The sequence below is a fragment of the Pan paniscus genome, chromosome 23 (genome assembly GCF_029289425.2).
Source record: "Pan paniscus chromosome 23, NHGRI_mPanPan1-v2.0_pri, whole genome shotgun sequence".
Lineage (NCBI taxonomy): Eukaryota > Metazoa > Chordata > Mammalia > Primates > Hominidae > Pan > Pan paniscus.
In genome coordinates, this window is record NC_085927.1 from 27,488,453 (window position 1) to 27,559,343 (window position 70,891).

General features: G+C 49.1%; 1 protein-coding gene and 1 pseudogene across 2 annotated transcripts; one reads left to right on the plus strand and one right to left on the minus strand.

The window, feature by feature from the left end:
* Nucleotides 1-4,306: 4,306 nt before the first annotated feature.
* On the minus strand, nucleotides 4,307-45,205 carry ADA2 (adenosine deaminase 2). 2 transcript variants are annotated; one of them, XM_003828297.5, is made up of 10 exons: nucleotides 44,504-45,205; nucleotides 34,506-34,873; nucleotides 32,200-32,419; nucleotides 28,723-28,933; nucleotides 16,830-16,957; nucleotides 15,089-15,179; nucleotides 13,297-13,405; nucleotides 7,608-7,765; nucleotides 6,825-7,027; nucleotides 4,307-6,581 (listed from the first exon to the last, which is right to left on the minus strand). In XM_003828297.5, exons 2-10 carry the CDS (start codon nucleotides 34,825-34,827, stop codon nucleotides 6,488-6,490), a joined length of 1,536 nt encoding a protein of 511 aa, XP_003828345.3. In that variant the 5' UTR covers nucleotides 34,828-34,873; nucleotides 44,504-45,205; the 3' UTR covers nucleotides 4,307-6,487. The 2 variants fall into 2 exon arrangements, with proteins under 2 accessions (XP_003828345.3, XP_008951919.1); XM_008953671.6 differs by lacking the exons at nucleotides 28,723-28,933; nucleotides 32,200-32,419; nucleotides 34,506-34,873; nucleotides 44,504-45,205 and adding an exon at nucleotides 24,696-24,809.
* On the plus strand, nucleotides 17,215-24,628 carry LOC134730127 (large ribosomal subunit protein eL32-like; annotated as a pseudogene).
* Nucleotides 45,206-70,891: the final 25,686 nt, after the last annotated feature.

Genomic DNA, 70,891 nt, shown 5'->3' on the forward strand with positions numbered 1-70,891 from the left:
GGAAAAAAGGGGCCAGGCACAGTGGCTCACACCTATAATCCCAGCACTTTGGGAGGCCGAGGCGTGCAGATCGCCTGAGGTCAGGAGTTCGAGACCAGCTGGCCAACATGGTGAAACCCTGTCTCTACCAAAAATACAAAAATTAGCTAGGCGTGGTGGTAGGCGCCTGAAGTCTCAGCTACTTGGGAGGCTGACGCAGGAGAATCACTTGAACCTGGGAGGTGGAGGTTGCAGTGAGCCGAGACTGCACCATTGCACTCTAGCTTGGGCAACAAGAGCAAAACTCTGTCTCAAAAAAAAAAAAAAAAGGAAAAAAGGAAGCTGGGAGGGAAGGAATTGTTCTTCCTTGCAGCAAAATGGCAACTAATATGGAAGAAATGGTAGAATTAGAAAATCACCATTTTGGCCAGGCACAGTGGATCACGCCTATAATCCCAATGCTTTGGGAGGCTGAGGTGAGAGGATTGCTTGAGCCCAGGTGTTTGAGCCATATTGGGCAACATAGTGAGACTTTGTTTGTATCAAAAAAAAGTTTTAATTAGCTGGTTGCGGTGATGCATACCTGTAGTCCCAGCTACTTGAGACGCTGAGGCTGGAGGATTACTTGAGCCCAACAGGTCAAAGCTGCAGTGAGTCGTGATCATACCACTGCACTCTAGCCTGGGTGACAGAGCGAGACCCAGAAAAAGAAAAGAAAAAAAAAAGAAGGAAGGAAGGAAAAAAAAATCACCATTTGATGGTTGTATTTTCCAAAATATTTTCCAACGACTTCTCTTATCCTATATATTCTTTTTTATAATGTGACTTTGACAATCTTCTATCAAAAGTTGGGATCTCTGTCTCCTCCGCTTAAAACCAGGAGGTGTTTTTTGTTACTGTTGGGACCAACGAAGTATGGCAGAAATAATGCCATGTGACTTCCAGAATCTTCCATTTATTCCGTGGAATACTTACCCCAGAAGTTGAGGCCAATGGGAAGAAGCCCAAACTAGCCATAGGAGAGCACCAGCTGAGCCCTGGGGCTGTGCAGAGAGGTGACCCCTGGCGGCCCGTCAGCTCCAGCTCTGCCTCCACTGTGACAAGGACCTCACGAGAGACCCAGAGCAGAACTGTCCAGCTGGGCTCTGCCCAAACCCCTGACCCACAGACACTGGGAGAGATCATAAATTTGTTTGTTTGTTTGTTTTGGGTTTGGTTTTGAGATGGAGTTTCGCTCTTGTTGTCCAGGCTGGAGTGCAATGGCACCATCTTGGCTCACTGCAACCTCCGCCTCCCGGGTTCAAGCTATTCTCCTGCCTCAGCCTCCCAAGTAGCTAGGATTACAGGCGTGCGCCACCATGCCTGGCTAATCTTGTATTTTTAGTAGAGACGGGGTTTCCCCATGTTGGTCAGGCTGGTCTCAAACTTCTGACCTCAGGTGATCCACCCGCCTCGGCCTCCCAAAGTGCTGGGATTAAAGATGTGAGCCACCACGCCTGGCCCCATAAATTTTTATTTTTGTTTCAAACCACTACGTTTTGGGATAATTTGCTACACAGCAATAAACGGAACAGTAACCATGATAGTAATAGCAGATTTAGACAAAAGTCCTCAGTGGATGCAAGCACTAATGGGTAAAGTTTTAAGGAGGAGTGAAGACTTTTACATAAAGTGTCTCCTCTCCAAATATGTGTTAATTACTAAGGGAAAAATGGTAACTTCGCAATGGCAAATTCTGGCAGAAATCAACTTAAGCGATCAAAGTCAGTATCATATTGAGACAAATTAACATTGTATGCATCAGTATGCTGGCAAATGTGTAACAGCTGGCTGGTGGGGACATGGATTTGTAACATTTGCTGATTTTTGTGGCACAAAAAGTCCCACAAGCCTGATGTCGTGGCTCATGCCTGTAATCCCAGCACTTTGGGAAGCCGAGGCGGGAGGATGGATTGAGGCCAGGAGTTTGAGACAGGCTAGACAGTATAGCATGATCCCATCTCTACAAAAAGTAAAAAGATAAAGAAAACTTAGCCGAGGTGGCGGTGCACGCCTGTAGTCCCAACTACTTTGGATGCTGAGCAGGAGGATTGCTTGAGCCCAGCAGGTAGTGGCTACAATGAGCAGCGATCCTGCCACTGCACTCTAGCCTAGGCAATGGAGTGAGACCCCTTTCTCAAAAAAAAAAAAAAAAAAAAAATTCCCATCAAGACCAATTCCAGACTCCTAAAGGTTTAACAACAAGCTGGAAGTATAACACTTGGCCCCATTCATGTGCCCCTGGTGTGTACACTGAGAAGGACAAAGCCTCGCTGCCAAGGTGCTCCTCTCAAAAATGTATCCCCTGAGCCTCTTCCTAGGGAAACATTAGATGAACCTGAAATGAGGGATAGTCTATGAAGTAACTGGCCTGTACTCTTCAAAAATGAGGTTCCAAAACACAAAGGAAGACTAAGAAGCTGTTTCAGACTGAAAGAGACTAGAGAGTTGACAGCTAAATGTAACTTGTGATCCTGGATTGGGTTCTGGACCAAGAACAAAACAAAACAAAGCTCAGCAGGGCCAGAGCCAGATACTAGCGTCTTTTCAATGTTAACACTTTTCTGATTTGATTGGATGTACTGTGGCTCCATAGGAGAATGTCACTGTCTTTAGGAAATGTGCACTGGAGAATCTAGGAATAAAAGGCATAATATCTGCAACTTAGTCTCGAGTGGTTAGAAAAAAATAGGATATATATAGAGAGCAATTAGAGACAGAGAAAGAATGATATATGGAATCAAATGTTGTAAAATGTTAATAACTGGGGGAACCTGGGCAAAGAGAATGTTAGAGGTTTGTGTTGTTGTTGTTGTTGTTGTTTTTGTTTGTTTTGTTTTTTTGAGACAGGGTCTCGCTTTATTGGCCAGGCTGGAGTGGAGTGGTGTGATCTCAGTTCACTACAACCTCCTCTTCCTGGGCTCAAGCAATCCTCCCACCTCAGCCTTCTGAGTAGCTAGGACCACAGGCACGCCCCACCATGCCCAGCTAATTTTTGTATTTTTAGTAGAGATGAGGTCTGGCCATGTTGCCCAAGCTGGTCTCGAACTCCTGGGCTCAAGCAATCCACTCGCCTCGGCCTCTCAAAGTGCTGGGATGACAGGCGTGACCCCCTGTGCCTGGCCTGGTAAGAGTTTTTTGTACTATTCTTGCAACTTTTTGAAATTATTTCAAAATGATCAGATAAATGCTCCATGGACATTTAGTTCAATAGGACTAGGCCTATGCAATGAGGAATAAAGTCAAGAAGGAAGAACTAACAAGCTTTGTAAGTTGAATTTAAAAGCTTAAAGACTGGATGTGGTGGCTAGTGCCTGTAATCCCAGGTATCCAGGAGGCTGAGGCAGGAGGATAACTTGAGGCCATAGTTTGAGATCAGCTGATCAGCCTGGGCAACATAGTGAGACACTGTCTCCAAAAAAAAAAAAAAAAAAAAAAAAGGCCGGGTGTGGTGGCTCACACCTGTAATCCCAGCACTTTGGGAGGCCGAGGCAGGCAGATCATGAGGTCAGGAGTTCAAGACCAGCCTAGCCAACACAGTGAAACCCCGTCTCTACTAAAAATACAAAAATTAGCCAGGCGTGATGGCAGGTGCCTGTAAACCCAGCTACTCAAGAGGCTGAGGCAGAAGAATCGCTTGAACCCGGGAGGCAGAGGTTGCAGTTAGCCGAGGTCGCGCCACTGCCCTCCAGCCTGGGCAACAGAGTGACACTCTGTCTCAAAAAAAAAAAAAAGAAGGAAGAACTGGACACAAAGCACAAAGGCAAGACTATTGCTGGTTCATTTTGCCAAATCAGAGATCACAGCAAGTCCAGGCCAGAGGCTGTTTGCGTCTGCCTGTGTTGGAGGTCCCCTGCGGAGTTGGGTCCTAAAAGATCTTCAGGGATTGGGTAAGGCACTGAATCACCTGCAGAGTTAGACAGGACCCTAGAGGTTGTCTTCTTCCATCCAGGTACAGCTTATGGTTGCTGTTTTTTCCCAGTTCCAGGAACCAAATGGTGATAAACTAGGAATGGAGAGAGGGCTTGCTGCTGTCTGAGAGCTCAGGTACAGGTCATGGAAGATGGATGAGAGGACATTCGCCTGGGGCTTTTGAGGAATTCTTTGATTCCCTGCCATCCTTGAGTTGGGTGAGGACAGAGGTGGCTTCTTGCATCCTTCTTCCAAGGCCAGGTGAGGAGCTGGACTCTGATCACATGAGGTCTTTTATTTGGGGCGGCTCTGCTCTACTCCCCTCTGCCTTGGCTCTACTCCCCTCTGGCTGAACAGACACAGTGACAGCCACTCATTCAATGCATTGTTTATTGAGTACTAACTAGCTTTGGGCCCAGGCTCTGGGTTAGCAGCATGCGTGAAACAATCAGAAACAATCATGAGCGCCTGCCCACATGGGGCTTACAGTCTGGCAGGGCAAGACTGTAGACACAGAAATAAATATCCGATTATAAACTGTGATTAGAGGCATGATGGAAAAGAGCAAGGCTCCCTGAGAGAAACAGGGCGAGCACAGGAAAACCTCTCTGAGACAGTGACATGAACTTGAAACTTGAAGGGTAAACAGGAGTGGGCAAGACAAAAGGGGAAAGAAGGAATGTTCCAGGCAGAGAGAAAGAGAAAAGAGCCAGGCACGGTATAGAGCCGAGGACATTTGAGGAAGAAAGGGCCGCCGGGGTTGGGGCCCTCTAGGTGACTGGGAGAGGAAGGCACCGGAATGGATCCAGATTAAATCAGATGCTGTATGCCCTGTGGAGACATGGGGTGTACCTCTAAACGCACTGTGTTGTAAGCAAAGGAGTGGCCTGATTTAATTTGATCTTTTAAAAGTCATTCTAGGCCAGGCCGGGTGGCTCACGCCTGTAATCCCAGTGCTTTGGGAGGCCGAGGCGGGTGGACCACGAGGTCAGGTGTTCGAGACCAGCCTGGCCAACATAGTGAAACCCCATCTCTACTAAAAATACAAAAATTATCCGGGCATGGTGGTGCATGCCTGTAATCCCAGCTACTCAGGAGGCTGAGGCACGAGAATCCACTTGAACCCGGGAGGTGGAGGTTGCAGTGAGCTGAGATCGCACCGCTGCACTCCACCCTGGGCAACAGAGCGAGACTCCATCTCAAACAAAACAAAACAAACAAACAAAATGTCATTCTACACTGTGAAAAATGAGCTGGAGGAGGCAAAGGGAAGAAAGGGGAGATCAGTGAGGAGGCTGTTGTCATAGCTCAGGCAGGAGTATGGTAGCTTGGACTTGGCAACAGCGTGCAGGTAGAGCGCCACCGCTGGAGTCTGGATGCGGGATGCATTCTGATGTAGGGAGTGGGGGACCGCGCAGCATCAAGAAGCCACCGCTGGAGTCCAGATGAGGGATGCGTTCTGATGTAGGGAGTGGGGGACGGCGCAGCATCAAGACTTGCACTGAAAATTTCTGCTTTGAGCAACTGGGTGGAATGGATGTAGGTGTCCTTCACCAGCTATGGGAAAGGCCAGGGAAAGGTTTAAAGGGCTGAGTGTGGTGGCTCATGCCAGTAATCCCAGCACTTCGGGAGACTGCGGCAGGAGGATCACTTGAGGCCAGGAGTTGGAGACCAGCCTGGGCAACATAGCAAGACACTCTTTAGAAAAATTAAAGTAGAGAAAAAGAAAGGTTTAAAGGGAAGAGACTGAGGGTTCAGAATTGTACCTCATCAGTTTCTGAGATTCCTGTGAGCTCTCCAAGTGCATAAATAAATGTGGGAATCATTAACAAATAAATGGTATGAAAAAGCAAAGGAATGGATGAGACCACCCAGGAAAAGTGTACAGAGAGAGAAGAAAAATAAAGGAGAGTTAAAGAGACCAGAATAGGCCAGGCATGGTGGCTAACGCCTGTAATTCCAGCACTTTGGGAGCCAAGGGGTGAGTGGATCACCTGAGGTCAAGAGTTGGATACCAGCCTCGCCAACATGGTGAAAACCTGTCTCTACTAAAAATGCAAAAATCAGCTGGGTGTGGTGGCACATGCCTATAATTCCAACTACTCGGGAGGCTGATGCAAGAGAATTGCCTGAACCCGGGTGGTGGAGGTTGCACTGAGCTGAGATCGCACCATTGTACTCCAGCCTGGGCAACAAGAGCAAAACTCCATCTCGAAAAAATACAAAAATAAAAAAATAAAGAGACCAGAATAGAAGAGAGCCCAGGACTGAGTCCTGAGGAAACAGCACAGAGATCAGAGACAGGAGAAGACTCTGAAATAGGGAAACTGGAAGAAATGGCCAGAGAGAGGAGAAAACCAAGAGGGTCAATGTCACTGTGGCTGAGAGAGAATATTTCCAGAGGATGAATTTGCTCAGCCAGCCAAGTGCTTCTTACAGGGTCGCTCCATACAGAGGCCATTGATTTCATGGGCACATGGAGCTGATTCAAGAACGAGTGAGGGGAAGTGACACCGTGTGCAAGAAGACAGCTTGTAGAGGGCTGGCTAGCTTCTCCTCACTTTGTAGCCACATCTGCTATGAACTTATCCCATCTCTTCTTCCAGATTTCCATGAAAGTATTTTTCTCACTCTCCAACAGGGTACTGTACCTGCAGGAAGAGGAGGAGCCCAGGTCAGCCTCAGGGCAGGGGTTGGGGAACGGGGCAGGGAGCCTGAGAGGACATTAGAGCCTTGCAGAGCACTCTCCCCAGGCCAGCGGCAAGGACTAAACAGCCATGATGAGAAGGAACCCACAGGAACCATCGAGGCATCTGCCTCAAGCCTCCAGAGAGGCAAACACAAGCTGCGGGCTGGAAGGAGGTGGGGGACCTGGGAGGACACGGGACACTCACTTGATAGAGTTCATGGCCAGCTGTTTGAGGGTCCTCAGGTCAGCCTTCATCCCCCCAATGCCCATGAAGACCTCATAGAAATCGTAGGACAAGCCTTTGGCACCAAACATAGCTGGGTCATCAGAGCTGATCACCATGGGGTGCCCAGTGGCCATCAGAGTGGCTACAGGGTGGTTCCTCAAGTCAGACACCAGTTTCAGCACCTGCCCAATAGGAGGGAAGGGAGAAAGATGAACTCTGATCCCTAAAAAGAGTAGTCACAAGTGAGGTGAGACCTTGAGCCCCATCAGCTCCCTTCATCTTCCCATCACTATCTCCCCAGTATGGGGATGACTTCTGGGCAGAGTCACAAGGAGACATAAGGAACAGAGCCAGTCCTCATGCTCCTCCTCATGTTTCATCAGCACCGCAAACATCTGGTCACTTCTGTTCCTGCTCAGAGAAGCGCTAACTGAACACAGACACAAAGGACCCCAAGAAACCATGGGGAGCAGCATCCCATGGCCCGTCCCACTTCACTGGCCTCCCCCTGTGTCCTTTTGCTTTGTCTACAGTCTTGCCCAAAATTCCACCCCACTGGGGACCCTCACTGCTGCCTCATTCTTATTGGTGGCTTAGGCAAAAGGCCCCTCCTAAATAACTTTACTAACAGGGGTGGGAGAGTGGAGGGATGTAGGTAACAAGAGAGTTAAGGAGAGAGAAGTTAGACAGCAAAAAGTTTAAGAGAGCAGAGGTTGTGGTTAGGGGAGATCATATGGGACTGGCCGCATGGGCCACACACACCTGGTTAGAGATGGGACACACTTCTATGGGGATGTCCTTTTCCCAGGAGTAAGTCCTGACTGCGGGGTGTTTGCTCAAAGCAAATCCATGGCCGATTCTGGAAGCGTTCAGCATCAGAGCATCGAGAATGTTCCTGTCTATGGAAGTACCCTGCCAGTCTGAACACACGGGAATGGTCTTCCATGGGGGATGGATGGGTCTGACCCACCCGCCCCCCGACCATCCTCAAATAAACAGCCCCCCAAGCACAAAAATGAAGAGAAATTAACATTAACACAAATACACACACACACAGTTTCCTTTTAACAATGCTAAAGAGAGGTATGATATGGCTTTATTAAATTAATCATCTAATTTATTAATTTATCATTCTAATGAGAAAGTTGAAACTTAATAGCTTCTATAAATTGACCAAGGATGTTCACACAGTAAGTAGCAAAACCAGGTTTTTTGTTGTTGTTGTTGTTGTTTTTTGAGACACAGTCTTGCTCTGTCGCCAGGCTGGAGTACAGTGGCACGATCTCAGCTCACTGCAACCTCCACCTCCCAGGTTCAAACAATTTTCCTGCCTCAGCCTCCTGAGTAGCTGGGACTACGGGCACACGCCACCACGCCCAGATAATTTTTTGTATTTTTAATAGAGACAGGGTTTCACCATGTTGGCCAGGATGGTCTTGATTTCTTGACCTCGTGATCCGCCTGCCTCAGCCTCCCAAAGTGCTGGGATTACAGGCTTGAGCTGCCGCACCTGGCCTGCAAAACTGAGTTTTAAACCTTGGTCTCTCTGACCCCACAGTCTGCTTTCCTTCTTCCTCTTTTGTGGCACTCTTTTTTTTTTTTTTGAGACGGAGTCTTGCTCTGTCGCCCAGGCTGGAATGCAGTGGCGTAATCTTGGCTCACTGCAACCTCCGCCTCCCGGGTTCAAGCGGATTCTCCTGCCTCAGCCTCCTGAGTAGCTGGGATTACAGGTGCCCACCACCATGCCCGGCTATTTTTTGTATTTTTAGTAGAGACGGGGTTTCACCATGTCGGCCAGGCCGGTCTCAAACTCCTGACCTCAGGGGATCCACCCGCCTAGGCCTCCCAACGTGCTGTGATTATAGGCATGAGCCACCGCACCGGGCTCTGGGACTCTTATGCTTATGATCTTTACAACAATGTGTTACAGGTTCTCTTATTGACAACATCAGTATAACTACCTGTATGTGCTCACTTTAATTTATATATTTAATAGTACTGTCAAGATGTTATCACTCGCTAGGTGACCGCAGACATTCTTGTGGCCTCCCTTCTCCCCTGCCATCCCCATCACACCTTTCTTTTTTTTTTTTTTTTTTTTGAGATGGAGTCTCGCTCTGTCACCCAGGCTGGAGTGCAGTGGTGCAATCTCGGCTCACTGCAAGCTCCACTTCCCAGGGTTCATGCCATTCTCCTGCCTCAGCCTCCCAAATAGCTGGGACTACAGGCGCCCGCCACCACACCCAGCTGATTTTTTTTTTTGTATTTTTAGTAGAGACGGGGTTTCACTGTGTTAGCCAGGATGGTCTCGATCTCCTGAGCTTGTGATCCACCTGCCTCAGCCTCCCAAAGTGCTGGGATTACAGGCGTGAGCCACCGCGCCCGGCCCCATCACACCTTTCTTGCAGCTAGGGCCCTCGGTAGAGGATGAAAGGGCAGATGTGCCTTTCTCAGTCTCCCTTACAGCTAAAATAGCCTTAACGCTGGACTGGGAGGTTATTTGTTGGGGAGCTTTGGGGGATTCCTCCCTGATAAAAGGAGATCCACTGGGAGGCTGTCTCCTATTTTGCTTCACTGGATGTGGTCACCCCAAATGTGATTCACCATCTGACAACCAAGTGGGGCAGAATCACCCACGCAATGGGCATAGCACAGATTGCTTCTTACGTGAGATAACAAATGTCCTTATTGTAAAATCGGTGGGATGCATGTACTCTATTCTTGCAGCCATAAGCATTCTAATGGATTCACATATAAAATATGAACATCTGGCTGGGTGCGGTGGCTCACACCTGTAATCGCAGCACTTTGGGAGGCTGAGGCAGGAGGATTGCTTGAGCCCAGGAGTTCAAGGCCAGCCATGGGCAACATAGAGACACCCTGTCTCTACAAAAAATACAAAAATTAGCCAGGCATGGTGGCATGTGGCTGCAGTCCCAGCTACTTGGGAGGCTGAGGTGGAAGGATAACCTGAACCCAGGAGGTGGAGGCTGTAGTGAGCTGTGATCACGCCACCACACTCTAGCCTGGGTGACAGAGGTGGAGGCTGTAGTGAGCTGTCATCACGCCACCGCACTCTAGCCTGGGTGACAGAGTGCCCATGTCAAAAAAAATATATATATATGAAAACTCCACTTTCCTGATAGAAATAAAACTCAAGAATTTCCATTGCTATGTAGCACATGTGTTTTGGTGGATTTTCACTGGTTTTTAAAGATTTATTTTTCTTTTTAAAAATAAGGATATTGGCCGGGTGTGGTGGCTCACACCTGTAATCCCACCACTTTGGGAGGCCGAGGTGGGTGGATCACGAGGTTAGGAGTTCCGGACCAGCATGACCAACATGGTGAAACCCCATCTCTACTAAAAATACAAAAAATATTAGCCGGGCGTGGTGGCAGGCGCCCGAGTAGTCCCAGCTACTCGGGAGGCTGAGGCAGGAGAATGGCGTGAACCTGGGAGGCGGAGCTTGCAGTGAGTTGAGATCGTGCCACTGCACTCCAGCCTGGGGACAGAGCGAGACTCCGTCTCAAAAAAAATAAATAAATAAAATAAAATAAAATAAAAAAATAAAAATAAGGACATTACTTTTAGGTATTAGATACCCAAGTCCTGGCAAAATCATCTCCAAGGACCATACATCTTGGAACCTGTTAGGTCCTGTGCTGCAATGTTTTGTAGCGCCAGAATTATTTCACACACATAAGTATGATTTTCCCCAACCAGACCACAAGCTCTTCAAGGTTAACAACACCCTCGCCCAACCCCCTCCCCCTCAAACAATTCTTCTGCTCTCCTAGAGCAGACTTTGATCTAAATTGGATCTAAATTGACTCGAAATGTCAGGAAAAAGAGATTAATGCACAAGGTCCCTTTCTCTGAGAGATGGTGTGATAGAGCAGAGCTTAAGCCTGGGTGGGAAATGAAACTGCCCACCACTCTCTCCACCCCTCCTTGGTCTTCCGAGGGTGACAGGTGGGATGCTGAAGAGAGCTGCCCTCCTGGTCCCGGCCTCCATGTGAACAGCCTCCTCCCAAATCTTCCTTTGGATCTGAAATTGCAGCCGTGATCTTTCTTAGTTAGGGTTTACACATTTTAAGGACTGGAATACGGGAGGGGCTGAGATGACTGAGCGAGCCCAAGGATGGAGTTCTGGGAAAGAAAGATGTGGCTGGGCTAATGGCATTTCAGGAGGAACAGCAGCCAGGGCCTGCATGGGGCAGGGCAGGGTTTCCTCTCCTACGATAATGCGGGACAGAACATCCTAAAGACAAGGAGCAGACCTGGTTCTCCTCCCTCTTCTGCCAATTTCCAGCTGTGTGGCTTTAGGCAGATCAGTTAACCTCTCAAGCACAATTCACTCGGAGGATGGAGAGCGTCAGAAAGGGTTCCAATTCATACACATTATATACAGGCATCAAAATATCACATAAGGCCGGGTAATCCCAGCACTTTGGGAGGCCGAGGCGGGTGGATTGTTTGAGGTTGGGAGTTCAAGACCAGCCTGGCCAACATGGTGGAACCCTATCCCTATTAAAAATACAAAAATTAGCCGGGTGTGTTGGTGGGCGCCTGTAATCCCAGCTACTCGGGAGGCTGAGGCACGAGAATCACTTGAACCTGGCAGCCAGAGGTTGCAGTGAGCCGAGATCGCACCACTGCACTCCAGCCTGGGCAATACAGTAAGACTCAGTCTCAAAAGAATTTTTTTCCGTAGCTCAAGCCTGTAATCCCAGCATTTTGGGAGGCTGAGGTGGGTGGATCACTTGAGGTCAGGAGTTCAAGACCAGCCTAACCAACATGGTGAAACCCCATCTCTACTAAAAATACAAAAATTAGCTAGGCATGGTGGTGCATGCCCATAATCCCAGCTTCTCCAGAGGCTGAGGCAGAAGAATCACTTGAACCCGGGAGGCAGAGGTTGCAGTGAGCCAAGATCGCACCACTGCACTCCAGCCTGGGTGACAGACAGAGTGAGACTCCATCTCAAAAAACAAAAAAATTGACCAGGCGCAGTGGCTCACACCTGTAATCCCAGCACTTTGGGAGGCCGAGACGGGTGGATCACAAGGTCAGGCGATCGAGACCATCCTGGCTAACACAGTGAAACCTCGTCTCTACTAAAAATACAAAAAATTAGCCGGGTGTGGTGGCAGGCACCTGTAGTCCCAGCTACTTGGGAGGCTGAGGCAGGAGAATGGCATGAACCCAGGAAGCGGAGCTTGCAGTGAGCCGATATCATGCCACTGCACTCCAGCCTGGGCCACAGAGCGAGACTCCATCTCAAAAAAAAAAAAAAAAAAATTGTTTTCCTTTTTGTGTAGAATGGGATCTTACTATGTTGCCCAGACTGGTCTCAAACTCCTGGGCTCAAGTGATCCTCCTGCCTCTGCCTCCCTAAGTGCTAGAATTACAGATGTGAGCCACTGTACCTGGCTAAAACACTTTTTTTTTTTGAGACAGGGTCTAGCTCTGTCACCCAGGCTGGAGTTCAGTGAGCCTGGGCTCAGGCAATCCTCCCACCTCAGCCTCTAAGTAGGTGGGACCACAGGTGTGTACCATCATGCCTGGCTAATTTTTGTATTTTTTTGTAGAGACAAAGTTTTGCCATGTTGCCCTGGCTGGCCTCAAACTCCTGGGTTTAAAGAGATCCACCCACATCAGCCTCCAAAGTGCTAGGATTACAGGCATGAGCCACTGTGCCTGTGCCCAGCCTAAAACGAATTTTTATAGCCAAAGTAGGATGATGTGAGTTTGCAGGATTATGCCCCTACCATGAAAAATTAAAAAAAAAAAAAAGAAGAAGAAGGATTCAAATTCAGACTCCACTGCGCACCAGCTCTTTAACCCTGGACCACTGTGTTTGGAGCCTTGGACTCTTCATCTATCAAATGGAGATTAAAAACTGGGGAAACAATCAGAAATCAATTAGAAAAGGCCAGGCGCAGTGGCTCACCCTTGTAATTCCAGCACTTTGGGAGGCCGAGGCGGGCAGATCACGAGGTCAGGAGATCAAGACCATCCTGGCTAACACGGTGAAACCCCGTCTCTACTAAAAATACAAAAAATTAGCCGGGCGTGGTGGCAGGTGCCTGTAGTACCAGCTACTTGGAAGGCTGAGGCAGGAGACTCTCTTGAACCTGGGAAGCCGAGGTTGCGGTGAGCTGGGCGACAGAGGGAGACTCCATAAAAAAAAGAAAAAAAAAAAGAAGAAGAAAAGAAAACAGGAAGGAAAGAAGAAAGAGAAACTAGAAATAATACATGTAAAGTGGCTGATTCTATTATCCTTGTTATTCCTTCTCCATGGGGCTGTTGTCAGGATTAAGTGAGATAGAGCACAGGAAAGGGCTCTGGAAACGCCTGTAGGCTCTAACCCTGAGGCATGGGCCTGTGGCCAGGAGCTCTCCCATTGACCACCTCCGCTGCCTCTGCTCGCATCCCGCAGGCTCACCTGTTTCTCCGGCGTGGAAGAAGTAAGGCAGCTTAACGCCAACCTTGGCGGGGATCATCAGAGCTTCCTTGTAGTCATGCAAGGAGTGGCCAGTGTCCTCATGCCCCACCTGCAGGACAGAGAGGGACAGGGAGGTGTCTGCAGGGCGCATGCCTCACTTGCTGATGGCGCGCCCTGCAGCCTGTGCACACCCTTCCTTGTACCCTGCCACCACTGCCGGGACCTTTGTCACACAGCCTTTTAAGAATGACCAGGAGCAGGCCAGGCGTGGTGGCTCACACCTGTAACCCCAGCACCTTGGGAGGCCGAGGCAGGCAGATCACGAAGTCAGGAGATCGAGACCATCCTGGCTAACACAGTGAAACCCCATCTCTACTAAAAATACAAAAAATTATCCAGGTGTGGTAGCGGGTGCCTGTAGTCCCAGCTACTTGGGAGGCTGAGGCAGGAGAATGGCATGAACCCAGGAGGCAGAACTTGCAGTGAGCTGAGATCACACCAATGCACTACAGCCTGGCCAAGAGCAAAAAAAAAAAAAAAAAAAAAAAATATATATATATATATATAGTAAAGACGGGGTCTCACCGATTTGCTCAGGCTGGTCTAGAACTCCTGGACTCAGGTGACCCTCCCACCTTGGCCCCCCAAGGTGCTGGGATTACAGGCATGAGCCACTGCCTTGGCCTAATCTAGATTCTTTTTTTTTTTTTTTTTTTTGAGATGGAGTCTTGCTCTGTCGCCCAGGCTGGAGTGCAATGGTGCAATCTCAGCTCACTGCAACCTCTGCCTCCTGAGTTCAAGTGATTCTGCCTCAGCCTCCCAAGTAGCTGGGATTACAGGTGCAGGCCACCACGGCTGGCTAATTTTTGTGTTTTTAGTAGAGATGCGGTTTCTCCATGTTGGCCAGGCTGGTCTTGAACTTCAGACCTCAGGTGATCCACCTGTCTCGCCCTCCCAAAGTGCTGAGGGCATGAGCCACTGCACCCGGCCTAGATTCTTTATGAGATTGCCGAGCTGTCACCTAAGAAATGTCCTGGTTGTGCTTTGATTTGGTGGGGAGGTGTGGGGCAATGACAACACCTACGAATGTGTAGCTTCAAAAACTGGTGTGGCCAGGCATGATGGCTGGAGAGGGAGGGACAAATATCACTACCTTGAGGATTTGCAAAGGCCTGGCTCCATCCTGGACTCTGTTTCCAGACATTACCCCCCAATCCCCACCCCGCGTGCTACAGGGGCTGGTGAGGGTTTTATGTTTCCAGACAGTACCCCCAATCCCCACCCCGCGTGCTACAGGGGCTGTTTCCAGACATTACCCCCCAATCCCCACCCCGCGTGCTACAGGGGCTGGTGAGGGTTTTATGTTTCCAGACATTCCCCCCCAATCCCTACCCCGCGTGCTACAGGGGCTGGTGAGGGTTTTAAGACCCACACCTAGGTGAGCAGTGTGGGACAGAAAAAAGGGCACAGGCAGGGCCATGGGGAATGAGCCCATAACTGTGGTCCAAACTCCCTGAATGCCATCCTTATTCTGGAACTTTCCTTGTTAGCTTGTTAGAACTGGCTGTCTGCTCTCCCTTCTCCAGTGACGGCCGTCCCCTGTAGGCCTCTGAAGAGGGTCAGCGCTGAGCTCTGAGCAGCCCTGCTGCGTCAGCAGCCTGAGCCTGCCCTGGGATGTCAGGGTACCAACAGGCACATTGCGCTCCCTTCCCAGGGAGTTGCCGCTCCACCCAGACAGGCATCCTCGCATGCCCCCTTAACAGGCAGCCCTTCTGTTCACAGCATGGGTTACCAGGTCAAACCCTGCCACCACCGTGGGGAACTTGGTTCGGAGCCCCATGGCCGTTCGGATGGATTCTGCGATGACAGCCACATCTTTGGATCTGTGAGACAGACAGAGAAGCCAGGAGACAGTGCCCAGCACTGACAGAGCACAAACCCCAGAGCACGCCCTCCGTGCAGGGCTGGGCCGGCCCCAAGTGTGCAGGACCCGTTTCCCAAACCTGAGGCACCCCTGCCCTCCTGACCCCACCCTGACCAGGCCGTTGTGATCCCTGAGAGATATGTAGCCCAAATCCATTCTTATCAAAGACGCTTGCTGGCTCTAGGGGCACCTGTAGTCTCTGAAAAGTAGATGGGGTCAGAGGACCCACGGGAACAGTTTTATTTGTCTGCGTTTAGAGGAGGCCAGGTGGCCTTGTTCCCAGCTCTCCCTGCATCTCTGTCGGGGGTGTAGACATGGATGCAGCTCAGGGGCAGCTCTCTGTCCACTGCACACCTGCAAAGGGCCACAGGTCACCCAAGTCCCTGATGGGTCGGCTGGACCCAGTAACCATCTGGCCTCTTGCTGATTAAGTCAGCAAGATCCTGGGCACTGCAGAACCCTACAGGGGCAAGGCAGGCAGCATGACAACAAAAGCCCCAAAACACAGGGTCTGGCGCAAGCCCACGACAGGCTCAAGGTCTTTGCCCTGCCACTGTCTCTCCTGCTCCAATCCTCAGCTCTGTGGGGATAAAGCCTTCCTGGCCTGCCCCACCCATGGCCTCTCCCCAGAGCCTAGGCAAACCTGGGGGCACTGATGCACTCAGCTCAGCCCTCACACCCTCCTGCCACTGGCCCTGGGAAGGGGCACCTGGCACCAGGGAGCCTCTGAGCAGAACGTGGGCCCATCCCGCAAGCTCCCTCCTAGGGGGACCGGCACAAAGCCAGAGCTTAGCTCCTCCAGGCCCCAGGCCCCATGGAAGGGAAGGGGACTCAGGAAGACTGGGCATGGGAGGAGGCTCCTGGGGAGTCAGTGCCCTCCAGAGCCCAGGCTCGTGGGTGAGCTGAGCAGAGGGAGCCGCTGCCGGATCCCTTCGGTGCCCGCCCCGTGCCTGACTCCGAGGGACCCCACTGGCTGCTGCCCTTGCGGCTGCGACCATGGACGGGTCCCAGCCTTAGACTGGCTGCTCTTTAGAGTGAGGGGAGGGGTCTTGTCTGGTAAAGTCAGAAGGACAATTAAGCTGCAAAGCTTTCTGTGCTTCCCTGGGAAAAAGAGTGGGTCTTTCACCCACGTGCCAGGCCACGCACATGGTACTACTGGAGGTCCCCACACGCAGACTTGAGCCAGTGCCACTCAGGGTGTCTCCGTGATCAAGGACTCACACACAACCACACACAGAACCCAGAGGCAAATTGAAACCAAAAACGGGCCAATTATCCAAACATTCAGGCAAAACCATTATGCTCATAAATGAGTCACCAGGCCAATGTGGGGTCACAGCCGAGAATTATCTGGGAAATTCACCCATTCTTCATTTCAGTTTGGGGGTGAAGACCTGAACTAGAAGTGGCTTCAGGCAGCAATTCATTGTTGGGTCACCGCACTTACCTAGGACTGTGCTCTCACACAGGCACAGCACAGCTCCTTGGCACCAGTGCTGGGCCTCTCCCGGCCTCCCAGCCCCACTTCTCACCCCTCCCCTCCCAGCCTAGTAGCTCTGCCTGCATCCCAGCCTCCCAACCCGAGCTTTTCAGCAATATTCTCTCTCACCTGTGATCCGAATAAATGATTTTGATTCCAATAAACTCAGGGTGAGTTTCCACAAACTTCTGAGCTACTTCCTGGTAAGTCTTCACTGACCACTCTTCGTCATGGTGCTCTCCACTGAGCTCATATACCTGGGAAGAAAGCACAACCAGGAGCCGTCAGGTGAGCAGCGAGAGACGCCACCCCCTTCCCAGCCACCCCTGCCCAGCCACCTTTACCCAGCCACCCCTGGCCAGCCACCCCTGCCCAACCACCCCCTTCCCAGCCACCCCTTCCCAGCCACCCTTGCCCAGCCACCCCTGCCCAGCCACCCTTGCCCAGCCACCTCCTTCCCAGCCATCAACGAGCTCTGGGAAAAGTAGATGGGGTCAGGGGACCCACAAAACAGTTGTATTTGTGTTTGGATTAGGCCAAGTGGCCTTGTTCCCAAAAGTCCAGCCAGGCTGGACTTGTGCTTCCCTTGTTCAGGTCCTCTACGGCCTTGGGCATTGTCTCTGCTGCTGCATGGGGAATTCCTAGCTGGCTCTGGGATAACCCTGATGCTGATGCCCACCTGTCTCCTTCATTGCTGGGTCACTGCACTTAAAACAGCACCTGGCACAGGCGAGGGTAGGTGCCCATTAAGCATTTGCATAATGGTTGAAGAGCAGGTCACGGGGGGAGAGGATGAAAGCTAGAAAGAGTGATCTGAGAATGACGTCATTCCCCACTACCTGCTCACCTCCCCACTGCTACCCTAACTCCAGGTGCAGCAGCTGCAAGGCAGCCACTGCCACCAGGGACAGCAAGGGGGACACAGTGAGAGCAGAGTGGGGAGAGTTGGGAGTGGGCAGGTGACAAGGAAGCTAAGGGAAGGGAGGTGTGTAATGGGGAAAGGTGGCTCACACCTGTAATCATAGCACTTTGGGAGGCCGAGGCAGGGGGATCACTTGAGGTCAGGAGTTCAAGACCAGCCTGGCCAACATGGTGAAACCCCCATCTCTACCAAAAATACAAGATTAGCTGGGCATGGTTGCACGTGCCTGTTAATCTCAGCTACTGGGGAGGCTGAGGCAGGAGAATCGCTTGAACCCGGGAGGCAGAGGTTGCAGTGAGCCAAGATCATACCACTGCACTCCAGCCTGGGCGACAAAGAAAGACTCTGTCTCGAAAAAAAAAAAGCGGGGGGGGCCCTCTCTCTTCCTCGGCGCTGCCTACAGAAGTGGCAGCCATCTCCTGTTTGGCATCATGGCCGCCCTCAGACCCCTTCTGAAGCCTGATTGTCAAAAAGAGAACCAAAAAGTTCATCTGGCACCGGTCTGACCAATACGTCAAAATTAACCGTAACTGGCGGAAACCCAGAGGTATTCACAACGGGGTTCATAGAAGGTTCAAGGGCCAGATCTCGATGCCCAACAGTGGTTATGGGAGCAGCAAAAAAAAAAAAACAAAGAACAGGCTGCCCAGTGGCTTCCAGAAGTTCCTGGTCCACAACATCAAGGAGCTGGAAGTGCTGCTGATGTGCAACAATCTCCCTGTGCTGACATCGCTCACAACGTTTCCTCTAAGAACCACGAAGCCATCGTGGAAAGAGCTGCCCAGCTGGTCATCAGAGTCACCAACCCCAATGCCAGGCTGCGCAGCAAAGAAAATGAGTAGACAGCTCATGTGCACGTTTTGTGTTTAAATAAAACCGTAAAAACTGCAAAAAAAAAAAAAAAAAAAGGACTGAGCGCGGTGGCTCACGCCTGTAATCCCAGCACTTTGGGCGGTCGAGGTGGGTGGATCACGAGGTCATGAGTTCAAGACCAGCCTGGCCAATATGGTGAAACCTCGTCTCTACTAAAAATACAAAAATTAGCCGGGTATGGTGGTGTGTGCCTGTAGTAGTCCCAGCCACTCGGGAGGCTGAGGCAGGAGAATCGCTTGAACCCAGGAGGCAGAGGTTGCTGTGAGCCAAGATCGCGCCATTGCACTCCAGCCTGGGTGACAGAGCGAGACTCCACCTTAAAAAAAAACTAAAAAAAAAAAAAAAAGATGTGGGAATTTCTGCAGAGACTGTGGGGTAAAGGAGACAGGGAGCAATAATATGGAGATGTCGATTACTTCCATGGCATCAGTTAAGCCCTTATGATATAAAAGGAACAGGGCTGGGCATTGGAAGGGATGAAAAAATGCTAATAGACAAGATAGCTGCCCTCAGGAGTGACAATAGGGTCAGAGAGATAGACCTGACCCACTAAAAAGAGCTCACGTCTGTAATCCCAGCACTTTGGGAGGCCGAGGCAGGAGGATCACTTGAGCCCAGGAGGTCAAGACCAGCTTGGGCAATGAGTGAGTTCCTGTCTGTAAAAAGGAGTGAAAAAAAAAAAAAAGAAAAGAAACAATAGAATAAGTGCTAAAGAGAAGCACATGACCTCTCAAAAGAAGAAGCAGTTTGTTGTGACTGGATGGGTCAGAGAAGGTTGCTAGTCCTGACCAAGGGAATGGTGGCTCCACACAGAGCCAAGAGCTGCCTGGGGGTGGGGGTTCAAGGAGCCGAGGTTGAGAGCTGCAGTGGGAGCCAGGAGCTGTCCCCTCACTAAGGGAGAAATGCCCTTCCTCCTCCCGGGAGTCGGCTCTTGCCTCTGTGGCATCTCAGGAAATGGGCCCTTGGGAGTCCACCTCCTCTGCTCATTTCCCACCAGCCCCTTGCCTCACTCCTGTCTCCCCAGCCTAGGGGCCTCCCACACCCCTCCAGGCTGCGGCCATTGTGTGTCCTTTGTCTCTGGGCAGTCCCTCAGATCCCCGCATTCCCCCAGGCCTGCAGAACAGTACTGCTGCTCTCTCATCTCCAGGGTGCTGCCCCGCTGCCTGGGCAGGCGCAGTGGGGGAGCAGGCAGTGAGGCTCTCCACTGGTCTTTGCTGTTCTGTTTCCTCTGCTGCCCCCATGAAGCCTGGCACATCACACAGCCCCCCACAACCTGCACCTAGCCAGGCCACTCACTCTGCTCGGGCAGTTTCCCTGACTGCCTGACCTGGGACAGCCATGCTCAGGGCTTCTGAACTTTAAGGCTGCCAGAGCGTGCCAGAGGGAAGAACCTTAGGTACTGTTCATTCAGGATCTAGTATTGTCTATTATTATTATTATTTACTGAAGAGGGTCAGAATATGTCACCCAATAGGCCACTTTAGCAGAAGAAATATTTTTAGCTGAAGGCAATTAAGAAGCAGCAAATGAAGAAAGAGCTCTTTGCCCACCTCATCTGCCTAAATTTCCCTTTGTGAAGGTGTCGCCCTCCCCTCTCCCGTACCAGGAGAATCACCCTTACCACCGGCAACAGAAAGTTGTTACCAAGATGGGTCTGCACAAACCAGCCTTATAAAATTGCTCTTATCTTCCATTAGTTTCCCCCATATGTTTGCCTGCCCACAATTCACTGTCCCTAGAAGCCCAAACTCCTTTTCCTTCATCTTGTCACTTCTTCACAATTTATTACCAGTTGTTAAAATGGAATATAAGCCCCCACTCTAACTTCTTTGGTGCCTCATGTCTTTTCAAGGAAGGCCTGCATCTACTGTGCACATAGCAAATTTTTAGGCCAGGTGTGATGGCTCATGCCTGTAATCCCAGCACTTTGGGAGGTGGAGGCAGATCACCTCGGGCAGATCACCTGAGGTCAGGAGTTGGAGACTACTGGCCAACATGGTGAAACCTCATCTCTACTAAAAATACAAAAATTAGCCGGGCGTGGTGGCGGGCGCCTGTAATCCCAGCTACTGGGGAGGCTGAGGCAGGAGAATCACTTGAATCGGGAGTTGGAGGTTGCAGTGAGCTGAGATCGCGCCACTGCACTCCAGCCTGGGCGACAGAGCAAGACTCCATCTCAAAAAAAAACAAAACAAAACAAAAATTTTTTTTTAAACTTTTATTTTGCAACAGTCTTGCCGTGTCGTCCAGGCTGGAGTGTGGTGGCACAATCTTGGTTCACTGTCTGTTTCACTCTTATTCTCTCATGGATGTACAGCAGAATTTTCCTGAAGCTGCATCATGTGTCATATCATTCTGACCGATAATGCCAATCATGGATTATGTGTTTGTATTTAGAATAATTTCTTTCTTTTTTTTTTTTTTTTTTTGAGACGGAGTCTCGCTCTGTCACCCAGGCTGGAGTGCAGTGGTGCGATCTTGGCTCACTTTAACCTCCACCTCCTGGGTTCAAGCACGACTCCCGAGTAGCTGGGATTACAGGCACGTGCCACCACGCCTGGCTATTTTTTTGTATTTCTGGTAGAGACGGGGTTTCGCCATGCTGGTCAGGCTGGTCTTGAACTCCTGACCTCATGATCTGCTCGCCTCAGCCTCCCAAAGCGCTGGGATTACAGGCATGAGCCACTGCACCCGGCAAGAAAATTTCTTAATTTTGGCTGGGTGCAATAGCTCACACCTGTAATCCCAGCACTTTGGGGGGCCAAGGCGAGTGGATCACCTGATGTCAGTTGACCAGCCTGGCCAACATGGTGAAACCCCTTCTCTACTAAAAATACAAAAATTTGCTGTAATCCCAGCTACTCGGGAGGCTGATGCAGGAGAATCACTTGAACCCAGGAAGCGGAGGTTGCAGTGAGCCAAGATTGTGTGCCATTGTACTCCAGCCTAGGCAACAAAAGTGAAACTCCATCTCAAAAAAAAAAAAAAAAGGAAAATTTCTTAATTTTAACATCTAATACAGGATATATCAATAGATATAATCCACATAAATAAAAGGCGTTTGAAATTAACAAAAATTTTTAAGAATATAAAGAGGTTCTGGGACCAGAAAGTTGGAGAACCACTGTGTTAACCCAACCCACAATTGTTACCTGCAGTTGTCTTGGACTCATCCAGCTGGTTCACAGCAGGGAAGAATAGGGTTCTGTCCTGACCTTGACCACCCTGTCATTACTGAGTCTCCTGCCCACACCCCCCAGCTAGATTGGAGGCTCCTCCAGGGTAGAGTCCTTGCAGTTTTACTCTCCCCACCTCCTCTCCTATGGCACCAGAGCAGGGGCTCCATAAATAAATATTAATTCAAGGAGAGTGCTGTCCACAGGAGTTTTAAAAGTACTAAGGCCCAGGCAGCAAGGGCAAATAGACAGTTGTTGGCGGAGTGGTAGGTGGAGTCATGCTAGCAGAATAGAAGGGAGACAAAAGAAATAACCTTTAAAAAATATTAACAAATGACAACTCTGCTTAAAAGAAGATCTCTGAGGCCTGGCATGGTGGCTTATGCCTGTAATCCCAGCACTTTAGGAGGCCGAGGCAGGCGAATCACCTGAGGTCAGGAGTTCAAGAGCAGCCTGGCCAACATGGCGAAACCCCGTCTCTACTAAAAATACAAAAATTAGCCGGGCATGGTGATGGGCACCTGTAATCCCAACTACTCGGGAGGCTGAGGCAGGAGAATCACTTGAACCCAGGAGGCAGAGGTTGCAGTGAGCCAAGATCGCACCACTGCACTCCAGCCTGGACGACAGAGTGGTTCATGGGGAAATTTGGGAGCAGAGTGCTGTAAAGGTCATACAACTGGTTTGTATCAGAACAGAAACAAGGACTCGGAATTTCTTTTTTTCTTTCTTTCTTTTTTTTCTTTTTTTTTTTTTTCTGAGACAGGGTCTCACTCTGCGGCCCAGGCTGCAGTGCAGTGGCATGATCTTGAACAGCCTTGAACTTCCAGGCTCAGGTGATCCTCCCACCTCAGCCTCTTGAGTAACTGGGACCACAGGTGCATACCACCATACCTGGCTAATTATTTTGTTTTGTCCTGTTTTGTAGAGACAAGGGTTTTGCCATGTTGCCTAGGCTGGTCTCGAACTCCTGAGCTCAAGGGATTCACCTGCCACCATCTCCCAAAGTGCTGGGACTACAGGCATGAGCCACTGCACCTGGCCAGTACTGGCAGTTTCACTCAGCTTTCACTACCAGAGTATCATTCACTTAAGAAGTGTTGAGCTTCTACTACATGCCAGGCATATGCAGGGGGCTTTATGCCATAATCTCATTTAACCCTCAAAACTACACTATGAGGTAGGTCTCATTTTACAGATAAGGATTTTGAGGCTTTAAAAGTTTGAGAAGGCTGAGCACGGTGGCTCACGCCTATAATCCCAGCACTTTGGGAGGCCAAGGCGGGCAGATCACCTGAGGTCACGAATTCGAGACCAGCCTGACCAACATGGAGAAACCCTGTCTCTACTCAAAATAGAAAATTAGCCGGGTGTGGTGGCACATGCCTGTATTCCCAGCTACTCGGGAGGCTGAGGCAGGAGAATCGCTTGAACCCGGGAGGCGGAGGTTGCGGTGAGCCAAGATTGCACCATTGCACTCCAGTCTGGGCAACAAGAAAGAAACTCCGTCTCAAAAAAAAAAAAAAAAAAAAAAAATTGAGAAACTCAGTACCCCTGCATAATTAGTGGGGCTGGAGGCCGACCACATTTCAGAATTTTGCTTGCCCTGAGTTGTCTCCTGTCATCAGGAGGCCCCTGCCCCCTCCTGTAGAAAGGTGACAGTCACTAGAGTGACATCTCAGCCTTGGCGGCACATTGGCATCACTCAAGGAGAGGAAAAATGCCTGTGTCCCACCCCAGAGCAACCAAATCAGAATCTGTGGGGTAGAAGCTTGGTGTTTGTAATCTCCCAGGTGGTGCTAGGGTGCGATATACAGCTGGGCTGAAGATCTGCCACTGTTCCAATCGACAGACAAGTAAATAGCACAATGACAGCATAGTCGGATGAGTCCTGTCAAAAAGGGAGCAGTTAAGAGAGTGCGTGTTCTCGTAAAGCGACACCAGCAACATGACACAGGGTTCGCTTCATTCAGCAAGGAGCCAAATGGAATTTTGAATGAAGGGTCTGCTAAGAATCCAGGCAAAAGCATGGGGGCTGGGGAGCACGGGTACAGGGAGCACTGGAAATGCTTATTGTATGAACGACAACGTCTTAGAAAACGAATGGGAACGACTGTCACAGGTTCTCTGCCACCGACGTGTCTCCCATAAGCTCTCCCCTCCGTAAGTGCCAGCAGGGCCATCCCCTGTGGATAACCCTCCGGGGTCTTGGAAGAGCCCCATGCTAAAGACTCAGGGGACCCAGTCTGGGCCTCAGACTCTGCCGTGGGGGAAGGGGCCGGAGCCCAGGAGATAAGACCCGCCTAGCGACCGTTGCTACCGGCGAGCAGCCTTTGTTACTGAGCATTAGGAACACAATGGGAGGCTCAGCGGCCAGGATAGTCCGTCCACAGCAGCCCAGGCCGGAATTAGCCTGCGACCAGGCAGGGGGAGGCGAGGGGGCTCAGCAAAAGGATTCCAGTGAAGACTGTTTTTAGTTGTTAATGTGTTGGTGGCCCCCGCACTCTGGCTAATGGGGGGCATTAAGACCTAGACTCTCCGTGGCAAAAGCCTTTGTTCCAGGGTCAGACCCGAACAAATGGGCACATCCCCTCCCCCTCCCCCTCCACCAGAATCCCAAATCCTAGCAGCCCAGCACCTTCTCCAAAGGTTGGCTGGGGGACGTGCGGAGACGGGCCGAGTGAGGACAGAGGACTGGAGCTGGGCAGGCCCCCAAGTCTCTCCACCTCCGGCTCTGGAAGGAGAAAATGGCCACCTGCAGAACAAGGGGGAAGATGGAACAGGAAGCCAGTGCTCTGGCCCTTCTCTTCCTCCCTCCGATCCGACCGCTCAGCAACTTCTCCCACGTGCCTCCCCACCAGGCTCAAGATGAAAGCGTCTGTCTCAGCGTCTCCTCCCTCCCCTCCTCTATCCTCTTCCCCTCCACCCACGAAGATCCCAGGGTTCTGCAAGGGTCGGAGTTCCCTATGCACTCCCACACCAAGACAGTTGTCAGGATTTGCCCAACAGGAAGTTCTCCCCTACCAGAGCCCAGTTCCATTCCAGGGAATCCATCTCCCCTCCGGAAAAAGGAAAATTGAAGCCAGATGCTCTCTGGGATCGCCATTTGAGGTGGGCGTGGCTATTAGGACGCTCAGAGAGCCCAGCGCGGTGAGGAAAGCGACGAACTTAGGAGCCCTGGTCTGGGTCCAGCCACCCCTTACTACCTATGTGACCTTCGTCAAGCTCTTTGACCTTTCCAAGCTTTAGTTTCGACATCAATAAGATGAATTAATAGCTGGGCATGGCTCGCGTCTGTAATCCTAGTACTTTGGGAGGCCGACGTGGGTGTATTGCCTGAGCTCAGGAGTTCCAGACCAGCCTGGGCAATATGGTAAAACCCCATCTCGCCAGGCGCGGTGGCTCATGCCTGTAATCCCAGCACTTCGGGATGCCAAGGTGGGTGGATCACTTGAGGTCGTGAGTTCGAAACCAGCCTGGCCAATATGGTGAAATCTCATCTCTTCTAAAAATACAAAAATTAGCCGAGTGCGGTGGTGTACACCTGTAATCCCAGCTACTCGGGAGGCTGAGGCAGGAGAATCACTTGAATCCGGGAGGCGGAGGTTACAATGCGCCAAGATCACACCACTTTACTCCAGCCTGGGCAACACAGAATGTCTCAAAAACAAACAAACAAACACAAGAATCACCTGCTCTGGGAAGTGCAGTTTCTTCCAGCCTACCTAGGCCAGGAGCAAAGTCAGCTCATCAATTTTTGCCAGCGCCTCCCTTTTCAGAAATTCTTTTCTCAATAAAAGATGAGACCCTCTCTTTTCTTTTAAAAGGATGATTTGTGTCCTGTGTCTTGTCTGTCTGCTCTGTCCACAAAACTGATGAAAGCTCCACTGCAAGGCAAAGTTAATGTTCCCCTCCCACTTCTCAAGAACTCAGAAATGGAAATATAACTCTGCACTCAGAGAGTTAAAATAGAAAACAAGCAACAGATCCAAGTGGAGACATGCAGATCACACAAGAGATCGGACTCTCCAGGATCCAGCCTTGCCGCTAAACTCACCAAGGGTATTAACATATCTAAGGAAAAGGCCGGGCATGGTGGCTCGTAATCTTTGGGAGGCCGAGGTGGGTGGATCACCTGAGGTCAGGAGTGCAAGACCAGCCTGGCCAACATGGTAAAACCCTGTCTCTACTAATAATACAAAAATTAGCTGGGTGTGGTGGTGCACGCCTGTAATCCCAGCTATTCCAGAGGCTGAGGCAGGAGGTTCCCTTGAACCCAGGAGGCGGAGGTTGCAGTAAGCCAAGATGGTGCCATTGCACTCCAGCCTGGGCAACAAGAGCGAAACTCTGCCTCAAAAAAAAAAAAAAAACATATCTAAGGAAAAAGGTGGGTCAGTCCAGGATGCCAAGCAAAGGGAGAGTTGAGACCCACAAACTGGAATAACTTGAATAACGAGTGGATCAGCTGAGGTCAGGAGTTCAAGACTAACCTGGCCAACATGGTGAAACCCCATTTACTGAAAATACAAAAAATTAGCCAGGCATGGTGGTGTGCATCTGTAGTCCCAGCTACTCGGGAGGCTGAGGCACGAGAATCGCTTGAACCTGGGAGGTGGAGGTTGCAGTGAGGCAAGATCATTACCACTACACTCCAGCCTGGGCGACAGAAATTCTGTCAAAAAAAAAAAAGAAGAAGAAAGAAAAGAAAAGAGGAGAATTTCCTGATGAAGCATAAGTGTCTGGTCCGAATGATAACAGCATTCTGACTTTCTTGTTTACACATCTATCCCTTATGAATTTGTTCAGTGTGTATTGATCCTGCGGAGTCCTATCACTTCTGGGTCTACAAACAGTAAACTTCGGAGCGTATAAAAGACTACAGAATATGCTAACAAAACTAAAATACTGCCACCATGTGGGCCTTTCCACAAGCTTAACTGTCAGTCCCCAAGGCATTTGTGTATCCGATCAATATGTAAATGAACGAGCAGACTCTCTTGGATACAATGTGGAGAAGACTCTACCAAAGGTCACTTTCCTCAAGCCACTGATAACCTTTAACCAGCTCAAACCCGTCTGAGCTCACCACATAGAACACCCAGGGATCCTGCCCACTCCCACAATACCCCATCTCCCCCAGCCCAACAAAAACATCCTCAGGAAAGTTCTCTCCAATAAACTCACTGAAATAAAACTCTAGCAGTATTTGAGCACCTAGAGCTGCTCTCCTCGAAAGATCCCTCCCCTACCAACACGGAGCCTGGTGTCAGTCCATCTCAGAGTACCTAACCTCAGTTATCCTTTGCTTCTGGCCAAAATGCAAGACCCAAAAATCAGATTTTTTTGATGATGCTCCCTTCTTTTGGACTCTTTCTACTCCTTTCCATTTCACTCTCTCCAAACTTCCTTCCTTAAAATCAAATTTTTTTTTTCTTTTTTTTTTTTTTTTTTTGAGATGGAGTCTGGCTCTGTCATCCAGGCTGAAGAGCAATGGCAGTATCTCTGCTCACTGCAAGCTCCTCCCCCTGGGTTCAAGTGATTCTCCCGCCTCAGCCTCCCGAGTAGCTGATTACAGGTGCGCACCACCATGCCAGCTAATTTTTTTTTTTTTGAGACAGAGTCTCACTCTGTCACTCAGGCTAGAGTGCAATGACACAATCTCTGCTCACTGCAACCTCCGCCTCCCAGGTTCAAGCAATTCTCCTGCCTCAGCCTCCCAAGTAGCTAGAAGTACAGGCATGCGCCATCACGCCCAGCTAATTTTTGTATTTTTAGTAGAGACAGGGTTTCACCATGTTGGCCAGGATGGTCTCGATCTCCACCTCGTGATCCGCCTGCCTCAGCCTCCCGAGTGCTGAGATTACAGGCATGAGCCACCTCGCCTGGCCAACAGCTAATTTTTGTATTTTTAGTAGAGATGGAATTTCGCCATGTTGACCAGGCTGGTTTCAAACTCCTGGCCTCAAGTGATCCACCAGCCTTAGCCTCCCAAAGTGCTGGGATTATAGGCGTGAGCCAATGCGCCTGGCCTCCCCTCTCTTTTTAAGCTCTCCACACTTCTTTCTTCTGTGTGCAAAACAAGTCTCTCCATCCTAAAAAGAAACCTGTGGCCCCTGTGGTTCCCTCCAGCTATCTCGATGTTCTTTCTCTCAAATCACACTCAGAGCCTTTAATCAGCCAAACCTGGCTCCAATTCATCACCTGTATTTCATTTTTCTTTCTCTTTTCCTTTCTTTCTTTCTTTCTTCTTTTTTTTTGTGTGTGTGTGTGTGTGTGTTTTTTGAGACAACATCTAACTCTGTCACCTAGGCTGGAGTGCAGTGGTGTGATCTTGGCTCACTGCAATCTCTGCTTCCCAGGTTCAAGTGTTCTCCTGCCTCAGCCTCCCGAGTAGCTGGGACTACAGGCTCCTGCTACCACGTCCGGCTAATTTTTTGTATTTTTAGTAGAGACAGTGTTTCACCATGTTGGCCAGGCTGGTCTCAAACTCTTGACCTTGTGATCTGCCCGCCTCGGCCTCCCAAAGTGCTGGGATTACAGGTGTGAGCCACCGTGCCCGGCCGTGTATTTCATTTTTCTACTCCCAGAAATGGGGTTTCTCTTCTCAGCATGTTACTGAAACTGCTCAAAGGTGACCTTGTAATTTCCAAATCCCATGGACGATTATCCATCTGCATGTCTCTTGCCCTCACCCTGCCATGTGGCTCCTTTTATTTTTCAAACCCGTTGTTTTGGCCCCTAAGATGGCTCTATCCCAGTTCTCCTTCTCAGCTTGTGTCACGAGGCCCTGAGTATCATGGCAGAGGGGAGAACGGGGAACCATGAGAAACAGGGGGGCAAAGGGCAGCACGGAATGTGTTCCCAGTTTTGCTGGAGCCTGCCCAGTCCATTTCAGGTTTCCTTGCTCATGATGGCCCCTGGAAAGGCACATGATCCCTTGCACCAGAGACCTGGGTGGTCAATTCATGAGCATTCAGTCTTCTACCAGCTAAGATCTGAGTCAGGCCAGAGCAAAGGAGGTGGGAGGAACAGAGAGGAGAGCTGGGCTCACCGGCAGCAGCCTGGCTCTGATCTCCATGTAGAGCACGTTGTCCTCATAGAACTCCTGCATGCTCCGGAAGACATAGTCTCTGAACACTGGTGCGTAATGGATGAGACCAGAGATGGTGAAGAAGATGGTTTCAAATTTCGACCAGACAACATTTTGGTTCGTGTAAATCACCTCCGGGTGCTGGGTCACCAGAGTGAAATTCCTCAGCAAGCTGTCCAAGACACGAAGTGGGGAGTGGCAGAGGCATGATCCAGGACACTGCCCCCGGGCACCCATAGGACTGCTACCCACCTTGCATATCCCAGCTAGCAGCTCACAGGATTCACCCTAGAGTGGAGATAAGGAAGGGGCAAAGGGAACATTCCCAGGCTCACGATATAAGCATGGGTCCTGTGGCCAGGCAGCCCACTGCCTGCTTAAACCCAAACCCCAAACGCAGGAGACTGCTTAAGATGAGAGCTCACCAGCCAGTCTCTCCTGGCTCCTGTCCTCCCTCTGTATGCTTGGCCTGTCTGACCCCACTGTACTTTCTAGACCAAAAAGCTCTCTCTCTCTCTCTTTTTTTCTTCCTATACCCACTGACAGGAAACTAGACCAAGCTCTTTTTGGGGAATGTTATGGACTAACTTGTGTCCCCAAACCCCCAAATTCAAATATTGAAGCCCTAGCCCTCATTTGGAGAAGGGAATTTTAAAGAGATGATTAAGACTAAATGAGGTTGTAAGGATGGGGCTCTACCCTAATAAGATGGCTGTCCTTGTAAGAAGAGGAGGCCAGGCGTGGTGGCTCACGCCTGTAATCCTAACACTTTGGGAGGCCAAGATGGGTGGATCATTTGAGGTCAGGAGTTTGAGATCAGCCTGGCCAACATAGTGAAACCCCATCTCTACTAAAATGCAAAAATTAGCCAGGCGTGGTGGTTTGTCCAACTGTAATCCCAGTTACTAGGGAGGCAAGAGAATTGTTTGAACCCTGGAAGTGGAGGTTGCAGTGAGCTGAGATCGCACCACTGTACTCCAGCCTGAGCGACACAGCAAGACTCATCTCAAAAACAAAAAAGAAGGAGAAGAAGAGACAGCAGAAGTGCACATACAGAGGAAAGGCCATGTGAGCACACAGCCAGAGGCAGCCTTCTGCACACCAAGGACAGAGGGCTCAGGAGGAACCACCCCTGCCCTGGCACCTTGATCTTAGACTTCCAGCCTCCAGAACCATGAGAAAATCAATTCCTTCTTTTTTTTTTTTTTTTTTTTTTTGAAACAGGGTCTCACTCTGTTGCCCAGGCTGGAGTGCAGTGTCACAATCACAGCTCACTGCAGCCTCAATCTCCCAGGCTCAAGCAATCCTCTTATGTCAGCCCCCTGGGGTAGCTGAGACTATAGGTGTACACCACCACATCTGGTTAATTTTTTATTTTTTGTTGAGATGGGGATCTCACTATGTTGCCCAGACTGGTCTTTCTTTCTTTCTTTTTTTTTTAAACAGAATCTTGCTCTGTCGCCCAGGCTGGAGTGCAGTAGCATGATCTCAGCTCTCTGCAACCTCCGCCTCCCAGGTTCAAGTGATTCTCCTGCCTTGGCCTCCCGAGTAGCTGGGATTACAGGTGGCTGCCAGCATGCACGGCTAATTTTTTTGTATTTTTAGTAGAGACAGGGTTTCACCATGTTGGCCTGGCTGGTTTTGAACTCCTGACCTCAAGTGATCCGCCCACCTCGGTCTCCCAAAGTGTTAGGATTACAAGCATGAGCCACCACGCCCGGCCACCAGGCTGGTCTTGAACTCCTGGGTGTAAGTGATCCTCCCACCTCAGCCTCCCGAAGTGCTAGGATTACAGGCATGACCCAGTGTGCCCGGCTTGAGAAAATCAGTTCCTATTGTTTAAGGTCCCCAGCCTGTGGTATTCTGTTATGGCAGCTCGAGCAGGTTAATGAAGGGAGTGGAATGGAAATAACTCGAATCAGCACCCAGGTTTGTATCCCCAACTGGCCATTTACCAGCTGTGTGTCCTTGCATCAGCTAATTAACCTTGCTCAGCTTCACGTTTCTCATTTCATAAAGGGAAGTAACCTCAGGGGAGCACTCTGTAGACATTTCTGTGATCAAATTAATTGTCACTTATAATATTACTATACAATGCCAGGCACAATGGCTCGGCTCATGCCTGTAGTCCTAGCACTTTGGGAGGCCAAGGCGAGAGGACGGCTTGAGCCGCAGAGTTCAAGACCAGCCTGGGCAACACGGCAAAACCCCATCTCACAAAAAATACAAAAATTAGCTGGGCATGATGGTGCACACCTCTAGTGTGCTGACACAGGAGGATTGCTTCAGCTGACACAGGAGGCTGACACAGGAGGATTGCTTCAGCCTGGGAGGTTGAGTCTGAAGTGAGCCGAGATTGTGCCACTGCACTCCAGCCTAGATGATAGAATGAGACCCTGTCTTAAATAGTAATAATAATAATGATACTATACAAGTCTGTTAGGAAGTTGCTGCATCAGATTTTCAAGATTTATCTTCCAGCTAGATTGTCATCACTTCAGAGCTAGGAACTTTTATTCTCTCTGGTCTTATTGAGCATCAGACAAATCTCATTTGCTACAGCAATAGTGTTGCTGACTAGGCACGGTCACTCATGCCTGTAATCTCAGCACTTTGGGAGGCCGAGATGGGCAGATCTCCTGAGGTCAGGATTTCAAGACCAGCCTGGCCAACATGGTGAAAACCTGTCTCTACTAAAAATACAAAAATTAGCCAGGCATGGTGGCACATGTCTGTAATCCCAGCTACTCAGAAAGCTGAGGCAGGAAAATCGCTTGAACCCGGGAGGCAGAGGCTGCTGTGAGCCAAGATCACGCCACTACACTCCAACCTGGGTGACAGAGCAAGACCCTGTCTCAAATAATAATAATAATAAATAATAATAATAACAAACAAAAATAGTGTTGCTGATAATGCTTTTTGTAGATTTTAAGTGCACCAGAAAACTACTATGGATAGAAAAGGTGTTGAATGCTTTTGTGGAGCAAAGTATCCTGCAAGGTTAAAAGAAAAAGGTGCTCATGCTTTTTTTTTTTTTTTTTTTTGAGATAGGGTTTTATTTTGTCACTCAGGCTGGAGTACAGTGGCTCCATCTCAGTTCACTGTGGCCTCAACCTCCTGGGTTAAAGTGATCCTCCTGCCTCAGCCTCCCAAGTACCTGGGACTACAGGTGCAGCACCACACCTGGCTAATTTTTTGTATTTTTGGTAGAGATGGGGTTTCACCATGTTGACCAGACTGGCAACTCCTGGGCTCAAGTGATCCGCTCGCCTTGGCCTCCCAAAGTGCTGGGATTATAGGCGTGAACCACCGCACTCAGCCTTGCCTCATGTTTTATTAAAGCCAGATTTTTATCTATAGGTTTGTACCAAGGGAGACACCTACCCACTGCCACCCCATGACAGGCCTGGGACATGTGCTTTCTGAACTACTACTCACCTGTCATCAAACTCAGTGACGTTCTGCACCCGCTTCCGATAATCCTCCAGCAGAATCCACTTGGAACATTTTTCTGATGTACGGGGAGTTGGGTGAGCAAATCTGAACTGCATGATCCCCCTTGGGGTGAAACAGATGTGGCAGTGAGGCCTGTAGGTGACATTCCTCACCAGCCAGTCCATAGTCACGATGCCAATGTCATGGAGGTGCAAGGCAGCCCCTGGAGAGGGAAGAAGAACGGTGAAGACAACGGGGTGAAGTCCCATCCCAGGACTCCAGGGCTTGGGGACAAAGGGGTGAAGTCCCATCCCAGGACTCTGGGGCTGTGGGGACAAAGGGGTGAAGTCCCATCCCAGGGCTCCAGGGCTTGGGGACAAAGGGGTGAAGTCCCATCCCAGGGCTCCGGGGCTTGGGGACAGTGTGGATCACAAGAAGACGTGCAAGCAGAAGGATTTCTGTCCAGACATGTTTCTCGGAACTTGTTTAAGGCTCTAGTTTAAGGATGGGGCTTCCATGTCTCACTAATCAGGAGCCAGGGGTGATCTTGTCCAAGAGGGGCAGCATGGGAGAGTGAGAGGGCATCAGGCTTGGAACCAGAGAACTGAGGTTCAAGTCGGGGCTCCATTGGCTTCTAGCTCTCCAATGGGAGCCCGAGCCTTTCAATGAGGCCACCCAACACTGCATGACGGGATACACTGGGATGAGCCCCAGGGCCACGGTCCTTTTCACACACTTGTCCTCCATCCTCTCATCCTGCCCCTCAACTCCTCTCCCACTGGCTTTTCATCCCCTGCGCTGGGCCTGTGTCTGTACAGCTTCTGGCCTGCAGGCTTTGCCAGTTGAATCCCCATGCTTGTCCTCCCCACCAGACACCAGCTGTGACCCTTGCTCCCCTAGGCACAGTGCATGCTGTCCCTCTGCGCTTCTTGCGCCCATCCAGCCCCTGGCCCTGAAACGAGCATCCAGACAGCTGTCCCAGCTGCATGAGCTATAGTGTGTCACCCTCTTATGCCTCCCAGCAACTGGGGATGCTACTTTACTGACCTCACGATTATTATTATTTTTTAAATCTCTATTTATAACATTAAAAGAAAAAAAAACAGCTGGGCACAGTGGCTCACTCCTGTAACCCCAGCACTTTGGGAGGCCGAGGCAGGCAGATCACGAGGTCAGGAGTTCGAGACCAGCTTGACTAACATGGTGAAACCCCATCTCTACTAAAAATACAAAAATTAGCCAGGCATGGTGGCATGCGCCTGTAATCCCAGCTACTCGGGAGGCTGAGGCAGGAGAATTGCTTGAACCTGGAAGAAGGACGTTGCAGTGAGCTGAGATCGCACCACCGCACTCCAGCCTGGGCGACAGAACAAGACTCCGTCTCAAAAAAAAAAAAAAGAAAAAAAAAAAAAACAGGTGTTAAATCTTTGTAAACTGCAAGCTGCTATTATTTTTACATTTTAAATTAACATTTTTGGCCGGGTGCAGTGGCTCACACCTGTAATCCCAGCACTTTGGGAGGCCGAGGAGTATGGATTGCCTGAGCTCAGGTGTTCGAGATCAGCCTGGCCAACATGGTGAAACCCCGTCTCTACTGAAAGTACAAAAATTATCCAGGTGTGGTGGTTCATGCACGTAATCCCAGCTACTCAGGAGGCTGAGGCAGGAGAATCACTTGAACCTGGGAGGCAGAGGTTGCAGTGAGCCAAGATCACACCAGTGCACTCCAGCCTGGGCGACAGAGCGAGACTCTGTCTCAAAAAAAAATTTTTTTAATAAAAAAAAATTAACATTTTTTGGGGAACAGGGTCTTGCTCTGTCGCCCAGGCTGGAGTGCAGAGGTGCCATCATAGCTCCCTGCAAACTCCACCTCCTGGGCTCAAGCGATACTCTCCACTCAGCCTCCAGAGTAGCTCGGATTACAGGTGCACCACCACCCCTGGCTATTTATATGTGCAGGATGCTAATTATTTCATGTTTCATGGAGGTGTGTTTATACTACTCCAGGATGCTATATCACATTGTATCCTATGTGGTAGCTTAGCCCCTGGGAAAACTAAAAAGGGAATAGCAAAGTCTCAGGGCTGGATGCTTTTCCAATCCTGACTGTCTGCGAGTCCCCCAAGAAGCAGGGGTTTTGGTTTTCAACACCCTTTTCCTAGTCTACCCATAAGGACAGAGGAGCAGAACAGCTGAGTGAGGCTTTCTCTGCTCCATCTAGAATAGCAACAGCCGCAAGCACAGTAATAGCCCCAAGATGAGTCCCTCTACCTTCCCAGCACCCCAAGCCACCCCTTTCCAAACCTTACCTTTTGGCATCATCCTTAGAATATTAAACACTTGACTTCTCTCAATGAGATGCTTGGCCTGGAAAAAGTGCATGCTGGGTGGGAATATCAGGGTCCTCATGGCCTCCTTCATCTCAGCGATTTTGAGCGTCATGAGCCTCTCATTGGCCAGCTCCTCCTTGGTGTTCAGCACCAGCCGCCCCCCCAGCCGCATCATCTTTTCTTTCAACAACAGATGCGCCCGTGTTTCATCTATGGATAGAGCTGAGCCGAAGAAAGACATTGCCACAGCCAACAGCAAGAAGCACAGGGCTGGCCGCTCAGATGGGCCATCCACCAACATCGGGATGCCTGGACGAGGAAAGGGCTCAGATGGAGACTCCACGGGACTGCAAAGGAGAGTGGGGGAGTGAAAACCTACAGATTTAAGGGTGGAACTCTGATCTTCCTTTTCTCGCCCTGCTCTCAGATTACCAGAAGGCAAGATATTGAAGGATTCTTCTTCCAGACCCCAGAGAAAAGACCTACAGGTACAGACAGGTAGGGGTTTCCCAATTTTTTTTTTTTTTTTGAGACGGAGTCTCGCTCTGCTGCCCAGGCTGGAGCGCGGTGGTGCAATCTCGGCTCACTGCAAGCTCCGCCTCCTGGGTTCACACCATTCTCCTGCCTCAGCCTCCCGAGTAGCTGGAACTACAGGTGCCCGCCACCATGCCCGGCTAATTTTTTATATTTTTAGTAGAGACGGGGTTTCACTGTGTTAGACAGGATGGTCACGATCTCCTGACCTCGTGATCTGCCTGCCTCGGCCTCCCAAAGTGCTGGGATTACAGGCGTGAGCCACTGCACCACCTGGCATTTTTTTTTTTTTTTTTTTTGAGATGGAGTTTCACTCTTGCTGCCTAGGCTGGAGTGTAATGGTGTGATCTCGGCTCACTGCAACCTCTGCCTCCCGGGTTCAAGTGCTTCTCCTGCCTCAGCCTCCCAAATAGCTGGGATTACAGGCATGCATCACCACACCCGGCTAATTTTGTATTTTTAGTAGAGACGGGGTTTCTCCATGTTGGTCAGGCTGGTCTCGAACTCCTGACCTCAGGTGATCCGCCAGCCTCAGTCTCCCAAAGTGCTGGGATTACAGGCATGAGTCACCGCGCCCGGCAGGTTTTCCCAAATTAAAGGTCACCATGAGGTCAAACAAGCCCTGGCTCATGCATAAAGACACTGCAATCTGATTTTTAGTGGTTCACTTTTATTTTATTTTATTTATTTTAATTTTTGTTTTTTTTAAGACAGAGTCTTGCTCTGTCACTCAGGCTGGACTGCAGTGACGTGATCTTGGCTCTCTACAACCTCCGCCTCCAGGGTTTAAGCGATTCTTGTGCCTCAGCCTCCCAAGTGGCTGGGACTACAGGCACGCGTCACCATACCCAGCTAATTTTTGTATTTTTAATAGAGACCATATTGGCCAGGCTGGTCTTGAACTCCTAGCCTCAAGTGATCCACTCATCTCAGCCTCCCAAAGTGCTGGGACTACAGGCATGAGCCAACACGCCCAGCCAGTGTTTTACTTTTAAATATAACCAGCATGCCTGTGGTCCCAGCTATTCAGGAGGCTGAAGCGGGAGCATCACTTGAGCCCAGTACTTTGAGGCTGCAATGAGCTTTGATCTCACCACCGCACTCCAGCCTTGGCAACAGATCAAGACCTTGTCTCTAAAAAAAAATTTTTTTTATTAAAAAATAAAAATACGGCTGGGCGCGGTGGCTCACGCCTGTAATCCCAACACTTCAGGAGGCCGAGGCGGGTGGATCACGAGGTCAGGAGTTTGAGACCAGCCTGGCCAATATGATGAAAACCCGTCTCTACTAAAAATACAAAAATTAGCTGGGCATGCTGACGCATGCCTGTAGTCCCAGCTGTTTGGGAGGCTGAGACAGGAGAATCACTTGAACCCAGGAGGCAGAGGTTAGAATAAGCTGAGATCGCGCCACTGCACTCCAGCCTGGGCGACAGAGCAAGACTCAATCTCAAAATAAATAAATAAAATTAAAATAAGACCAGGTGCTGGCACAGCAGGTGGATTGCTCAAGCCCAGGAGTTCAAGACCATTCTCAGCAACATGTTGAAACTCCATCTCTACAAAAGATACAAAAATTATCTGGGCATGGTGGTGCACACCTGTAGTCCCAGCTACTGGGGAGGCTGAGGTGGGAAGTTCACCTGAGCCTGGGAAATCGAGGATGCAATGAGCCAAAATTGCGCCACTGCAATCCAACCTGGGTAACATAGTCATAATCCTCTCTAATAAATAAATGAATTGGCCAGGCGCAGTGGCTCACCCCTGTAATCCCAGCACTTTGGGAGGCTGAGGTGGACGGATCACGAGGTCAAGAGATCGAGAGCATCCTGGCCAACATGGTGAAACCCCGTCTCTACTGAAAATACAAAAATTAGCTGGGCGTGGTGGCATGCACCTGTAGTCCCAGCTACTCAGGAGCCTGAGGCAGGAGAATTGCTTGAATCCGGGAGGCGGAGGTTGCAGTGAGCCGAGATCGTGCCACTGCACTCCAGCCTGCCAATAGAGTGAGACTCCGTCTCAAAAAAAGAGGAAAAAAAAATTAATTAATTAATTAAATAGCAAAGAAACAATTAACAGAATGAAGAGACAACCTATTTTTTTCTTTTCTTTTCTTTTCTTTTGGGGGGGACGGAGTTTCGCTCTTGTCACCCAGGCTGGAGTACAATGGCGTAATCTCGGCTCACTGTAACCTCCTCCTCCCAGGTTCAAGCGATTCTCCTGCCTCAGCCTCCAGAGTAGCTGGGATTACAGACACCTGCCACCACGCCCAGCTAATTTTTTAATATTTTTAATAGAGACGGGGTTTCACCACCTTGGTTAGGCTGGTCTCGAACTCCTGACCTCAGGTGATCCACCAGCCTCGGACTCCTAAAGTACTGGCATTACAGACATGAGCCACTGTGCCCAGCCTTTTCTTGGCTCACTGCAATCTCTGTCTCCCAGGTCCAAGTAGTTCTTCTGCCTGAGCCTCCCAGCTCCTGAGTAGCTGGGACTACAGGCATGTGCCACCAGGCCCAGCTAATTTTTTTGTATTTGTAGTAGAGACGGAGTTTCACTATGTTGCCCAAGCTGGTCTTGAACTCCTGACCTCAGGTGATCCTCCTGCCTCGGCCTCCCAAAATGCTGGGATTACAGGCGTGAGTCACCGTGCCCAGCCAATCTCTTGAATAGGAGAAAATATTTACAAATTAGTTATCTGATGGAGAGCTAATATCCAGACTATATAAGGAAATCAAACAACTCAACAGTAAAAGGACAAATAATCTCACTTAAAAAATGGCCAAAGACCCAAAGACATACAAAATGGCCAATACATATACGAATAAATGCCCAAATTTTTTTCTTTGCTTTGCTTTCTTTCTTTCTTTCTTTCTTTTTTTTCCTTGAGACAGGGTCTTACTCTGTTGCCCAGGCTGGAATGCAGTAGCGTGAGTCCACATGGTTGGACTCCAAAGCTCGCTGCAGCGGCAACCTCCCGGCTTCAAGGAATCCTCCCACCCTAGCCTCCTGAGTAGCTGAGTGTAGTACCACCACACTCAGCTAATTTTTTTTTTTTTTTTCTGTAGAGACAGGGTCTCACTATGTTGCCATGGCTGGTCTCAAACTCCTGGGCTCAAGCCATCCTCCTGCCTCTACCTCTCGACATTCTGGGATTATAGATCTGAGCCACCAGGCCCAGCCAACATTTTTTCTAATCACCGGGGGAGTGCAAATCAAAACTACAATGAGATCGTCTCACCCCACCTCAAAAAATGGCTATTACTTAAAAGGCAAAAAATAACAGATGCTGGTGAGGATGTAGAGAAAAAGGAGCTCCTTACACCACTGGTGGGAGTGCAAACTAGTACAGCCACTATGGAGAACAGTATGGATATTTCTTGAAAAACTAAAAATAGAACTACCATACGATCCAGCAATCCCATTACTGGGTATCTATCCAAAGGGAAGGAAATCAGTATGTCAAAGGGATACCTGTACTCGGATGCTTATTGCAGCACTATTCACAATAGCAAAGTTATGGAAACAACCCAAGTGTCCACCAACAGATCAACGGATAAAGAAAACATGGCGGCAAGTCCATCTACCGAAGCACCGGGGAGTGTCGTGGATGCCTACGAGCAGGTACAAAAAGGACTTCTAAAGCTGAAAGGCGTCGCAGAGCTCAGAGTGACCAAGCGGAAGAAGAAAAAGAAGGACAAAGACAAAGCTAAACTCCCGGAATCAATGGGAATGAACAAAAAGAACGAGGGGGAGAAGCAGCACGGCCTGGACAAGTGGACCCCGGCCCGCGCAGCCTTTGAGAAAATGCAGGAGAAGCGGCAATGGAAAGGATCCTCAAGAAAGCATCCAGGCCAGGCTTGGTGACTCACGCCTGTAATCCCAGCACTTCAGGAGGCTGAGGCGGGTAGATCGCCTGAAGTCAGGAGTTCAAGACCAGTCTGACCAACACGGTGAAACCCCGTCTCTATTAAAAATACAAAAAATTAGCTGGGTGTGGTGGTGTGTGCCTGTAATTCCAGCTACTCAGGAGGCTGAGGCAGGAGAATCGCTTGAACCCGGGAGGGAGAGGTTGCAGTGAGCCAAGATTGTTCCATTGCACTCCAGCCTGAGCAACAAGAGCGAAACTCTGTCTCAAAAAAAAAAAAAAAAAAAAAAAAAAGCATCCAAAACCCACAAGCAGAGAGTGGAGGACTTCAACAGACACCTGGACACACTCAAGGAGCATTACATTCCCAGAGTCAGCTGGACGAAATAGCCGCCTGCCGCCAGTAGGGAGCAGCATCGAGGGTTGGCAAAAGGCCATGCTGGGGTTGTGTGTGTTTCCTTTGGTATATTCTAGAAACATGGCTTTACACACACCCTCGCATCTTCTGCTACAAACTGCTTTTCGAAGCTGTGTACCCTCATTCTGTAACTTGATTAAAGTAAAATTGTCCTTGTACTCAGTTTAGGTTTCTTGGCAACATATAGAAGATACACCCTTTTAGTTCGGATGGAAAGTTTCTAAGTTTATTCAGAGGTAAAGCCCATTTCTGTGTCCGTACCATGTAAAAATGTTTTTATCCCCGAGTTGCATCTAACGCTCTGAGGCCAGCCAGCTGTCTTCTCCAGGATCAGATGGACTCCAGAGGATAAGGAGCTAATGCCAGGGTGGCCTGTAGTATGCAGAGCTCCGCAGGACCCAGCATGGGTGCCCCTCCAAGCTTCCTCTAGCTTGGGGCCTATGCTGGTCCTGCAGGCCCCAGGGAAGCCATTTGCAACTCTGTGGCCTTCAGACTTCCTCCTCAGCCACTGGCCACTGAGACAGCACAGCCTGGGTGGCAGAACAGCCACCTAAGGCAAGAATGGAAGGAAACACTTTGTTCCTTTCTGAGCCCATTCCCCAAAACCCTCCTTCCAGGTACTTCTAATGGGTATTGCCATGGCAGACATTGCTAATGGATCACAGCATTCTTTGAAATGGAGGCCAGATATAGCCTGCCTGTCAATCCTCAGCTGGGGGCTCCTAGCAACCTCTTGTATTTATTCAGAGTTGACACATCACACGGAGCCTGTCTGGCATTCCTACCCTAAGGACACCTCAGGGGTGACAGGACCAGGGCAGAGCCCCAGTACAAACAGACATGGGTGCAGTCAAATGGGAGGGCCCAGGCATCCGTCTTGGAGGGCTGGGATTTTGTAGGGCCTGTGTGTCCTGGTTGAGGATCAAACCGCATATGCTATTGGGAGAAACGATCTCTGTGGACATACATATTGAAAGAATAACAGAGGCAGAAGAGAAAAACAAAGTGTGGAATTTGGGGTTCTCCTGTGTAAATTACACAAGAAAGCAGAAGCCAGTTATTTAAAAAAGAAAGAAAATGTGGCATATATACACAATGGAATACTACTCAGCCATTAAAAAATGAAATCACGGGCTGGGCACGGTGGCTTACGCCTGTAATCCCAGCACTTTGGGAGGCCGAGGCAGGTGGATCACGAGGTCAGGGGTTTGAGACCAGCCTGACCAACATGGTGAAACCCCGTCTCTACTAAAAATACAAAAATTAGCTGAGCGTGGTGGCGGACGCCTGTAATCCCAGCTCCTGAGGCAGGAGAATTGCTTGAACCCAGGAGGCGGAGGTTGCAGTGAGCCGAGATCATGCCATTGCACTCCAGCCTGGGCGACAGAGCAAGACTCCGTCTCAAAAAAAAAAAAAAAAAGAAAAAGAAAAAAAAAATCACGTCATTTGCACCAACATGCACGGAACTAGAAGACATAATGTTAAACGAAATAAGCCAGACACAGAAGGACAAACACCGTATGTTCCCACTCATGTGTGAGAGCTAAGGAAGTTGATCTCATAGACATAGAGAATAGAAAGATAGACACCAGAGACTATGAAGGGTTGGGGTAGACACAGGGGATGGAGAGAAGTTGGTTATGGGTACAAATAGACAGGCACTTCAAGAGGCTGAGGCAGGAGAATCACTTGAGCCTAGAAGTTGAAGACTGGCCTGGGCAACAAAGTGAGACCCCCATCTCTACAAAAAATTTAAAAATTATCGGCAGGCAGATCACGAGGTCAGGAGTTCGAGACCAGCCTGACCAACATGGTGAAACCCCATCTCTACTAAAAATACAAAAATTAGTCAGGCGTGCTGGCGTGCACCTGTAATCCCAACTACACAGGAGGCTGAGGCAGGAGAATCGCTTGAACCTGAGAGGCGGAGGTTGCAGTGAGCCGATATCGCACCACTGCACTCCAGCCTGGGGAAGAAGCAAGACTTCATCTCAAAATAAATAAATAAATATAATAATAAAAATTATCCATGTGTAGTGGTACACACCTGTACTCCCAGCTACTCAGCAGGCTGAGGTGGGAGGATCACTTGAGTCTGGGAGGTCAAGGCTGCAGTGAGCCATGATGGTGCCATTGCACTCCTGCCTGGGTGACAGAGTGAAACCCTATCTGCCCCACTCCCAGGAAAAAAAAAAAACCTACAGTTAGATAGAAGAAATAAGTTCTAATGTTTCATACTAGACTAGGGTGACTATACTTAGCAATAATATTATGTATATTTCAGAGTAACTAAGACCGGGCATGGTGGCTCATGCCTGTAATCCCAGCACTTAGGGAGGCCGAGGCGGGTGGATCACAAGGTCAGGAGTTCAAGACCAGCCTGGCCAACATGGCAAAACCCTGTCTCTACTAAAAATACAAAAACTAGCCATGTGGCATGTGCCTGTAATCCCAGCTACTTGGGAGGCTGAGGCAGGAAACTTGCTTGAACCCAGAGGGCAGAGGTTGCAGTGAGCTGAGTTCATGCCACTGCACTCCAGCCTGGCAACAGAGCAACACTCCACCTCAAAAAAAAAAAAAAACACACACACATATATATAGAGAGAGAGAGACTCAAATAAAATGAATTAAAGTTAAAATAAATAAATAAATAACAAATATAACCAGAGCACAAGATCATAAGACATGCTTCAACCTGAGAAAGAAACCAAAACAAAACACACAGAGATAAGGAACTGAGAGGAAACAAAGCAACACAGGAAATAAAAGAAAAATCTGAAAGAACTGTAATTAACATCCTTAAAGACATAAAACATTGTGTGTGTAAAACAGGACCAGGAGGTGATTAAAAAAATGAGAATTAGAAAGAACTTTCAGAAATTAAAAACAGCAAAGCCGAATGTTTAAAAATTTACTAGCAATATTAAAAATGAAGTTAAAGAAAATACTTTTAAAAGTAAAGCAAAATAGGAGAAAAGAAAATGAGATGATTATTGGTTGAAGAAATCCAACACCCAAATAACAGACATTTCAGAAGGAAAAAGAAAAAAAAAAACAGGTGAAGGAAATAAGCCAATAAGGAATACAGGAAATTGCCCCAGAACTGACAGTCTTTAGATTGAGTACCTTGCACAGCACAGTCAATCATTCTGTGGCCACACCAAGGTACAGCATCTTGGTATTTCAGAGCATTAGCATTAGAAAGGATTATCAAAACTTGCAGACAGCAGCCAGTTCAGGGTGGCAACGAGCAGGGACTGAAGGAAGGAAATGTATTCAGCATCTCCTCACACAAGGCTCTATGCTGCTCCTTTACCTGGGTTATCTATTTGAATTACATTTAAGAAGGGGCAGTGGCTCATGCCTATAATCCCAGCACTTTGGGAGGCTGAGGTGGGCAGATCACTGGTGCCCAGGAGTTCGATACCAGCCTGGGCAACATAGCAAAACCAAAATACAAAAATTAGCCAGGCGTGGTGTATTGAACCTGTAGTCGCAGCTACTCATGAGGCTGAGGCATGAGAAGCTCTTGAACCTGGGAGGCGGAGGTTTCTGTGAGCCTAGATTGCACCACTGCACTCCAGCCTGGGAGACAGAGCAAGACTCTGTCTCAAAAATAAATACGTAAATAAAATTTTTAAAATGAAAATAAAACGATTGTTTCTCTACACTTGAAAGTATGATACAGCATACTGGAACATGTCAAGACTGTAAATTAGGAGACCTTAGGAACAGCCTCAAATTAGTATCATTCTAACTGTGCAACCTTGGGCAAATCACTAACATCTCCAGATCTCAGTGTCCTCACCTACAAAAAAGGTAACTTGGACAAGATCAGTGGTTTTCCAAGTGCAGCATGAATATCATCAGTGGCATAAATACAATCTTAGGTGGCTCACAAATGGATAGGGGTTATGTTGACAGATAGGTAATTTTAAAACATGTATTAGCACATCAAACCCATGATATCGTAACTATTATTGTTTTTGTTGAAAAATTTTTAAGTTAAAGAAAAATATTAAGTAAACAGAGGTGCAAGGATATGACAAAAATGGAAAGTTTGCTACTCATTAAATCATTTTAATATCCAAGATTCTTCCCAGCTCAGTTATTCTGTAGTATATCAGATAGCAAAGAAAATTTTAAGAAGGAACTAGTATCAGCAATATGCAGTTATGGCAGAAGCTGTACCCCCAAAATCAGAGTGCTGGACTTCAGCAGAACCCCTTTAACTTCATTAAGTCCTTGACTCTCTTTTTTGACCATGGTGTTTGCCTGCTACTAAAATCTCTAGGGCAGGAGCACGGTGACTTCTATGTCACCATCCCACCTACCCCATGCCACATTCTCCATCAACAGCCCCACCCCTTGTCCCTGTCTCCCTGGTGACACATAACAAAGGCCATCAAGCTCCCAAATCTTCAACTCCATCCTCTCCAAGAAGGACCCCAAAAGCATTTGTGTCCCAGCAACTGTGAACTTTTCCAGGCTGCCAGACAGAAGTTTATCTAATGCTGGTCAAGACCTGCCTGGTTGAATACTAGAAAAAACAATCCCTCTTCACAATTTATTGCTGTATCTACTTCATCTTCTCTCCTCCACAAGATTTTCCTTTTACTTTTAAAAGAGGATGCATGAAAACTTCATAAAGTAGTTTGCTTCCAGACTAAGAAGAAAGGAGGCTGGGTGTGGTGGCTCTGCCTGTGATCCCAGCTCTTTGGGAGGCCGAGGCGGGCAGATCACCTGACGTCAGTCATTCAAGACCAGCCTGGCCAACACGGTGAAACCCCGTCTCTACTAAAAATACAAAAATTAGCCGGGCGTGGTGGTGGGCACCTGTAATCACAGCTATTAGGGAGGCTGAGGCACAAGAATGGCTTGAACTCGAGAGGCAGAAGTTGCAGAGAGCCGAGATCGTGCCACCACACTCCAGCCTGGTGACAGTGGAGTAGGCCACATGCATCTGTGGTCCTGAGTAAATGCCCTTGGGCCCATTTTCAAAAGCCTGTTGGGAGAAAGCCTGTTACTCCTCCACTGAGTCTCAGACCCATCTCAGATGGAGACAGGGAAAGGTGCAGGTGGATCAAGCCCAAGCTCCGGACTTCCCAGCTACCTCCTGAACCTCATCATCCCACAGCTCCCAAAGGACCCCAGTTACCTCGGAACAGCTCCAGAAACTGAGGGCTGTTTGCTCAGTGCCCCAGCATCTGTGCAGAGCACCGGAAAAGCTCACCAACTGTTTCACTTCCTGTTGGGGTAGGTTTTATTTCCCTCCAGTGTGCACCAGGGATCCGACTAGAGGCCGGGGAGAGGGGCTCTGCAGCGCTGAGGCAGCCGGAGTGGCAAGTGTGTGGCTTACATGCATGCTTGCTGTGTGCATCTGAGTTTGATGTGGGGGGCTTGTGCGCATGTTCATGTGGGTGTTTGTGTGTTCGTGTGTGTTTCGGTTTATGTGCATGTGGGTTTTGTTTTTGTTTTTTTTTTTTTTGTAGACAGAGTTTCACTCTTGTTGCCCAAGCTGGAGTGCAATGGCGCAATCTCAGCTCACTGCAACCTCCGCCTCCCGGGTTCAAGCAATTCTCCTGCCTCAGCCTCCCGAGTAGCTGGGATTGCAGGCATGCACCACCATGCCCCACTGATTTTTTGTATTTTTAGAAGAAATGGGGTTTCACCATGTTGGCCAGGCTGCTCTCGAACTCCTGACCTCAGGTGATCCGCCCACCTCGGCCTCCCAAAGTGCTGGAATTACAGGCGTGAGCCACCATGCCCGGCCGCATGTGGGTTTCTTTGTGTTGGAGGGAGGGTGTGTGTGTGTTTGTGTGTACTGTGTCTTTGAAAGGTCCACAGCATGTTGGTTTTGGAAACAAGCACCGCAAAGAGGCACTCCAAAATCTGTTCATGAACTCTGGGAAGTTCTCCTTCCTCAAAATGTGGCTGTGGACTGTGGGGCAACCCATTAGACAGAGGGTAAAAAGTAGCTATAATAAAATATATGTTTTAGGGGGGAAATCATGGATGTGGGGACAGGACAGTAGAGGGGGCAGGAGGTAGGAGACAAGAGCTGGGGTGTGAAGAGGACCAGCAAGAACAACGCTCCGAGGGACAAGTGGAGCAGACAAGGCTCCTGTACCCAGGACGGTCGGAGTCAGACCTCGCTTTGTAGCTGGCCTTAGCACTGTAGCAGTGGGGCCTCGACCAAGTTGTTTCAACTCTCTATACTTCAGTTTCCTCATCTGAAAATGTGGATAATAAAAGCACCCACCACAGAGGGTCCATTGTCAGAATTAAAGGAAAAACACATGCAAAGTACCTGCCACATAGAAAGCTCTTGATAAATATTAGCCGTGACTATTCTTAGAAGTAACTATTGGGATGCCTCATCCAAGCCAATTAGAAATGCAGACATGGGAGGCTACATCAGGGACCTCCATGTCACACGCACGGTCTAAAGACTCGATTGCACCCCACTCCTCCCCAGTCCCACTCAAATCTACCCCCAGACCCCAAATCTACCCCCAGAAGCCCACGGCAGTTTCAGTTCTGCAGCTCCCATACATCTGGAGCCTTGATGCTCCTTTTTGTCATTTTCTCCAAAAAGTACCAAGGTCATTCATTTAATAAACAGGAAGAAATCCCAAAGTGAAAACACAGAGGGGTCAGGGATTCCCTCATCAAGAGTTCAAGACTAGGCCGGGCTCAGTGGTGCATGCCTGTAATCCCAGCACTTTGGGAGGCCGAGGCAGGTGGATCAAAATGGAAGGGGTTCGAGACCAGCCTCTACTAAAATACAAAAATTAGGTGTGGTGGTGCGCACCTGTAATCCCAGCTACTCGGGAGGCTGAGGCAGGAGAATTGCTTGAACCCGGGAGGTGGAGGTTGCAGTGAGCTGAGATTGCACCATTGCACTCCAGTCTGGGTGACAGAGTGAGATTTTGTCTCAAAAAAAAAAAAAAAGTTTAACACTAATTTTTTGAAAGTTAGAGGAAGCAGAATGCACCGCAAGTAATAAGGAGAAACAAGATTGATTCCAGCGCCGCACAAAGGGAAACCACCAATTCTGAAAGTAAATCATGTGAAGGGTTTTTTGTGGGTTTTTTTTATACTTTAAGTTCTAGGGTACATGTGCACAATGTGCAGGTTTGATACATAGGTATACCTGTGCCATGTTGGTTTGCTGCACCCATCAACACATCATTTACATTAGGTATTTCTCCTAATGCTATCCCTCCCCCAGCCCCCGACCCCCCTACCAGGCCCCGGTGTGTGATGTTCCCCTTGAAGGGTTTTTTTAAAGACCAGGTCAAAGCTAAAGATCAAGCTTTTCTTTCCAAACGCTTTAGCTAAAAGTAGGAGCTAATTTTCACATCTCCGAAGGTGGCTCCAGGACTCCAAGTCACACCTTGGCAAGGGTGTGGCAGCTGGCTGAGGACTGCAGGTCCTTGTCAGGCAGAACCTGCCCGGTTCTGGGGAGTGGAGACTCAGATCTTGAGGTGGAAGCAGAGACAAGAGCTGGGCACACTTACCTGGATGTGGGGTTGGGAGCAGTGAATCAGAGCCCAGTTAGATCCCGGAGGCTGGCAGCAGGCTCTGCAGAGATGCAGGGGCACCTCATTCAGAAGGGGCCATTTATTGGCCCTCTGTGGCTAAAACCAGCTCCAAGCAGGACTTTTTATGGCTGGAGTCGCCTCCAAAGGGGCGTCGGCCTCCACTCAGGTGTGACTCTGAGCGTTGCCTAGCTGAAAAGGCGTGACGATAGGGAGCACACGTGAGGCCATTCGGGAAGAATATTTTGCCAAGTGCAGAGGCCGTAAAAACGTGGAACATGGCTCTGTTTTTTATGCTCTATTGAAAATGATCATCAGAAGCAGAAACTGGGCTTGTGTTCAGAACCTGAAAATCTGCAGGGCAGAAAAACAGGACAAAGGCATCTTTTAGTGACTGCAAAACTAAACCTCAACAGAAAGATGCCTGAAGAGACAGGTGGATTATGACCTCAGAATTGGAAACAGGAGAGGTTTCCAGAATTAAAGATCACCTATGGCTACACAAACATTTGAGAGGTATTTTCATTAAAACATCCCTTTCTTCACACCAATATCATGAATTATATGCTATGCACAACCTATAACAGAGTATAGCAGAGTTACCAGTGGTTTAAAGTGCTGCATATATGATTGTTATATGAGGTAAATAAGATTCTCTGACCCCCAGAGTTAAGAAAATGGAAATAATAATTGCTAAGGCATATTAAGAATTATATATGTATGTGTGTATATATATATATAACATTTAATCCCTACAGCAATATATACCTATAAATGAGTATATACAAATATGTGTGTGTGTGTGTGTGTATATATATACTCATTTAATCCTTGCAGCAATCTTATAAGGTAGGGACTATTGCAATCCCCACTTGAGAGAGGCGTACCCTGAAGCACCTGGCAGTAAGGTAACTTGCCCAAGGTCACACAGCTAGTAACAAGCATAGCACGGCCTTGCAGGCCCAGGTGGGTTCCACCACACCGCTTTCCCTGGCAGCAAGGAAATGGAAGGTTTTTGAAGTAGTGGGGGAGTCACCGGGCACAAGGAAGCAGATCCCTGGAGGAACACACAATTAGCAAAAGTGGAGCCCAGGAATAGACGTTACCAGGCATAAGTGATTTTTCCAGACACTGGGAGCTTGTGTTTTGAAACACCAAAGTATTTTTAGGAAGCAGAAAAGTTAGCTCTTTCACTGAACTGCTATGTGGTTTTGAAGAAAATGTCCTAATATCCATGAAACTCAAAGCTTTAATCTGCAAGAAGGAAAAAATGTCATGTGCCTCCTACTAAGTTTTTTTTTTCTAAGTAAGTTTTTTTTGTGTGTGTGTATGTATGAAATAATATATGTGAAAAATTTTTTTTGAGACAGAGTCTCGCTGTGTCACCTAGGCTGGAGTGCAGTGGCACAATCTTGGCTGTCTGCAGCCTCTGCCTCCCAGTTTCAAGCAATTCTCTGCCTCAGCCTCCCAAGTATCCAGGATTACAGGCACCTGCCACCATGCCTGGCTAATTTTTTTTGTATTTTTAGTAGAGACGGGGTTTCACCATCTTGGCCAGGCTGGTCTTGAACTCCTGACCTCATGATCCACCTGCCTCAGCCTTCCAAGTGCTGGGATTACAGGCGTGAGCCACTGTGCCTGGCTGAAAATATTTTTAAAACTGTAAAGCAACTATACAATTACACAGCATAAATGATTTTCATTTTTCTTTTTTTTTGAGAAGGAGTTTCACTCTTATTGCCCAGGCTGGAGTGCAGTGGCATGATCTCGGCTCACCACCACCTCCACCTCCCGGGTTCAAGTGATTCTCCTGCCTCAGCCTCCTGAGTACCTGGGATTACAGGCATGTGCCACCACGCCTGGCTAATTTTTGTTTGTTTGTTTGTTTTGTTTTCTTTTGTTTAGTAGAGACGGGGTTTCTCCATGTTGGTCAGGCTGGTCTCCAACTCCCAACCTTAGGTGATCTGCCCGCCTCGGCCTCCCAGAGTGCTGGGATTACAGGTGTAAGCCACCGTGCCCAGCCCAGCTTAAGTAATTTTCCTTGCACAAATCTTTCTAGTATTTTTTCTGGCTTCTTAGGGTGCAGTGAACATAATTTGATCTTTTTTGAGGACTTGGTATCATTATTATGAGCATTTATCATAATACTTTCTATTGCTATTGCATTATCACTCTATTTCCAATGCCAGTGAGGTGTGGAGCTTTGTTTGCCCCTGTCCTAAATGGCTTCAGACTGCTCTGCTTGTATGTATTTCTATATAATTTTTCTGTCCCTTCCTATGCAGTTCACTTGCCATTCTGGGTAGGTCTAAATTCCAGCAATCCTCTCCCTCTAATGCTTTACTTCTTGTGGTCTAGGGACTGAAGAACAAGATACTCCAACAGTACCAGTGAGAGCCCCTTCAATTGCTCTATGAGTTGGGGCATATTCACAAGTGCATGGATGGATTCTCAATTAGAGGTTGCAGGCTGAACACATGAATTAACCTTAGTTCCTCTCCAAAACCTGCACTAAAATGACAGTGGGAAAAAAAATTAAGCATATATTCACAAGGTTGAAGAAAGCAAGAAAGGAGAAAATAGCAAAAAAAAACTTGGAAGATGGAAGGTACATAAACAAGTGCTAATAGTTTAGAAGACAAAAAAACAAACAAACAAACAAAAAAAACAAACACTGAATCTGAAACCAGCAGTGACGAAAGAAACCTCGGATACCTGTGAAAGTGAGGCTGAAGGTAAGTCCAAAGCAGGAGAAATGGAGGAATGGCTGGAAAGCCTTTTTAACAAAAACCTAGAGCCACAGACATGCCTCCCACTCCCTCTTCAGCAGAGCAGTGAAGATTTGTTTTCAGGGAAAGGTAAAACAGAGTTTCTGGCCTAGTTAAGGATGGGGTTATCATACTAAAAATGAAGACTTTTTTTAAATTTTGCATATTGAACACTGAGTCTTCCAAGCCTTTCTCCCCTGTTAGTCTCCCAAACATCAGCAACTTATATCCACAGTCAAGAAGAGGGAAAAGCCTTCTCTAGGGCTTTATCCAGCCTCACTGGAAAGACCTAATGATATTTAAAGGGATGTACCAGGTCACAATCTAGTAAAACTCATGGCAACATAGCTTCCTTCCTCCCTGCTCTTCCCACATACAAAGAGCTTATAACATCCTTTTAGTACCCTACTCTTAAATATAAGCAGACAGCCAAGAGTTACTACATTTGAGAAATACTATTTTATGACAGAGAAAGAGCATCTCAGAAGAAAAAGAATAAGAGGGAGAAGAAAACTTTATCTAAGATTATTAGCCTTAGAGATATAAAAGATGTTATACCCACAAAACAACAACAGGATTCTATAGAAAAGGAATAGGCAAAGAATGAAAAAGATGTTCTGGGACCAGGCGCGGTGGCTCACACCTGTAATCCCAGCACTTTGGGAGGCTGAGGCTGGTGGATCACAGGGTCAGGAGATCAAGACCATCCTGGCTAACACGGTGAAACCCCGTCTCTACTAAAAATACAAAAAATTAGCCAGGCGTGGTGGCAGGCGCCTGTAGTCCCAGCTACCTGGGAGGCTGAGGCAGGAGAATGGCGTGAACCCAGGAGGCGGAGCTTGCAGTGAGCTGAGATTACGTCACTGCACTCCAGCCTGGGCGACAGAGCGAGACTCTGTCTCAAAAAAAAAAAAAAAAAAAAGAATGAAAAAGATGTTCTGGAAACAACAATAAGAGACTAAAAACAAAAAACAACAAAAGAGTTGAATGGTGGCTGGGCGCAGTGGCTCACACCTGTAATCCCAGCACTTGGGGAGGCTGAGGCAGGCTGATTAACTGGGGTAGGGAGTTCGAGGCCAGCCTGACCAACATGGAGAAACCCCGTCTCTACTAAAAATACAAAAATTAGCCAGGTGTGGTGGCGCATACCTGTAATCCCAGCTACTTCGGAGGCTGAGGCAGGAGAATAGCTTGAACCCGGGAGGTGGAGGTTGTGGTGAGCCGAGATCATGCCATTGCACTTCAGCCTGGGCAACAAGCGTGAAACTCCGTCTCAAAAAAAAAAGGGTAGCCGGGCGCAGTGGCTCACGCCTGTAATCCCAACACTTTGGGAGGCCAAAGCGGGCAGATCACCTGAGGTCGGCAGTTTGAGATAAGCCTGGCCAATATGGTGACACCCCATCTCTACCAAAAGTACAAAAATTAGCCGGGCGTGGTGGCTCGTGCCTGTAGTCCCAGCTACTCGGGAGACTGAGGCAGAAGAATCGCTTGAACCCAGGAGGTAGAGGTTGCAGTGAGCCAAGATGGTGCCACTGCACTGTAGCCTGGGTGACAGAGCAAGACTCTGTCTCAAAAAAAAAAGAGTTCAATGACACAGGTAAGGATATCTCCCAGAAAGTAGAGTGAAAGAACAAAGAAAATAAAATGAAAGGAAAAGATTTTTTAAAAGGATGAACAGTTCAAGAAATCCAATATATGAACACTCTGGCTAGTGTGGTGGCTCACACCTGTAATCCCAGTACTTTGGGAGGCCAAGGCGGGTGGACCACCTGAGGTCACAAGTTTGAGACCAGCCTGGCCAACATGGTAAAACCCTGTATCTACTAAAAATACAAAAATTAGCCAGGCATGGTGGCCCACACCTGTACTCCCAGCTACTCAGGAGGCTGAGAAGGAGAATCGTTGGAACCCGGGAGGCAGGAGGTTGCAGTGAGCCGAGATCATGCCACTGCACTCCAGCCTGGGCAACAGAGTGAGACTCCATCTCAAAAAAAAAAAGCGCTGGATGCAGTAGCTTACGCCTGTAATCCCAACACTTTGGGAGGCCAAAGTGGGCGGATCACAAGGTCAGGAACTTGAGAGCAGCCTGGCCAATATGGTGATACCCTGTCTCTACTAAAAATACAAAAATTAGCTAAGTGTGGTGGTAGCTGGCCTGTAGTGCCAGCTACTCGAGAGGCTGAGGCAGGAGAATCATTTGAACCCGGGAGATGGAGGTCATAGTGAGCCGAGATCGCCCACTGCACTCCAGCCTGGGCGACAAAGCGAGACTCCTGTTTCAAAAAAAAAAAAAGAAAAGAAAGAAAGAAAATTCCATGTTCCAGAAAGAGAAGACAGACTGGAGAAAATCATCAAATAAATGACTCAGGCCGGGCGCAGTGGCTTACGCCTGTAATCCCAGCACTTTGGGAGGCCAAGGTGGGTGGATCACATGAGGTCGGCAGTTTGAGAGCAGCCTGACCAACATGGAGAAACCTCATCTCTACTAAAAATACAAAATCAGCCAGGCGTGGTGGTACATGCCTGTAATCCCACCTACTTCAGGAAGCTGAGGCAGGAGAATTGCTTGAACCTGGGAGGCAGAGGTTGCAGGGTGAGCTGAGATCACGCCATTGTACTCCAGCCTGGGCAACAAGAGCAAAACTCTGTCTCAAAAAAAAAAAAAAGAAAAGTCATTCAAAATAAGATGGTAAACCCGGAAAAAGGAATTTAGGGATCCAGGAAACAGAGGATCCCAGCTACTTGGGTGGCAGAGGCAGGAGGATCTCTGAGCCCAGGAGTTTGAGACCAGCCTGGGCAACAGAGTGACAAACCATCTTAGGGCCAGGCGTGGTGGCTCACGCCTGTAATCCCAGCACTTTGGGAGGCCGAGGTGGGGGGATCACAAGGTCAGTACATTGAGACCACCCTGGCTAACATGGTGAAACCCCATCTCTACTGAAAATACAAAAAATTAGCTGAGCGTAGTGGCGGGCGCCTGTAGTCCCAGCTACTCGGGAGGCTGAGGCAGGAGAATGGTGTGAACCCGGGAGGCGGAGCTTGCAGTGAGCCAAGATCATGCCACTGCGCTCCAGCCTGGGTGACAGAGCGAGACTCCGTCTCAGAAGGAAAAAAAAAAAAAAAAAGCCATCTTAGAAATAAATCAATAAATATAAATCAGGCTGGGTGCAGTGGCTCACGCCTGTAATCCCAGCACTTTGGGAGGCCAAAGTGGGCGGATCACCCGAGGTCAGAATTTCGAGACCAGCCTGGCAAACATGGTGAAACCCCATCTCTACTAAAAATACAAAAAATTAGCCAAGCGTGGTGGTGTACACCTGCAGTCCCAGCTACTCGGGAGGCTGAGGCACGAGAATCACTTGAACCCGGGAGGCAGAGGTTGTAGTGAGCCAAGATCGCGCCACTGCACTCCAGCCTGGGCAACAGTGAGACTCTGTCTCAAAAAAAAAAAAAAAAAATTAAAGAAATAAATATAAATCAAAAGAAAAGGCAAAGGAAATTCCCAGATTGGTGATAAAGGAAGATCTGAAGTCCAGAGCTGTCCACCAGACCTAAGAACAATTGGTCCTTGATCAGCTGGAGATGGTAAAAACCCTCAAGAAGAAAAGTTTTTCAAGATGAAATTGGCATAATACCTAAGGTGTTTGATTGTATTCATTATTCATAAGAGTTTCACATAACCAAGGGAGAGTTTGAATAAATGAAGAAGACATAGAAAACAAAGTAAAAGAAAAAATATGACAACTGTTAATTCTATGAAATACAGAGAATTGTGCAGGAAAGCAGAAGTTATCCTTAACTCAGTGGTGTCTACACAGGCACATGAAGATAACCAATGAATATAGAGCTCACAAAATTATGACAAATAGACTGGGATGATAGAGAGTCAGAAAATGTGTTTGTGCTAGTCGGGGTAGGAAGAGGATCTTCATTTCTACAGTTGGAAGCCAGCAGATAATGCCTAAAATGGAAAAAAAATCAAGAATAGCAATATAAAGTTACTGATGATATGGAGGGAGATACTGAAAGATTCAACTCAAGAACTTGAAAATCACTGCCTCTAAGAAGCTAACAATGTTTGGTATTGGGGTCGACCCTTGGGAACCTGACTCTTTAAACCATGGACGTGAGTGCACAGCTCCAGTTAGGGGCCTTCTTCCTGCTTTTTGGCTGTTGAGATGCTGATAAGGTGACCTTGGAGCAGAATGGAGAAATGAACGGTGTTATACACAAACCACAGATGCTACACCCGAGCAGAACCCAACAGACCATCACTAACCCAGGAGGGGAGAACTCCTGACTTCATGACTCTAAGGGGCAAACTGAAAAGTAAGACTGAGGCCTGCAGCAACTCGTGACTCTTGAAGCTATTTGCTCCCTGTCCAGCTTCCCCATTCGATTGCAACACTCATTAAATATTTGCTCAAAAGTTGCTCACAGTCAGTGAGCACTTACTATGTGCTGGACACTGGACTAAAGGTCGTGGTCTACGCCATCTCATGCGGTCCTCAGGACAACTCTGTGAGGTAGGTGATCTGCCCATTTTATAGATGCAGAATTATAGATGCAGAAGTCCAGGACCCACTAAGTAAAATATTGGAACTGGGGAGGCAGTCTTGGGGCCATGCTGCCCATGGCTCTGTTCCAGTCTTCCTTGTGGCTTCTCCCTGCTGAACTCCCAGAAACTGCCCAATAAATATTTGTTTTGATTGTCCTTTTTTTGGGAATGCAAATGCTCAAACATACACTCAGTGAGAGAGGAGCTGGTGAGTTTGTCTCTGTCCTCATATTGTGACAGGGAATAGGCCAACACTGAGATCTCAAACTCAACTTGGCCCATATTGACTTTTCCATTTTCCCTCCCCACAAAAGCTGTTCTTCTTCCATCTTTCCCCTTCCCAGTGAGTGGCACCTCCATCCACCCAGTTGTTTCTGCCAGAAACCTGATTTCCACTCTAGCAAATGAGGAGGAGTTAGCGGGTATCTTCCACATCTCCCACCCCAAATCTCCACCAGGCCCCCATGTTTACCCTTCAACCTGCCCACTCCTTCCATCTCCACAGTTGCAACCCAATGCAAGGCCCCATCATCCCTCAGCTGCTCACTTCAGCAGCTTCTACTTTTGTCCCGTCTCCATTAATTTTCCACTCTGCAGATCTAAAAACACAAATTTCAGCATGCCCCTCATGTTCCTTCCTGCTGAAAACCTTTCAAAGTCTACCCACTACACAGTGAGTAAAATGCAAGCTCTTTTTCTTGGCCTGCTGGGCCAGCCTTATCTGGCCTGGAGACCATGTCTCCACCCTCTCCCCCAGCTCCCGACCTGCTGGCCAGCCTTCCTGTGGCCTCTCAAGTGAGGGGGCCCTTCACTTCCAAGGCACTGCCGTGCAATCCCCTTTACGGGGGAGCTCCTTCCCCTCCTTGACCAGTGCAGCTCCCACCCATCCTTCAGATCCCGATGGAAATGTGTCTTCCTGGGGAGGGCTTCAGGGAACACCCCTATAGGAAGTTAGCCCTGCTTCCACTCTTCACAATACCCTTTTATCTTCTTCCACAACATGTATCACAGCTTGTGATTTTGTATTCATAGATTTCTATGGCTGTTCGTTTCACATATATTCGCATAGCAGATGGAAAGCTGTTGTTTACCTTGGGGTCTTCATAATGCCAGGCTCAGAGGAAGGACCCAAACGTCTGCTGCGGGAAGGCACACATGATTGAAAGTATGGAGGAAAAGAGTGGGTGTTTGGGTGTATGAGTGTTTGTTAGACATTTAGTTCTCCTCAACCTGGTGTAACAGGGAAGAGGCAATTGACACCAGGGTGCCTTGCAAGGAGTGGCCAATCAGCCCAGCCATTCACTGTGTGGCTTCTTGTGTGCCATTGGCCAAAACTTGTCATAAATAGATGAGCCTACAATGCCAGCAGTGTACACAGTGCCTCCTGGAATCGGGCAGCACTCTATTTGTGCAATCATACCACAATCTTAGAGATCATGATAAATGCCAACAGCAAATGGATAAGCCTGGGCAAGGTCTTCTTGTTTGTTTGCATTTAGCTCTTCATTTTCTTTTTTTTCTTTTCTTTTCTTTTTTTTTTTTTTTTTGAGACGAAGTTTCACTCTTGTTGCCCAGGCTGGAGTGTAATGGCACGATCTCAGCTCACTGCAACCTCCGTCTCCTGGGTTCAAAGCAATTCTCCTGCCTCGGCCTCCTGCGTAGCTGGGATTACAGCCATGCGCCACCACGCCCGGCTAATTTTGCATTTTCAGTAGAGATGGGGTTTCTCCATGTTGGTCAGGCTGGTCTCGAACTCCCGACCTCAGGTGATCTGCCCGCCTCGGCCTCCCAAAGTGCTGGGATTATAGGCATGAGTCACCGCACCCGGCTTTTAAAATTTTTTTATTTTTTATTTTTATTTTTTAGATGGAGTCTCACTCTGTCACCCAGGCTGGAGTGCAATGGCGCAATCTCGGCTCACTGCAACCTCTGCCTTCCGGGTTCAAGCAATTCTCTGACTCAGCCTCCCAAGTAGCTGGGATTATAGGCACCCACCACCACACCGGGCTAATTTTTCTATTTTTTAGTAGAGATGGGGGTTTCATCATCTTGGCCAGGCTGGTCTTGAACTCCTGACCTTGTGATCCACCCACCTTGGCCTCCCAAAGTGCTGGGATTACAGGCATGAGCCACCGCGCCCGGCCTAGCTCCTCATTTTCAGTGCAACACTGAAACATCCCGAGGGATCAAGCCCAAGCCACTTGCCTCCCATCTTTCTGTTTCTCATCTCCCACACACTCTTTTTTCGTTTTTTTTGAGACGGGAATCTCGCTCTGTCACCCAGGCTGGAGTGCAGTGGTGCCACCTCCATTCACCACAACCTCCACCTCCCAGGTTCAAATGGTTCTCATGCCTCAGCCTCCTGAGTAGCTGAGATTACAGGCACCCGCCACTAATTTAAAAATTAAATATAAAAATTACCCTGCTGGCTAATTTTTGTGTTTTTAGTAGAGAGGAGGTTTCACCATGTTGACCAGGCTGGTCTCGAACGTCTGATCTCAACTGATCCGCCCGCCTCAGCCTCTGAAAGTGCTGGGATTACAGGCGTGAGCCACCACGCCCAGACTCCCATACTTTGTAAGCACCGACATTTATCTTTACAACTCTCTGTAGTTTTCTTTCTTCCATTCCTATTTTTCATTTTCTTTTCTGCGGGGAAAAGGGAGTGGCTTTTTCTTTATCACTGCTGTCATGCCTGGTGAGACTGTCTGTATTTTGGTCCTTTCCTTTGGCTGCCCCAGGAATCATCATCAATTATGCCAACATCTGTGACTTGCCACCTTCAAAGTGGGCTCTGAATCCAAAGACAAAAGATGGCCCTCTGGGCCAGACGTGGTGGCTCACACCTGTAATCCCAGCACTTTGGGAGGCTGAAGCAGAAGAATTGCTTGAGCCCAGAAGTTTGAGGCTGCAGTGAGCCATAATCACACCACTGCACTCCAGTCCAGGCGACAGAGCAAGACCATATCTCTAAAAAATAATAATAATAATAATAACTTTTAAAAAAAAGTAGGAAAAAAAAGGCCTCTCGTGTGATTGTGCATGTTTTGGCCAGCCTTTTCTATACGTCAGAGGTGGGGTCCGTGGCCCTGTTGGGGTGAAGGACTTTTATTTCCACCTGTTGACAGGACAGCAGGAGGACTGCCTGCCCTTCCTGGTCTGACGGTTGCTGTGTTGTTCTCAAGAGCCTTCCTCCAGCAGCAGGGAGGGGAGGACTGGCTGTCTCAGAATCTTTTAAAAGCCCTGCTGTCTGAGGACCTGCATCACCCAGGATTCCGTTTCATTTCTCCAGCCACAATCCCTGCCAGTGTTTTCTGCACTCTGGATGAGAGACCTTAGGAAAGCAAATCAGATCGTATCACTTCCCTTCTGAAAATTCCAAAAGCTCCCCCCGCCCCCGCCGCACTGGCCTCTCTTTATTGCCCCCCTGCACAGCCTCCAGCTCCTCGTACTGACCTCTTTGCAGTTCTCCAAACCGGCCAGGCTCGTGCTTTGCAGAGGCCTTTGCACAGATGCACACATCCGCTGGGCCTGGAAGACCTTTCCCTTCCCGCTTCACGAAGGCCAGGTGGCCTCCCTGGGCTGAGCCCCTGTCTCAGCATGTGGCGCACTGTGTTGAAATGCTCCAGGACTTGAGTGCCTCTATCACTGGGATACACCTCCCAATGGCAGAGGCAGTCTCGTCACCAAATCCTGTGGGTGCCGCTCTCTATATAACTGCTCCGTCAATGTTTGCCCAGTGGTTGAATGAATGGATGCGAGAAGCTGCTTAGTTCCCTTCTCTCCCTGGGGCTCCAGTCCTGCCACGGAGGGAGCATTAGGAACAAGCACTCACAACTGTTCTTTGACAGGTCTTTGTGACTGATTTAAGCAGGTCCTTTATCTCTAATGTGCATTTCCTTATCGCTGTTCTACATCTCCTGGCCTCCTCTTTAAACCAAAAGCTCCATCCAGAGCCTCCAAATGGATGACTATTCAGCAGGACCGCAAGAGGAGCGCTGTTGAGGGGAAAGAGTAGTGGGGGGGATGGCGCTGAGACAGAGGGAGGAAGGGCAGAGGAACCCAACTTCTCAGCTGCCTCTTTAGTGCTCTGTCCTTTCCCTTCTAACTCCCTCCCACTCTGTGCACCACCTATTACTGTCCCTATTGTAGAAGATGTGGAAACGCGGGCCTCACGGGTTCAATAGCCAACAGACACTCAGTTCCGCAGCCATCAAGAGGAAGACCAGGTGAAAACAACAGCCACAGCTGAGCTCCACAGATGACCTGGTGTAAGCCTCAGTCGCCTTATGAGGTGGGCAAGCACTTTCCCCCCATTCAACAGATGAAAAGCCTGACTTCAGAGAAGCTAATACCCTGGATCCAGGTTCCAGCAAGTGGCTGAGCCAGGCCCACGACACTAAACCTGTCCTTCGCTTACAGCCTCCTAGGGGAGGAGAGAGAAAACAGAAGCGGGAAAAGGCCAATTGAGAGGGAGAAAGTTCTGGAGCAGGACTGCAAGGCGACCTTGGCTTCCTGGCCCCTGGTGGCTGTATTTGCAGGTGCATCACACACCCTTCTCAGCCTCTGCTCCCTGCACTGAACATGCTGGAACTCCAACCACACCTCACCTGCCACCTTCCTAACAGACACTTCTATTTGCCCTTCTCCCACTTTTGCCCAGGGGCCAGTTTCAGCTGCTCACTTTCCAAAGGATCACTTGAGCAGCACTTCCATCTACACAGACTGCAGAAGGCCCAACTGAATGCAGGCTGGATGCAGCCTGGGCTGCACCTTAGAATCACCCGGGAAACTTTTACAAGCCACAGGTGTCTAGGCCCCACCCCAGGCCCATTAAGTCACATTCCTTGGACTTGGGCTCTGGTATATTTGGGGGTGCAGGGGAGTGGTCTGGTATATTTTAAAAGCTTCCCTAGTGATTATTCTGCACAGAGGACTCAAAGCCACCACATTTCCCGAGACAGGTTCACATGAAAAAGTTGAATAGCAACATTCGGCATCATCTACACACATTAAGATTCAGATTCCTCGAGAGTCACACCTGGGCGCTGGCGACTCCCTCCTGAAGGCCACCCCGAGGGAGTCCAGGAGAAAGAGGAAGGAGACTCCAGAGGAGGAGAGGATGGGAAGGATGGAGAGCAGCCCCTCCCACCTCTTCCCAGTGGCTCCACCCCTCTTCCTCAAAGAGCGTGGGTGTTCCCTGCCCGCCTCCAAGAAGCTCCTGCTTTCACCACCACGAGAAATCCCTCCGTCTAGCGCATCCAACTGGGAACTGCACTCCGGAGGACAATGCTTGGCTCCCCTTGGCACGGGTATTGTGCCTGTGCCCCTGGGCCAGCCTTGATGCACAGTGAACCTCTGTCTTGGGAGACCCACGCCCTCTTTCCTCCCCTCTCCTTGTGATGATGAAAGTGTGCCTTCAGGCCAATGGTGGCTCAAGCCTGTAATCCCAGCACTTTGAGAGGTAGAGGCAAGAGGATCGCTTGAGCCCCGGAGTCCAAGACCAGCGCGGCCAACATAGCGAGACCCCATCTCTACAAAAAAATTAAAAGTGTGCCTTTACCTCCTCCCATGTGAAGAGCAGGTAAGGGGTAGACTTTTGGCCCCGTTTTATAGAGAAAAACTGAGGTTCACAAGGAAAAACCAATCTGTGGACAGGGATACACCAGGAAGTTCCAAGCTGAGGGTAAATTACCCTAGAGATCTGCAAAAGTTCAACTGATGGCTGCCATGGAGGAAGTGGGTCCAGATGGGGAACAGGGCCATCTCCGCCTTCAAAACAACCCCAAACAGGGCTTGGAATAAGATCGACCATAGGCCAGGCGCGGTGGCTCACACCTGTAATCCTAGCACTTTGGAAGTCCGAGGCAGGCAAATCACAAGGTCAGGAGTTCGAGACCAGCTTGGCCAACATGGTGAAACCCTGTCTCAAAAAAAAAAAAAAATCGACCAAAGACCCCCCTGATATTTCCCCAGCTTCTTGGCCAAGCAGGGGATGAGGTCAGGGTCTGTCTCTGTGGGACGAAGATTAAGGACTGGGGTCTGTGCATGCCTGTGTGTATGGCCCTTGCCACCCCCATTCAACCAAGAACATCAATTTGCATCTGAAACTGTTCTATAGGTATGCCAGAGCAGCCTCCTAGGCGGCATCTCTTCACCCCCCGCGCAAATGGTGAGATTTGGGTGACTCCATCCCCCAAACACGGAACCTGGCGAGGTCTGTGTTAAAATGTAAATTCAGGAGTCATAAATATTTTTAAAGTTGTAATACAAGAAACAGATTGTCCGGGGGCCAAAAGGATGACCTTTTACATGCAAATGAAAATAATGGATCTTTAAACGCAGTTATTGTCAGGATGATGAGCTGACTAAGACTGGAGGAAAGGAGGCCTCCTGGGTGGGCGCCAGCATGGGATAAAGAAAAGACAACCAGAGCAGAGATGAAAAAGACCGAAAGGGGATGCAAGCACCCAGGAGAGTGGACTGAGAAGTTCTAGGGGCAAGCCGGCGTGCAGAAAGAGGACCAGATTCCTGGGGTCAGTAACTAAGGATGACAATGGAGGACCCCAAGGGGCCCTCTGGGGCAAAAATAGGACTGGGATGCACTATCTCAGAAACTGGATGCAGGAGCTCAAGGAAAACACCTTAGCACCGGGGCTTCCGTGTCCCCAGCACTTCTCACGCTCAGTGTTTTAACTCTCATTTCCAGACAATGTAATAACATAGCAGGTACTGGGGGTGTGGCCCCTGTCCTCGTGACGTTTACAAACAGAACATGAATAAATGATGGATTAAATAAATTACACGGAAATACATTTAGGATATGGAAGGAAAGGAACAACACAGGAGGGAGACCCAACCCAGGGCAGGGGGTGCAGGATTGTTTCCCACCAGAAATGACATTCACAAAGAGATGCAGGATGGATGGGAGTTGGCCAGCAGGAGAAGCAGCCTTTCAGGCCCAGGGGAAAGTGTGTTCAAAGGTCCTGAGGTGAAAAGCTTAAGAAACTGAAAGAGGGATGGGGGGGTAGCAAAGAAAAGTGGTGTGCTGGGCATGGTAGCTCACACCTACAATCCCAGCACTTTGGGAGGCCCAGGCAGGAGGATCACGTGAGGACTGGAGTTTAAGACCAGGCTGGGCACCACAGGGAGACCACATCTCTACAAACAAATTAAAAAATTAGCCAGGCATGGTGGCACGCATCTATAGTCCCAGGTACTCCCAGCTACTCAGGAGGCTGAGGTGGGAGGATCCCTTGAGCCCAGGAGTTCAAGGCTGTGGGGAGCCATGATCGCACACTGCACTACAGCCTGGGTGACAGAGTGAGACCCCATCTCAAAAAAAAAAAAAAAAAGGAAAGTGAGTAAAGAATATGCGATGCCAAGTGAGAAGTGACAGCTCATATTAACCCCCATCTGGAAGCTCTGCTCCATCTGATGCAGAGAGAATAGAAAGAAATCCGTCCCAGTGGATTGAAACAGCTCCTTTTTCTTTTTTTTTTTGAGAGGGAGTTTCACTCATTGCCCAGGCTGGAGTGCGATGGCGTGATCTTAGCTCACCGCAACCTCCGCCTCCCAGGTTTAAGCGATTCTCCTGCCTCAGTCTCCTAAGTAGCTGGGATTACAGGCATGCTCCACCACATCCAGCTAATTTTGTATTTTTAGTAGAGACGGGGTTTCTCCATGTTGGTCAGGCTGGTCTCAAACTCCCGACCTCAGGCGATCCGCCCCCCTTTGGCCTCCCAAAGTGCTGGGATTTCAGGTGTGAGCCACCACGCCCGGCCCGAAATAGCTCTTAAATCTATTTTATTGTTTATTAAAGCCATGGTTTGTGCTTTCCTGATCTTCCCAGAGTTCTAGGCCCTGCCTTGGCTTCTCAGTCTGCTTCTCCCCAGCCCCTGAACCCAGCCTGGGGGACAGCCCTGGGTCTCTGGATGGATGGATGTCTGTCTGATGATGAATGTGCAGTCACTGCCCACTGTGTGTTTTTTGCAGTGGTGATAGAAGGCTTGGAGGGGTGGGTACTTATCCCCAGTCAGTCATCAGAGAGCCCTTCAGGAGATATCACTCATTTCTGTCTCATAATGAAACTGAAAGTTGAGACCTCTACGGAATAAAATAGGAAGGACAGAAAACTTCTGGTCCTGGGGCTGAGGTTGGGTGGTGGGGAGGGGGCAGGAAATTGGCTGCAGCCAAGACCCTTATTGTGCATGCCTTGAGAGGCCAAGCCCTGCAGTCAGCTGAGCTTGCTATTTTAGGTGAGGAGATCAGCCTTCAGAATCAGCTTATGAATCTTCAGACACCTGACGACAACGCAGAAAACAGGAGAGGAGGAGGGACTGGCCAGGGAGCCGGAGGCCTCCAAAGGGCCAAAGGAAAGGGCCCTTGTGGGCAAGAGCATAAACACCACCCAGAAGATGAGCGGGGATGACAGTTCAGGCCCTGCAAGAGGAATGTCCTCTGGTCAGAGTGTCAAGGCGGGTGGGTGCAGGGGCTTGGGGCTGAGTGGCAGCTTGCCCATCTGGTGGCTGCACCTGACAGGCACCGTTCACATGGACTGGATTGGTGTGCACTGGGGCTGACCAGTGTCCTACAGAAAAGCTGAGAATGCTTTGGCAGCACTGAGACAACATTTAGGTTTGGCAATGACACAGATTCACAGATTTAAGCAAAAGCCTCCATTTTGTGGGCCATCAAACTGCCCATGGACAAGTTGTGTACCCACAAGAGACTGTTACCACCCCAACTTGCCTCTAGCCTTAGAGATGTTAGAGTAAAAAACAAAAATCAGTGGTCACATGTAAGGAATGTGTGTGTATGAAGTTAGCACAGGTGGCTACAGAGTGTATGGCAGAATATCAGGAATAGACCAATAGTCTGTGAATAAGAGGCCGGTTAAGTAAATTATGGTACCCATTTACCAAGTCCTATGTTTTATAAAGATAGATGAAGAACTTTTTCTATGCACTATAAAAAAACCTTCCCCGGGCACGGTGGCTCACACCTGTAATCCCAGCACTTTGGGAGGCCAAGGCGGGTGGATCACGAGGTCAGGAGTTCGAGACCAGCCTGGCCAACAGTGAAACCTCGTCTCTACTAAAAATATAAATATTAGCCGGGCATGGTGACAGGCGCCTGTAGTCCCAGCTACTACTGGGGAGGCTGAGGCAAGAGAATTGCTTGAACCCAGGAGGCAGAGATTGCAGTGAGCTGAAATTGTGCCCCTGCACTCCAGCCTGGGCCACAGAGCGAGACTCTGTCTCAAAAAAAAAAAAAAAAAAAAAAAAAAGGCGGCCGGGCGCGGTGGCTCATGCCTGTAATCCCAGCACTTTGGGAGGCCAAGGCGGGTGGATCACCTGAGGTCTGGAGTGCGAGACCAGCCTGAGCAACATGGTAAAACCCCATCTCTACTAAAAATACAAAAAAATAGCCAGGCGTGGTGGCAGACGCCTGTAACCCCAGCTACTTGGGAGGCTGAGGCAGGAGAATCACTTGAACCCCGGGGGGGCGGAGGTTACGGTGAGCCGAGATTGCGCCATTGCACTCCAGCCTGGGCAACAAGAGTGAAACTCCATCTCAAAAAAAAAAAAAAAAAAAATAGTAGACACCAGGTTTCACCATGTTGGCCAGGCTGGTCTCCAACCCCTGACTTCAGGTAATCCACTCGCCTCAGCCTCCCAAAGTGCTGAATTACAGGTGTAAGCCTCCACGCCTGGCCTTAATTTTATTTATTCATTTATGTATTGTTTTTGTAGAGGTGGGATTTCACCATGTTACTGGTCTCGAACTCCTGGGCTCAAGCGATCCGCGTGCCTCTGCCTCCCAAACTGCTGGGATTACAGGCATGAGCCACCGCATCTAGGCTATTCATGGCTATGTTTTCAAAAAAGAAACTCTGGAAGGATACACAAGAGACTAATACAAGTGGCAAGCTGTTCAGATGGGTGAAGAATCAGGCAGAAAGGACAGGGAGTTGGAATAAGACTTCACTGTCATCACTTAGATGGTATTCTTATTTTTTTTTCAACCGTGTTACCTATTTGTGACAGGCAGAATGTCTTCCTAAAGATCTCCGTGCCCTAATCCTGAAAATATGTTGTATTATATACAGCACAGAGAACTTTGTAGATCTAATTAAGGTCATGGACCTTTAAATGAGGAGATTAGCCAGAATTATCCAGGTGGACCCAATCTAATCCCATGATCCCTTAAAAGCAGAGAGCTGTATATGGCTGGAGCCTGAGAGATTCAACATAAAAAGCCAGAGATTTGAAGGGTGGGAGGGACTCAGGGCTCACAGAAAGCATGACAGGGAGAGCAGGCACCCTCCAGGAGCAGAGACTTTTCCCCAGCTGACAGCCAGCAAGGAAAGAGGGGTCCCAGTCCCACAACCTCCAGGAGCTGACGTTAGCCCACAACCTGCATGAGTGTAGGAGAAGACTCCTCCAGAGCCTCCGGTCAGGAATGCAGCCCTGCCAGCACCTTGATCTCAGCCTGCAAGATCTTAAACAGAGAACTCAGCTGAGCCTCCCTGGACTTCTTATTTTTTAATTTAGAGACAGGGCCTTGCTCTGCCTCACCAGGCTGGAGTGCAATGGTGCAAACATTCATAGCTCACTGGAGCCTGGACCTCTCAGGCTGAAGGGATCCCCTCACCTCAGTCTCCCTCCTGAGCAGCTGGGACCACAGGCACGTGCCACCATGCCTGGCTAATTTTTGAAAAATTTTTTTGTAGAAATGAGGTCTCGCTATGTTGCCTAGGCTGGTCTTGAACTCCTGGGCTCAAGCGATCCTCCTGCCTTGGCCTCCCAAAGTGCTGGGATTGCCGGCATGAGCCACTGCACCTGCTTTATTGTGATTTATTCTCTACAGTATTTTGTTAGAGTTTGGCTGGGTGTGGTGGCTAACACCTCTAATCCCAGCACTTTGGGAGGCGGGAGGATCACTTGAGCCCAGGAGGTCAATGCTACAGTGAGCTATGATTGTGCCACTGCACTCCAGCCTGGGCAACAGAGCAAGCCCTTGTCTCAAAGAAAGAATAAATCACACTGGATTAAAAAAAAAATTTCAAACATGAGTCAAGAAGCAGCCTGTGAAATATCAGGCTCAGCCCCAACTACATTTCAGGGCTAACTAGGCCCAGAGACCCACTGTTGGTTCTATTTCGTCAGCTCTTATCCAGGACCCTGATCCAGGCTCTCCTCAACATTCGCAAGAGAGTGTTTGAGAAAGAATGGTTAAAAGCAAGTGTTCAGTCGCACACACTCAGAGAGATGGCACAGTCTGTAATCCTAGCTCTGTGGGTCTCAGAGTACGGCCCCTGGCCAGACTCAGCAGCCTCACCTTCCCAGACCTCCCGACTCAGAAACTCCAGGGCGGGGACTCAGGAATCTGCTTTAACCACCCCTCCAGTGATCCTCGTGCCTGGTCAAGTTTGAGAAGCATTGTATATCCTAGCTGAATCTTTCTTTAGGATGGGTATCTTCCTTGAGGATGGATAATGCCATCTTTCTAGGATGAGTGATGGAGCTGCAGAGGCATTTCAGAAGGTCGGTCACTAGGTTTCAAGGGCTTAAGGTGACACAGAAACTGCAGTGTTGTAGAAGCAAACCAAGGACAACAGTGCACCCAGCTAGGTTAGATCAAAGTGGCGGGTAGCGAAGGGGAGTGGCAGCCTCCCTTTCACAGAAGGTTTGCTATCACACCCCACCCGCAGACAAAGCCCCCTGGGTATCACACTGAGGGGCCATGCACGGAAGGTGGGCACCATGCAATGAGGCAGTCCACACCAGCCTCAAAGGTGCTACTCTCTGCTAGTCAAAGTCTACCTAGAAGACACTTCCAGACAAAGGCCAGCCTCAGTAACCAAGACGTGCCTGCAATTATTAACTGTGAACAGTTTTTTAAAACCTGGAAGGTGTTTGTGTGCTCAGATCACATCCTACGTGGTTGGGCAAAAGCTGGCAAAGTGTGACACATAGCTGACACTGGAAAACGGGAATCCAGGTGAAAAACAGTTTTCTAGGTGCAGGTAGGAGAAAGGGGGCAAACAAAATCTGATAGATACACGAGAGAGAACTCCAGGGTGTTGGCCAGGCGCGGTGGCTCACGCCTGTAATCCCAGCACTTTGGGAGGCTGAGGCGGGCAAATCATGAGGTCAGGAATTTGAGACCAACCTGGCCTACATGGTGAAACTCTGTCTCTACTAAAAATACAAAAAAATTAGCTGGACATGGTGGCGGGCGCCTGTAATCCCAGCTACTTCAGAGGCTGAGGCAGGAGAATCGCTTGAACCTGGGAGGCGGAGGTTGCAGTGAACTGAGATCACACCACCACACTCCAGCCCGGGCAACAGAGTGAGACTCTGTCTCAAAAGAAAAAAAAAAAGAACTCCAGGGCATAAACTGCATGGGAGTCCCCTACCCTCTGCCCCTTGGGCCCAGGTCTCTCAATTCCATACACTCAGAGTTGGATCTCTTAAACAAACAGGCAATTGCCCAGATGGCCCGACCAGGCCTCCACTCATTGGTTTCCTTCTGGTCCTCTGACTGTTGTGCCTCGCCTGTCTTTCTCCCAGACATTGTTGGAATTCCCACCTCCACATGCCCACCCCTAGATCCAGCTTTCTGGCTGGTGCCTGGGAGCGTGGCTTCTGCCCGCCCACTGGCCTGGCCTCAGAGGTCTGCCCTACCCTGACGCTAGCAACTGCTCAGACTAGGCAGCCCGTGGATGGAACTGCCTGATGCTGTCCTCCCATGCAAAGAGAATGGAGCCCTGGAAGAAGGCTCTCTGGAGTCACCCCAACAAAACACCGTGTGAGCCTTGCACTTCCTTGCAGTGTGGCAGGGCACATCTCACATGGGTGCTTGCAGGGATGTGGAGGTGGGAATGTGAGAGGGTGGGGAGGGGTGTGGAGTGGCCAGGATCCAGGGGAGAATGCCCCACGGAGACAGAGACCCTTGGCTTGGTATGAAGGGAGCACAAGAAGGAGTAAATCCAGGACACGGCTAGACTGTGGCACCCCTTTGGGAGTGCCCGCACTTAGGGACACATGACCTTGGGGAATTCTGGACAGCTTAGGGGCTTACTCCATGACAGAAGATACTTCCCTTCTGGAGACCTCAACTTCTCTCTGTGTTAGTTGGCTGAGGCTGCCATCACACAATATCACAATCTTGGTGACTCAAAAAACAGAAACTTATTTCCTCACAGTTCCGTGGGCTGGAAGTCCAAGATCAAAGTGTTGACAAGCTTGGTTTCTTCTGAGGCCTCAGTGTGCCAACAAGGACCCTTGCTATCTCTTCCCACTCCGAATTTCCTGTTCCCGTAAGGACGCCAGTCAGATTAGATTAGGCCCACCCTAAGGGCCTCCTTTTAATTTAATCACCTCTTTAAAGGTCCTATCTCCAAGTACAGTCACCTTTTGAGGTACTGAGCATTAAGGCTTCAACACACGAGTTTTGGGCCAGGAGTGGTGGCTCACACCTATAACCCCAACGCATTGGGAGGCTGAGATGGGAGGATCCCTTGAGCCCAGGAGGTCGAGGCTCAGTGAGCTATGATCGTGTCACTGCACTCCAGCCTGGGCAACAGAGCAAGACTCTGTCTCAAAACAAAACAAAACAAAACAAACCCATGAATTTTGGGGGAGACACCACTCAGCCAGCAACACTGTAAGTATGGAATACTAACACCAACCTATTTCACTAGTTGAGGGAAGTGATTTCAGAAGAGAGGGCTGAGATTTGTCATAATCAGCAGACCAAGTTTAGATGTAAGTATCTCCTGCAAAATTTCAGAAAGATCTGTCTTGTCCTTTGTCAACAGAAAAAAATCACTCCTTCATGCAAGCATTTATTGAGTGCCTCTCTGTGCCAAGTTGGCTCACTGCAATGCAAATATTATCTGATCTAATCAAGGGGTATTTATTGAGTGGCGTTGGAGGCTAAAGGAGTATCAAACAAACTTGATCCCAGTCCTGAAGGAGCTTGTAATTCTTGCTGGAAAGGCAAGACCAACTCATAGGAAACAACAGGAACAGCAGCAGGTGATATACAACCGAGTTCTAAATTGTGTGGTGCAGACTTCAATTGCTGCTGGAATTGGGAATGAGGAAGATCAATGAGGGAGCGGGTCAGCACCAGCTAAATCACTTAGACTGAAGCATTCATCAGCCTGAGCCATTGTTCACGCTGCAGACTTTCTGTTCAAAATGGTAAAAGCCAGTCCGAGGCTGGGCACGGTGGCTCACGCCTGTAATCCCAACATTTTGGGAGGCCGAGGCGGGCGGATCACATGAGGTTGGGAGTTCGAGACCAGCCTGACCAACATGGAGAAACCCTGTCTCTACCAAAAATACAAAATTAGCCGGGCGTGGTGACGCGTGCCTGTAACCCCAGCTACTCAGGAAGGCTGAGGAAGGAAAATCTCTTGAACCCAGGAGGCAGAGGTTGCAATGAGCTGAGATCACGCCATTGCACTCTAGCATGGTCAACAAGAGCTAAACTCTGTCTCAAAAAAAAAAAAAAAAAAAAAAAGCCAGTCCAAAAGCCTCAGTCACAGGGATGACTCAAGACCTCGAGTTTCATTTCATGTTTCTAATGTCATGAGACAACCGTGGGCCTCGCCCTGCTCAGCAGAGTCCTACCCCCCACTTTCTCCACACAGCTTCCCCTACTCAGGGTACATGAAAAAGGGGTTCCCCACCACAACTCTATGGCCACACCCCAGGGGGCAAGTTCAACCAACAGGCCAGGCGAATGAGCCCCATCTGTGCCCCATTCCCACCTTATCGGACCCCACAGCCCTTTGGGAGCACTCAGATACTGGTGAGAATGCCCCTGTTTGCTTGGGGGGCCCGTGGCTACTTATTGACGGCACAGGGCATCTGTTGAGAAGATGCAGGCAGGGGAGGGAAGGAGAGAAAGACAAGAGGAGCCTATGCAATTGGCGAGAGACACAGAGGACAGAGAACATGGGGAACTGAGGACTAGAATGGATTTCTGGCCTGACCCATTCTGGGGGACGGACTCCTTGTAGACCAGGGGTCTGTGTTGGCCTGTGAGTGCAGCTGGGCTCTCTCCACCTCTTTTCAGCCTCCTCTGCCACTCTGAAAGGCCCCAGGTTTTATTCCCGGTTCACATTGCCGCACCCATAACCCAGGGAATGTGGCAGCCCCTGCTGGGGTTTCACAGGTGTGCAGAGGGTGCCTCTGGGTAGGGCTTCATTCTTCTATGGGCAGCAGTCCCTGGGCAGTGACCACGCCCTAGTGACAGCCAGAGTGCCTTCATTCCAAGTGCTATATTAGCAGTATCTTAAAAACCTGTCTGAGCCGGGCGCGGTGGCTCACGCCTGTAATCCCAGCACTTTGGGAGGCTGAGGTGGGCGGATCACGAGGTCAGGAGATCGAGACCATCCTGGCTAACACGGTGAAACCCCATCTCTACTAAAAATGCAAAAAATTAGCTGGGCATGGTGGCGGGCGCCTGTAGTCCCAGCTACTTGGGAGGCTGAGGCAGGAGAATGGCGTGAACCCGGGAGGCGGAGCTTGCAGTGAGCCAAGATCGCGCCACTTCACTCCAGCCTGGGCAACAGAGCAAGATTCCGTCTCAACAAAAAAAAAACCTGTCTGAAACAAGTACGTGAGAATTCACTTCTTTTTTTTTTTTTTGAGATGGAGTTTCGCTCTTGTTGCCCAGGCTGGAGTGCAATGGCACGATCTCAGCTCAACACAACCTCTGACACCCACGTTCAAGTGATTCTCCTGCCTCAGCCTCCTGACTAGCTGGGATTATAGGTATGCATCACCATGCTGGGCTAATTTTGTACTTTTAGTAGAGACGGGGTTTCTCCATGTTAGTCAGGCTGTTCTTGAACTCCCACCCTCAGATGATCCACCCCCCTTGGCCTCCCAAAGTGCTGGGATTACAGGCGTGGCCACCTCGCCCAGCCGAGAATTCACTTTTGCTGAGAAAGTAATGGAGGTCCCACGGCCATTTTAGGAGCAACATTTGTTGGGGTGGAGTGGAGATCGGTAGTGCAAAATTGACCCTCCTAGATTACCCAAGAAAAATGAGCCCAGATCTGAACTTCTGAAGACACAACTTGAATTCACCACCTTTTTAAAATCTTTTTTTTTTTTTTTGAGACAGAGTCTAGCTCTGTGGCCCAGACTGGAGTGCAGTGGCGCGACCTCGGCTCACTGCAAGCTCCACCTCATTTAGTTCAGGTACTAAACGGGTCACTGGGCTTAGTGGCAAGAGTTCCTAATGAGAAATACTACTTGAGGACTTACATTGTACCAGATGCTTTACATGTGTGGCATCATTTAATCTTCCAGATATTATAACCATTGTCATTGTAGAGATGAGAAAACTGAGTCCTGAAAAGCTGACTAGTCTGGGGACATCACTTGTTCAAGGTCACATGGCTAGTCGTTGAGGAAAGCAGAATTGAACTCAGGTGACTCCATGGCCCATGTATGAACCACTGGGCCACACTCCCTCACTTAGAAGCTGATGTTGTCAGTTCTCACTATCAGCAGGGTTGGTGCCTCTACAAAACCACAATCAGGAAGGGAGAAAGGCCTTAGGAATAATATTCTAGGCCTTCGACTACAAACTACAGCCTGCAGGACAAATTTTTTTCAACTTTATTGAGGCTTTTTTTTTTTTTT

What these genes read in the sequence shown, in the direction of transcription:
- ADA2 (XM_003828297.5), bottom strand. Translation starts at nt 34,827, where the DNA reads ATGTTGGTGGATGGCCCATCTGAGCGGCCAGCCCTGTGCTTCTTGCTG. An exon ending in TCTAAGGATGATGCCAAAAG is followed by an intron (nt 32,420 to 34,505) that starts GTAAGGTTTGGA and finishes TTCCCTCTCCAG; the next exon opens with GGGCTGCCTTGCACCTCCAT. An exon ending in TGGTGGCAGGGTTTGACCTG is followed by an intron (nt 13,406 to 15,088) that starts GTAACCCATGCT and finishes TCTGTCCTGCAG; the next exon opens with GTGGGGCATGAGGACACTGG.